This window comes from Oncorhynchus tshawytscha, linkage group LG23 (assembly GCF_018296145.1).
Source record: "Oncorhynchus tshawytscha isolate Ot180627B linkage group LG23, Otsh_v2.0, whole genome shotgun sequence".
Classification (NCBI taxonomy): domain Eukaryota; kingdom Metazoa; phylum Chordata; class Actinopteri; order Salmoniformes; family Salmonidae; genus Oncorhynchus; species Oncorhynchus tshawytscha.
Window position 1 is genome coordinate 1382278 of NC_056451.1, and position 72089 is coordinate 1454366.

At 42.2% G+C, this 72089-nt stretch overlaps 2 protein-coding genes and 2 long non-coding RNA genes across 8 annotated transcripts; 2 read left to right on the plus strand and 2 right to left on the minus strand.

The window, feature by feature from the left end:
- Positions 1-7860: 7860 nt before the first annotated feature.
- Positions 7861-11317, minus strand: LOC112223178. 4 transcript variants are annotated; one of them, XR_002949256.2, is made up of 4 exons: positions 11194-11317; positions 10032-10196; positions 9531-9796; positions 7861-7909 (listed from the first exon to the last, which is right to left on the minus strand). It is a non-coding gene; the product is annotated as an uncharacterized LOC112223178 (long non-coding RNA). The 4 variants fall into 4 exon arrangements; XR_002949257.2 differs by having other exon boundaries at positions 7871-7909; positions 9531-9573; XR_002949255.2 differs by lacking the exon at positions 7861-7909 and having other exon boundaries at positions 9369-9796; positions 10037-10196.
- A 361-nt stretch (positions 11318-11678) lies between these two features.
- On the plus strand, positions 11679-23790 carry LOC112223177 (RRP15-like protein). Of its 2 annotated transcripts, XM_024386206.2 has the most exons (6): positions 11679-11816; positions 12445-12800; positions 13067-13164; positions 16377-16566; positions 23243-23407; positions 23542-23790. In XM_024386206.2, exons 1-5 carry the CDS (start codon positions 11768-11770, stop codon positions 23387-23389), a joined length of 840 nt encoding a protein of 279 aa, XP_024241974.1. In that variant the 5' UTR covers positions 11679-11767; the 3' UTR covers positions 23390-23407; positions 23542-23790. The 2 variants fall into 2 exon arrangements, with proteins under 2 accessions (XP_024241974.1, XP_024241973.1); XM_024386205.2 differs by having other exon boundaries at positions 23243-23790.
- A 2597-nt stretch (positions 23791-26387) lies between these two features.
- Positions 26388-52548, plus strand: LOC112223175 (transforming growth factor beta-2 proprotein). The gene is made up of 7 exons (XM_024386204.2): positions 26388-27805; positions 45848-46011; positions 48455-48587; positions 48708-48818; positions 49530-49698; positions 50043-50196; positions 50446-52548. Exons 1-7 carry the CDS (start codon positions 27460-27462, stop codon positions 50602-50604), a joined length of 1236 nt encoding a protein of 411 aa, XP_024241972.1. The 5' UTR covers positions 26388-27459; the 3' UTR covers positions 50605-52548.
- An 8706-nt stretch (positions 52549-61254) lies between these two features.
- On the minus strand, positions 61255-70832 carry LOC121840571. Its single transcript, XR_006079695.1, has 3 exons — positions 70512-70832; positions 70148-70254; positions 61255-62763 (listed from the first exon to the last, which is right to left on the minus strand). It is a non-coding gene; the product is annotated as an uncharacterized LOC121840571 (long non-coding RNA).
- Between the last annotated feature and the right edge of the window lie 1257 nt (positions 70833-72089).

The window sequence follows — 72089 nt, forward strand, 5'->3', positions numbered from 1 at the left end:
CTACAACATTTTCCTTCAAGATAGAACTGCCAAAGGGGGAGGAGTTGCAATCTACTCCAGAGAGAGCCTGCAAAGTTCTGTCATACATTCCAGGTCTATGCCCAAACAGTTCGAGCTTCTAATTTTAAAAATGAATCTCTCCAGTTTCTCATTGTTGCCGTCAGTTACAGACCCCCCTCTGCTCCCAGCTGTGCCCTGGACACCATATGTGAATTAATTGCCCCCCATCTATCTTCAGAGTTCGTTCTGTTAGGTGACCTAAACTGGGATATGCTTAACACCCCGGCAGTCCTACAATCTAAGCTAGACTCCCTCAATCTCACACAAATTATCAAGGACCCCACCAGGTACAACCCTAAATCCGTAAACATGGGCACCCTCATAGATATTATCCTGACCAACTTGCCCTCCAAATACACCTCTGCTGTTTTCAATCAGGATCTCAGCAATTACTGCCTCATTGCCTGCATCCGCTATGGGTCCGTTTGATCACTGTCAAATGCGAGCAGGCCTTTCAAATCGACCTGGCCCCGGTATCCTGGAAGGATATTGACCTCATCCTGTCAGTCGAGGATGCCTGGTCGTTTTTTAAAAGTAATTTCCTCACCATCTTAAATAAGCATGCCCCTTTCAAAAATGAAGAACTAAGAACAGATATAGCCCCTGGTTCACTCCAGACCTGACTGCCCTCGAACAGCACAAAAACATCCTGTGGCGGACTGCTCTAGCAGTCCCCGCGATATGCAACTTTTCAGGGAAGCCAGGAACCAATACACGTAGTCAGTCAGGAAAGCAAAGACCAGCTTTTTCAAACAGAAATTTGCATCCTGTAGCTCTAACTCCAAAAGGTTTTGGGACACTTTAAAGTCCATGGAGAATAAGATCACCTCCTCCCAGCTGAGGCCAGGTAACACTGTCACCACCGATAAATCTACGATAATCTATAATTTCAATAAGCATTTCTCTATGGCTGGCCATGCTTCCACCTGGCTACCCCTACCCCGGACCAACATCTCAGCACCCCCTGCAGCAACTTGCCCAAACCCCCACCCCCACTTCTTCACACAAATCCAGACAGCTGATGTTCTGAAAGAACTGCGAAATCTGGATCCCTACAAATCAGCTGGGTTAGACAATCTGGAAAATCTCTTTCTAAAATTATCCGCCAAAATTGTTGCGACCCCTATCACTAGCCTATTCAACCCCTATCACTAGCATATTCAACCTATCTTTCGTATCGTCTGAGATCCCCAAAGATTGGAAAGCTACCGCGGTCATCCCCCTCTTCGAAGGGGGAGACACTCTAGACCCAAACTGTTATAGACCTATATCCATCCTGCAGTGCCTTTCCAAAATCTTTGAAAGCCAAATAAATGATCAGATCACCGAACATTTCGAAACCCACCCTACCTTCTCACTATGCAATCTGGTTTCCGAGCTGGTCATGGGTGCACCTCAGCAACGCTCAAAGTCCTAAATGGTATCATAACTGCCATCGATAAAAGACAGTACTGTGCAGCCGTTTTCATCAACCTTGCCAAGGCTTTCGACTCGGTCAATCACCGTATTCTTATCGGCAGACTCAATAGCCTTGGCTTCTCAAATGACTGGTTCACCAACTACTTCTCAGATAGATTTCAGTGTGTCAAATCGGAGGGCCTGTTGTCCGGACCTCTGGCAGTCTCTATGGGGGTGCCACAGGGTTCAATTCTCAGGCCCTTTTCTCTGTAAATATCAATGATGTCGCTCTTGCTGCAGGTGATTCTCTGATCCACCTCTACACAGACGACACCATTCTGTATACTTCTGGCCCTTCTTTGGACACTGTTATAACAAATCTCCAAACGAGCTTCAAAGCCATACAACACTCCTTCAGTGGCCTCCAACTGCTTTTAAATGCTAGTAAAACTAAGTGCATGCTCTTCAACCGATTGCTGCCCGCACCCTCCCGCCTGACTAGCATCACTTCTCTGGACGGTTCTGACCCAGAATATGTGGACAACTACAAATACCTAGGTGTCTGGTTAGACTGTAAACTATCCTTCTAAACTTCTAATCTCCAATCCAAAATTAAATCTAGAATTGGCTTCCTATTTCACAACAAAGCCTCATGCCGCCAAACATACCCTCATAAAACTAACTATCCTACCGATCCTTGACTTCGGCAATGTTATCTACAAAATAGCCCCCAACACTCTACTCAGCAAACTGGATGTTGTCTATCACAGTGCCATCCGTTTTATCACCAAAGCCCCATATAATACCCACCACTGCGACCTGTATGCTCTCGTTGGCTGGCCCTCGCTACATATCTGTTGCCAATCCCACTGGCTCCTGGTCATCTTTGATAGGTAAAGCCCCGCCTTATCTCAGCTCACTGGTCACCATAGCAACACCCACCCGTAACACGCGCTCCAGAAGGTATATTGCACTGGTCCTCCCCAAAGCCAACACTTCCTTTGGCCGCCTTTCCTTCCAGTTCTCTGCTGCCAATGACTGGAACAAATTGCAAAAATCTCTGAAGCTGGAGTCTTATATCTCCCTCTCTAACTTTAAACATCAGCTGTTTGAGCAGCTTACCAATCACTGTACCTGTACACAGCCAATCTGTAAATAGCCCACGCGACTACCTCATCCCCCATATTATTACTTACCCCCTTGCTCTTTTGCACCCCAGTAGCTCTACTTGCACATCATCATCTGCACATCTATCACTCCAGTATTAATGCTAAAGTGTAATTCATTTTGACCTCTAGGGCCCATTTGTTACCTACCTCCCTACTCTTCTACATTTGCACACACTGTACATAGATTTGTCTATTTTTCTTTTCTTTTGTGTTATTGGACTGTACTTTGTTTATGTGTAACTCTGTGTTGTTGTTTTTGTCGCACTGCTTTGCTTATCTTGGCCAGGTCGCAGCTGTAAATGAGAACTTGTTCTCAACTGGCCTACCTGGTTAATCTTGTAACTACCCATCCCGGATCCGGGAGCGTTGTCATCAACTGACACTAATTAGCATACGGACATAAATATTACTAGAACATTTTCATATTCATGAAATCACAAGTGAAATATATTGAAACACAGCTTAGCCTTTTGTTAATCACCCTGTCATCTCAGATTTTGAAAATATGCTTTACAGCCAAAGCAAGACAAGCATTTGTGTAAGTTTATCGATAGCCTAGCATAGCATTATGCCTAGCTAGCAGCAGGCAACCTGGTCACGAAAATCAGAAAAGCAATCAAATTAAATCGTTTACCTTTGATGAGCTTTGGATGTTTTCACTCACAAGACTCCCAGTTAGATAGCAAATGTTGCTTTTTTCCAAAAATATTGTTTTGTAGCCGAAATAACTCCGTTAGTTCTTCAAGTTTGGCTGAGAATTCGACTGGAAATTGCAGTCACGACAACACCGAAAAAATATTCCAAATTAGCTCCATAATATCGACAGAAACATGGCAAACGTTGTTTATAATCAATCCTCAAGGTATTTTTCAAATATCTATTCGATAATATATCAACCGGGACAGGTGGCTTCTTAGTAGGAAAGAGAGAAACAATGGCTGCATTTGTCCCTTACGCACAAAATACTCTGAGAGACTCCAGCTGACCACTGACGCAATGTTGACGTTCAGGCTAATTTTTCTAAATAAAAGCCTGAAACTATGTATTGTGACACTAGACACATTAGGGAAGCCATAGAAAAGGGAATCTGGTTGATATCAATTCAATTCAATTCAAGGGGCTTTATTGGCATGGGAAACATGTGTTAACATTGCCAAAGCAAGTGAGGTAGATAATATACAAGTACAGGGAAGGACATCTCATTCACTGCTCAATAGGGACGCATAGGAACGCAGAGCTTTCTAAATAAGAGTCCCTTCCTGATTAGATTTTTCTCAGGCTTTCTTCTGCAATATCAGTTCAATTTTTACAGTTTTGGAAACTTTAGAGTGTTTTCTATCATAAGCTGTCAATTATATGCATATTCTAGCATCTTGTCCTGACAAAATATTCAGTTTACTTTGGGGACGTTGTTTTTCCAAAAATGAAAATAGTGCCCCCTAGTTTCAATTATTAAATAAAGGTGAAATAAATCAAATTAAAATAAAAACCCTTCCCAGAAGAGTGGAGGCTGTCATAGCAGCAAAGGGGGAGACCAACTCCACATTAATGCCAATGATTTTGCAATGAGATGTTCGATGAGCAGGTGTCCACATACTTCATTGAAAAACAATGTGTTTTAGTCAGTTATTTGGAGACATGAATATAGTATAGTTTTATTTAAAAAATAATAGCAATGTTTTTATGTTTCACTATTTTTAGGATGGTCCTCCCTTCTCTGAGGAGCATCTGTTGTTGTACCATTGGGGTTGGTGTTACTAGTTAAAATCAGAAGCTAAGTTATTTTACTCTCACTGTAAACAACTTGATCATGCCTAAAAATATGAATCCCCCACCCCCCTCTTTCGCCCTCAGAACAGCCTCAATTTGTCCCTGCATGGACTCTACAAGGTGTCAAAAGCATTCTCATTGTCACGTTCTGACCTTAGTTCTTTTGTTATGTCTTTGTTTTAGTATGGTCAGGGCGTGAGTTGGGGTGGGTAGTCTATGTTCCTTTTTCTATGTTGTGGTTATGTGTTTGGCCTGGTATGGTTGTCAATCAGAGGCAGGTGTCGTTCGTTGTCTCTGATTGAGAATCATACTTAGGTAGCCTTTTCCCACCTGTGTTTTGTGGGTGATTATTTTTCCGTGTCAGTGTTTGTTCCACACGGGACTGTTTCGTTTATGCACGTTGTTATTTTGTATTTCAGTGTTCAGGCAAATAAACACCATGAACACGTGCTGCGCATTGGTCGATCGTTACACTCATGTTGACTCCAATGCTTGCCAAAGTTGTGTCAAATTGGCTGGATGTCCTTTGAGTGGTGGACCATTCTTGATACACATGGGAAGTTGTTGAGTGTGAAAAACCCAGAAGCATTGCAGATCGATTCTGTTAATTGTTTGCTTGTTATTTTTATTCGTGTCAGATATGTCCATTTTGGGATAGTTGTTCTGTTCACTGGAGTATGATTAAAACAGGTTAATATGCCCCACCAACATAAGACAACTGTACAGAAATAAGTAAATAAAATCAATGATTAGAGAATAGTCCGATTAATTGATACATGACACGGATATAGCAGGAAGACCATAGTACCGTGAATTGCTAGCACAAGTTGCTCACGCTGCTAGTGCCTACAAACGTTTTGCGTTCGGTGGAACGTTGGTGCGTTATCATGGGATGCTGTCTTCAAATCTTGTCCCAAATGGCAGTAACCTACTGGAAAGTGCATAAAATGTGGTGAGTAATTGACTCAAAGAGAGAGAAAGACAATAGTTGAACACTTTTGAACAAATTAATTTATTCCAAAATGAAGGAAAAGCAAAAGAGAAATATATGGATTTCGTCAGTGTTTTTCACTTTCAGTTTCACTTACATAGCTAGCAAACGGAGTTAGCTAGTTTAGCCTACTGAAACACCCTGATCCAACAGATGGATTCTATGTTAGCTAGCTGGCTATGGCTATCCAACACAACACTGAAACTCTTCCAAGTCAAGGTAAGGTTTTGGTTTTACTAATCGCTGTTCAACTGGGTGAATGGAATATGAATGACAGTCATTCAACATGCAGTAAAGAAATAAGGCCATGCTCATGAAAAAAAACAACCCATTTTAAACAGCACTGACCTCCACTGGTTAAAAGTATACTCAAGAAAATATTTTATTGATCATAGTGATGCAGGAGTATGATTAAAACAGGTTAATATGCCCCACCAACATAAGACTACTGTACAGAAATAAGTAAATAAAATCAATGATTAGAGAATAGTCAGATTAATTGATACATGACACAGATATAGCAGGAAGATGGCATAGCAGGAAGACCAAAGTACCGTGAATCAAGAGTTCAAATCCCAGATGAGGACAGATTGAATAGTAATTACTGTATAAATGAACATGCACAACGTAATCATGTATGTCGTAGTGTGTCAAATATACAGGTTGAAAACAATGTATATTAAAAGCACTGTGTGTGTGAGTATCCCTAACCTTACCAACACAATGTAAGAATGGTTCCAAAGTTGTAACTTGACATGTGAATACATTAAATACGATTTGCAAGCATGCAACTCAATTTGAGGATAAATGCAACACAATCACTAAACTTTGGACTGGTGAATCTTCTTCTGTGAATAAAAATTACATTTGCCCATGTCTAAGGGCTCCCGCGTGGCACAGTGGTCGAAGTCAATGCATTTTTAGCTGCAAGTTGTGTCAGTCCAGTCCCTGGTTAGAATCCTGGCTGTGATGGGAAGTTTCATAGTGCAGTGCACAATTGGCCCAGCGTCGTCCGGGTTTGGTCGGGCTATGCCATCATTGTAAATAAGAATTTATTCTTAACTGACTTGCCTAGTTAAATAAAGGTTACATTTGCACACTCTGCGTTTTGTAACATATAACATGTGCCAAAATGGTTTGTGGTTGTAAATTCGGGGTTGCACATACGGAGCTTCTTGCTGCGGTCCAAAGAACTGGGAACTCTGAAATCTCAGACTTCCAACTTCAGTGCCTTCAAAGACAAGTGGTAACTGAAAATAAAACTCAAACTGGGAAATATCTTTTGAAAGGTCATCCAACTCAGAATTCTATGTCGGAAACTCTGGCATCATTCTATAGCTCTGACTTTCCGACCTGAAGATCACTGTAATCATGATTTGAGCACGTTTTTTTTCCAGAGTTCCCAGTTGTCCTGAAAGCACCAATAATAATAACTAGAGACAGCCTCTCCAAGATGCCCGATTGTTGTTTAAAACGCAATCTACTCACGGTTGCATATACCAATTCGTGGCTGCCGCCATCTTGCTAGTTTCGATTTTACTGGGACTACTCTGCCTGTGCACTAATACGGGAATAGCATGAGCCCGAGCAGTAACTTCATCACAAGCATGAGTGCGGGAAGCTTTTGGGCATTCTGCCAGTGTTGCCAGGGACATGGATCTGCGTGGCTGAGACAAGTTGGAGGAAGGTAAATCTGTACCACAGTGACCACAACCACTTTAAAAATTAAAGGAGTTGTATGCAAGTAAATTAATGAGGACTAAATCAAATGTGCACAAGCTAGCTTGACATGTGCACCTCAGGAGACCTAGCAGTTGTATATTTTCTATTCAACACAATGCAATCACAACAATTCATAGGACTTGTTACAAAATTAATGATGAAAAAAGTTTCTGAAAAAGCTTTGCAGTTATGATTTGCCTGTTAATTATTCGAGCTGTGTCACAATTAATCAGTAAAGTTCCCTTGTATAACAAAATTTACACATTCAAAATGGTTGTGCATCCTGATGTAAAACTTCAGTGCCTTCAAAAAGCATTCATAACTCTCGACTTATTCCGCATTTTGTTATGTTACAACCTGAATTCAAAATGGATTAAATAAGTAAAAGTAAAACTAAATGCATGCTCTTCAACCGAATCGCCTTCTTCTTCACGATGCTGTCTGTGTAAGTGGACCAATTCAGTTTGTCTGTGATGTGTATCCCGAGGAACTTAAAACTTACTACCCTCTCCACTACTGTTCCATCGATGTGGATAGGGGGGTGTTCCCTCTGCTGTTTCCTGAAGTCCACAATCATCTCCTTAGTTTTGTTGACGTTGAGTGTGAGGTTATTTTCCTGACACCACACTCCGAGGGCCCTCACCTCCTCCCTGTAGGCCGTCTCGTCGTTGTTGGTAATCAAGCCTACCAATGTTTGTTTTACTCCATGTGTAACTCTGTCGTTGTATGTGTCGAACTGCTTTGCTTTATCTTGGCCAGGTTGCAATTGTAAATGAGAACTTGTTCTCAACTTGCCTACCTGGTTAAATAAAGGTGAAATAAAAATAAAAAATTGATTGTGTTTGTTAACCCATCTACACACAATACCCCATAATGACAAAGTGAAAATATACAGTGCCTTGCGAAAGTATTCGGCCCCCTTGAACTTTGCGACCTTTTGCCATATTTCAGGCTTCAAACATAAAGATATAAAACTGTATTTTTTTGTGAAGAATCAACAACAAGTGGGACACAATCATGAAGTGGAACGACATTTATTGGATATTTCAAACTTTTTTAACAAATCAAAAACTGAAAAATTGGGCGTGCAAAATTATTCAGCCCCTTTACTTTCAGTGCAGCAAACTCTCTCCAGAAGTTCAGTGAGGATCTCTGAATGATCCAATGTTGACCTAAATGACTAATGATGATAAATACAATCCACCTGTGTGTAATCAAGTCTCCGTATAAATGCACCTGCACTGTGATAGTCTCAGAGGTCCGTTAAAAGCACAGAGAGCATCATGAAGAACAAGGAACACACCAGGCAGGTCCGAGATACTGTTGTGAAGAAGTTATAAGCTGGATTTGGATACAAAAAGATTTCCCAAGCTTTAAACATCCCAAGGAGCATAAAAAGTGTTGTTTAAAGTTTGCCACAAGCCACCTGGGAGACACACCAAACATGTGGAAGAAGGTGCTCTGGTCAGATGAAACCAAAATTGAACTTTTTGGCAACAATGCAAAATGTTATGTTTGGCGTAAAAGCAACACAGCTCATCACCCTGACCACACCATCCCCACTGTCAAACATGGTGGTGGCAGCATCATGGTTTGGGCCTGCTTTTCTTCAGCAGGGACAGGGAAGATGGTTAAAATTGATGGGAAGATGGATGGAGCCAAATACAGGACCATTCTGGAAGAAAACCTGATGGCGTCTGCAAAAGACCTGAGACTGGGACGGAGATTTGTCTTCCAACAAGACAATGATCCAAAACATAAAGCAAAATCTACAATGGAATGGTTCAAAAATAAACATATCCAGGTGTTAGAATGGCCAAGTCAAAGTCCAGACCTGAATCCAATCGAGAATCTGTGGAAAGAACTGAAAACTGCTGTTCACAAATGCTCTCCATCCAACCTCACTGAGCTCGAGCTGTTTTGCAAGGAGGAATGGGAAAAAATGTCAGCCTCTCGATGTGCAAAACTGATAGAGACATACCCCAAGCGACTTACAGCTGTAATCGCAGCAAAAGGTGGCGCTACAAAGTATTAACTTAAGGGGGCTGAATAATTTTGCACGCCCAATTTTTCAGTTTTTGATTTGTTAAAGTTTGAAATATCCAATAAATGTCATTCCACTTCATGATTGTGTCCCACTTGTTGTTGATTCTTCACAAAAAAATACAGTTTTATATCTTTGTTTGAAGCCTGAAATGTGGCAAAAGGTCGCAAAGTTCAAGGGGGCCGAATACTTTCGCAAGGCACTGTATATTGGGATGAGGATTGTAGTGAGCAGACTATGTCATTGTAAATCAGACACTTAGTTGTGCAACTAGAAAGATACAGAATAAATACATCCACATCTACCATTATGAGCAAAAAAACATAGGAGAGCTCTCTTGCTTATGTTGAGTTGAGAATCATCAGAGAATACTGACCACTTCATTAGAACTTGATCAAGAAGGCCGCAATATCCACGTGCTGTAGAGGAGATACGAGGAGAGGAGGGGAGAAGTGACAGAGAAGAGGCCAGGAGAGGCAGAGGGAAGGAGCAAGAGATTTAACCTCATCATGACTTGCCCAAAGACTGATGACATCCAAGCTGTTCCATATCTAGGATTTTCACAAGGTCACTTTCAATCACAGTGTGGGTGTTTTGACAGAAACCAGTAGTCCAATTCAGAGTTACCAGTTGGATTATTTTCTGTAGGAAAGGGACCAACAACAGTTTTAAAATAACTTTCAGAAAAGAGTATGTTAGATTTATAGATAGCATTATCAATAGTTTCTGTGTTATACTTCTAAATCCATATGGTTATGCTTCTCATCAGAGCTCATAAAATGTTTAAGGTGCACACAAGCACCATTGTCAATCAAAATGTAGAGAGTAGAATATAACATTTCATCTTTGTATTTAACCAAAGTGCTGTACTACTTACTGTACCATTGGGGATCTGCTGCATGGTTTGTCGTATTGGATCCTCTGCTCAGATGTGGGAACATCGCCTGGTGACGTCATTGGCCTGCAACTCCACTGTAGTCAGCCAGGTATTTCTCTGGTTGAGAGGCAAGGAATCAGCAGCGGTGGCATCATTGCTTAGAGACTGAAACACACAGGAGGACCTCAGGTAAGTGGCATGTGAACACAAATGGTAAATGACACTCACGCCAATAAACAGCACACCAGTGGCACACAATATCAGTAACAATGGAGCAGTAATCATAGTTCAATGTCCATAGTTAAATTCACAGTCGATGTACAATAACTACTCACTCAGTAATGTTAAATAGTTAGGTTGCAGCTGTGACAGTGACGACAGTCGCACCTGGATCCAATTTACTGACTGTAAATTGCTCTCAATAAAAGCGTCTGCTAAATGACCACCATGTAAATACAAAAATGAACACTTGCAAAGCACTCTGGGTATTTTTTTAATGTGCTCCAGCCCTTAACAAGACCCAATTTTGTCAGGCAGGACCAAATCGGAACCAACCCTGGGCAAGTCTATGTTTGGGCCAAATCAGGGCCGGTCCAGACCGGACCAAATCTGAACCAAACAACGTCTGTGGTTATAGTTGTCTATACATTTTCTCACATATTCACAGTCCACCGGTTTAAGAAAGTACAAAACATAATATATGTTTGCGTTATTAACCTTACAGTGCCTATAGGTATTACCCCCTTGGGCTTTCACATTTCATTGTGTTACAAAGTGGATTCAAATTGATTTAATTTAGATTTTTTTCATGATCTACACAAAATATTCCAAGCAGAAACATTTTAAAATGAAAAATGATTCTTACATAGAAATTCATAAAAAGATAAAACAATAATACATATTGATTGGATAAATATGCACCCCGAGTCAAAACATGTTATAAACACCTTAATCAGTGATTAAAGCTGTAAGTCTTTTTGAGTAAATCCCAAAGAGCTGTGCACATCTGGATTGTGCAATATACTTGACAAAATTGTGTGTGTGTGTGTGTGTTTGGAACAGTAAAGGACCCTCAGGGTGGCATGCAGGCAGTTCTTTTTGTGTAGCTAAAAATATCACGGAGTCAGTCAAGTCAACCCATAATCATTTTCAGTCAAGTTACCCTAGAAGTCGGGAGATGGCGATATTGAAGTATGCTATACACTAATATCCCTTGTGGACTGGTTCGTACATAAAACATTCTCCATTCAGGCTGCATACTTTCTTTATGAAACACCATTTTCCACCACCATGCTAGAGTGGCTAATGCTACTTCCTGATGTTGCACCCCTCGTTCAGCCAGGGGTAAACAACAGACTGCTGCAACCTGAATGGCTGAACGTGATTCGCAACATCCGGATCTAGCATTCCTAGGCATTAGCCACAAGCAAGGTGGTGGAAATGGTGTTTCATAAAGAAAGTATGTATATTTTACCAGTTTTCACAGCTTTTTATCCATAAAATTTAGGTAAGGAGGAAAATCGACGCCTTTGTAGCCGGAATGGAGAATGTTTTATGTATGAACCGGTCCACTAAGGATACAAGTGTATAGCTGGCTGCATGTGTTCCCTTTGGATGGTAAGAGGAAACGGCTCAATATCGCCATCTGCCGGCCTTTGGACTAAGGTCAAGTCAAGTGGGAACTTTTTACACGGAACGGAACTTTATTCACGGAGTAGTTTCAGTGCTGCACAATAATGGCATCTGTGGAAAAGGCACATGTGGAGAACTCAGCAGGGATATTAGGTACACTAATTATTTTTCTTAGAATTGTTCAAAAGTAGTAGCCAGCTAGCGAGATGATTAAACCTTGTATCGTTTGTCTCTCCCAGGCCCAACAGACGGGACTCAAGCTGGTAGCTAGGCTAGCTATAGCATTGGCACTAGCATGATCAGATAATTTATGGCTGCACGTTAGGCATAGTTGGCTAGCGTTAGGTATCTAAAAAGTTACATTTACATTAAACCCTATGCAGTTAAGTAGGCAGATCAACTAACTAGCTAGCTACAGTACTTGATTTCATTCGTCTTCACTCTGCATTTGAAACGTCAAATGGCATTAACGTTAGCTAGACTATGCGATGTAACTTGACTAGCATATGGAGCTAACTTAGATAATTGGCTAGAAAGCTGTCTGTGTAAGCCACACATTTGATCGAATCAATAGTTAATGTAGTTAATAGTTAATGAATCAATAGATTGTAGCTAGTGTTTTACAGAGAATATTAATGATAATATTAGAGGGTGTTAAATGTCTATTAGGTTAAGCTAGATATGAAGTGGCAGAGCTAAATTGTTTTGAATTTGCAACGGATTAGGCCTAGCTATTATTTGTATAAGACAATATGATAAATGCCTTGTTTTCACACATCAGAAGAGCCCCAGGAGGACCACAGCGCTGAAAGTGATGATTCTGACAGAGGGAGCGATGGAGAGGGATCAGAGGATGGAGGAAACGACAGAGAGGGATCAGAGGTTGAAGGAAGTGAAGAGGAGGATGGAGAGAGTGAAGAGGAGGATGGAGAGAGTGAAGGGGAGAAAGAAGAGGGTGAAGGCAACAGGGAAGTAGATGATGTAGACACCAACCCCAATGCTGGATGGGCGGAGGCCATGGCCAAGATTCTGCAGAAGAAGACACCGGAGAGCAAACCCAGCATCCTGCTGAAGAACAAACAGCTGGACAAAATGAAGGAGAAGGAGAAGAAGGAGAATCTGGAGAGGAAGAAACAGGTACTGTGTGTTTTTTCATGTCTGTAAATGTTTGTGTCCATAGTCCTACTTGTTTGTTTTTGTATGTACCTACCTGTATGTCAATTTCTTGCATTAATGAAAACCGGTCTTAAACTGATGCTGGTTATTGAAATCAGATAGATGATTGCCTGATAACAGAAATGGCCTAAGATCAATTCAGCTGGAGTTGACTTGCACCCTAGACATTTATTCAGTACAGCTTGCCTGTATGTGCGTGCATAATTAACTTTTTTCCTGGCTGACAGACTGATAAAAAGCGAGCATGGGAGATGATGTGCCGAGAGAAACCAGACTTAGTAAAAGACCGAGAGAATGAGAGGAACCGGCAGAGAGTTGCTACCAGGTACATACACACTTGTGTGCCGCTTACAAACCTACAGTGCCTTCAGAAAGTATTCACATTCCTTTACTTTTTCCAAATTTAAAGCCTGAATTTCAAATGGATTACATTGAGATTTTTGGTCTCTACAAATTAATTTAAAAAATGAAATGCTGAAATGTCTTGAAACAATAAAGTACAGTGCATTCGGAAAGTATTCAGACACCTTTATTTTTTCCACATTTTGTTACGTTACAGCCGTATTCTAAAATGTATTAAATATAGCCCCCCCCATCAATCTACACACAATACCCCATAAGGACAATGCAAAAACAAGGTTTAGAATTTTTTGCAAATGTGTGTGTATGTATATATATATATATATATATATATATATATATATATAATATATACATATATATTTAAATGCAGAAATACCTTATTTAAATAAGTATTCAGACCCTTTACTCAGTACTTTGTTGAAGCATCTTTTGCAGCTATTACAGCCTTGAGTGTTTGGTAGAACGCTACAAGCTTGGCACACCTGTATTTGGGGAGTTTCTCGCATTCTTTACTGCAGATCCTCTCCAACTCTGTCAGGTTGGCTGGGTAGCGTCACTGCACAGCTATTTTGAAGTCTCTCCGGAGATGTTCGATCTGGTTCAAGTCGGGCTCTGGCTGGGCCACTCAAGGACATTCAGAGATTTGTCCCGAAGCCACTCCTGCGTTGTCTTGGCTGTGTGCTTAGGGTTGTTGTCTTGTTGGAAGATGAACCTTCGCCTCAGTCTGAGATCCTGAGTGCTCTGGAGCAGGTTTTCATCAAGGATCTCTGTACTTTGCTCCATTCATCTTTCCCTCAATCCTGACAAGTCTCCCAGTCCCTGCCGCTATTTAAACTTTATTTAACTAGGCAAGTCAGTTAAGAACAAATTCTTATTTACAATGACGGCCATGGAAAAGTGGGTTAACTCCCTTGTTCAGGGGCAGAACATTTCTTTTGTCAGCTCAAGGTTTCGATCTAGCAACCTTTCGGTTACTGGCTCAACACTAACCACTAGGCTAGCTGCCGCCCCATGCTTCACCGTAGGGATGGTGCGAGGTTTCCTTCAGACGTGATGCTTGGCATTCAGGCCAAATAGTTCAATCTTGGTTTCATCTGACCAAAGAATCTTGTTTCTCATACTTTAGGCGCCTGTTGGCAAACTCTAAGCGAGCTATTTGGCCGGGCGGCCAGCTCTAGGAAGAATCTTGGTGGTTCCAAACTTATTCCATTTGGATTGATGGAGGCCACTGTGTTCTTGGGGGGCCTTGAATGCTACAGAAATGTTTTGGTACCCTTCCCCAGATCTGTGCCTCAACATAATCTTGTCTCAGAGCTCTACAGACAATTCCTTCGACCTCATTGCTTGGTTTTTGCTCTGACATGCACCGTCAACTGTGGGACCTTATATAGACAGGTGTGTGCCTTTCCAAATCATGTCCAATCAATTGAATTTCCCACAGGCGGACTCCAATCAATTTGTAGAAACATCTCAATTTCGAGTCTCAGCAAAAGGTCTGAATACTTATCTAAATAAGGTTTCTGTTTTTGCTTTGTCGTTATGGGGTATTGTGTGTAGATTGAGGAATTTGTATTTATTGAATCTATTTTCAAATAAGGCTGTAACATAACGTTGAAAAAGTCTAGGGGTTTGAATACTTTCCGAATGCACTGTATTCAACCCCATTGTTATGGCAAGCCAAATAAGTTTAGGAGGGAAAATGTGCATAATGAGTCGCATGATAAGTTGCATGGACTCACTCTGTGCAATAATAGTGTTTAACATAATTTTTGAATGCCTACCTTATCTCTGTACCACACACATACAATTATCTATGACCTCCCTCAGTTGACCAGTGAATTTCAAACACAGATTCAACCTCTGAGACCAGGGAGGTTTTCCATTGCCACGCAAAGAAGGGCACCTGTTGGCAGAAGATGACTTTTTTTTTAAGCAGATGTTTAATATCCCTATTGGATGGTGTATCAATACACCAAGTCGCTACAAAGACACAGGTGTCCTTCCTAACACAGTTGCCAGAGAGGAAGGAAACCGCTCAGGGATTTCACCATGAGGCCAATGGTGACTTTAAAAAGAGTTTAATGGCTTTGATTGGAGAAAACTGAGGATGGATCAACAATGTTGTGGCTACCCCCACAATGCTAACCTAATTGACAGAGTGAAATGAAGGAAGCCTGTACAGAATACAAATATTCCTAAACATGCATGCTGTTTACAACAACACACTAAAGTAATACTGCAAAAAATGTGGCAAAGCAATTCACTTTTTGTCCTGAATACAAAGTGTTTGTTCTGGACGAATCCAATACAACACATTACTAAGTACCATGCGGCATATTTTCAAGCATAGTGGTGGCTGCATCATGTTATGGGTATGCTTGTAATCGTTAAGGACTGGGGAGTTTTTCAGTATTAAAAAATAAACAAGAATGGAGATGAGTACAGGCAAAATCCTTTCCACCAGACACTGGGAGACAAATTCACCTTTCAGCAGGACAATAACCTAAAACACAAGGCCAAATATACACTGAAGTTACTTACCAAGAAGACGGTGAATGGCAGAGTTAGTTTTGACTTAAATCTGCTTAAATCTATGGCAAGACCTGAAAATGGTTGTCTAGCAATGATCAACAACCACCTTGACAGAGCTTAAAGAATTTAGAAAAGTATAATGGGCAAATATTGTACAATTCATGTGTGCAAAGCTCTTAGACTTACACAGACAGGCTCACAGCTGTGATCAATGCCAATGGTGATAATAACATGTATTGATTTAGTGGTGTGAATACTTATGTAAATGAGTTATTTTTGTATTTCATTTGCAATTAAATGAGCGACTATTTCAACAACAAAAAATGAACTTTGTTATAATGGGGTTGTGTGTGTAGATGGGTGAGGGGGGCACTTTAAACCATCTTGAATTCAGGCTGTAACACAAAATGGAATTCAAGGGGTATGAATACTTTCTGAAGGCACTGCATATCTCTTAATGATGATCGTGCCTACCAGATGAAGATGGGGATAACAAAATTATTAGATCAGGTAAAAATCTCATGCATTATATGATTTATGCTAAATATAAGCATCACAAAATATTACAATTAATCTTAAAGTGAATTGGCTTGAAATTCTACCAGAAAAACAGTGTCTTGTGTGTACCTCTCCTCTCCACAGGGGAGTAGTACAGCTGTTCAACGCTGTGAGGAAGCACCAGAAAACAGTGGATGAGAAGGTGAAGGAGGCGGGCGGCTCGGAAAGGAAGAAGGCCAAGCTCCTCTCCTCTGTCTCCAAGAAAGACTTCATCAACGTGCTGCGGGGCACAGAGGGGGGCAGCGAGGTCGTCATCAAGACAGAGAGACAGACGGTGAGTTTCATCCCCCTCTCTCTCCCACTATTGATATGTTGTTTTCCCGAAGTTCGTCTTCGGGCAGGGGTTAAAGTCGTCATGTTTCGTCGTCGCCCCCCCTCCCCCCAAGAACTGTCCACATTTATTTTTTCTCAGCCAACAAGACAAGTAAAACCAACATTAAAATCACTAGCCTATGTCAATTTTCTATACCCTATAGTAATAAAGTTAACCTAATCTATTGGTTAGCTTGTCGTTCTGTGTGAGAAATAAACAATTGAAACAGACTCTGGGACGATAGATCCCAAATTCATACAACCACTACACAATTTTTATTTTTTTAAGCAACAGAAGATTTCGATAAACTATGATTTTTTACATTATAAGCAATGCGCACACGGCAGTAGGCTTCGTGCAAATGTTCCGAATGTTCCAACCCAAAAGTAAAGATGCCTTCATAAAAAATGACTTGAGTAAAAGTCTAAAAGTATTTTGTTTTAAATCTACTTCAGTATCAAAAGTAAATGTAATTGCTAAAATATACTTAAAAGTAAAACTATGAATGATTTAAAATTCCTTATTAAACAAACCAGATGGCAAGATTTTCTTGTTTATTTTTTTTTTTACTGATAGCCAGGGGCACATTCCAACCTACACATCAGTTACAAACTAAGCATTTGTGTTTAGTGAATCTGCCAGATCAGAGGCAGTAGGGATGACCAGGCAAGTTCTCTTGATAAATTTGTGAATTGGACCAGTAAAAAGTACATTATTTTCTTTAGGAATGTAGTGAAGTTAAAGTTGTCAAATATAAATTGTAAAGTACAGATACCCCCCACCACCACAAATAAAAACGATTTAAGTAGTCCTTTAAAGTATTTTTCCTTAAATACTTTGTACCACTACCAACATGCAATTAGCAGGAATACACAGTTCTCAATGAGAGCGGTTTCATGTGACGGAGATGAAAATATCCGTTACAAATGTAGAAAGCATGCAACAACTTGCATGGGTTGCTAATATGACTATGATTGTTCCTTTGGCTAATTAATAATGAAAGAAAGTTAATTTGAAAACCAATAGAGCATGAGAGAAATGCTGTTTTCAGTGGCATATGAAGAAGTGCGTCTGCTTTTGGTAAGGCTTCTTTGAAACAAGTTAAGACATGCCTCATAAAATTACATAAACCATCCGTTTTTTTTAAAAATTACGTTGATGGTTAAATAGTTTCAAAATGCCAATTGCTGAAACAGTCAATGCACAGCAATTATGGGATAAGCACGTTTGAAAGCCCAAATTATAATTTTTCATGTTAATTATTATTAATAATAACAATCAGGATGTGTCCAATGGGGTAAATGCAGAAAAACAAACCCCATGCTTCAGCCTATGTATTTATATCCACTATGTCTCATCAGTTGGGCTACAGGTGATAATGCTTATTGCTAGTAGCACATCTGATAATATAGACCTTTCATGCTCAACTTGGGACCTCGAAGCCAGTTCCACAGCTTTTTTTCATTGTTCCCCTCTAGTCAAGGACTGGTTTTAGATCTGGGACACTAGGTGTGTGCAATTAATTATCAGGTAGAATAGAAAAACAGCAGTCTGGACCTCATAGGGTAAGAGTTGAATACCCCTGATGTAGACAATGCATGGTCCAATATAAAAATATTTTTTACTAGTATTTTATTGAGGTGGAAATTATATTTTGGATGTGGTCAGCATCATTTTATTTTCATTCGTTTTGGGTAGAATGTCCTTTTAAAAAGTCACCAGAACTGAGCTTGTCAATTATCATGGGGAGGACACTGGACCCCCTAAACAAGGTGACTGGAATTGGTCAAACTCGCAGTTTAGTACATATACAAAATGATCTTCTTTCCCTAAAAGCATGATGGTCATGACTTGTTTTTACATGAAAGGGGAAATGAACTTGGCCCCGCAGACAATCGAGCTGAGATCGATTTATGTTTCAGTCATGGGATTATTTTTTGCTTTAAACACCTGTCTTCGGGTTTTTTTGTTGTTGCTCTTAATCATCTATTGGTCAGGGGTCCATACGAGATAAGCATTAAAGAGTCAATGTGTCCTTTCTGTTTCCATTAATTGTATTGCAACTAGGGCAGTCCCCGACTAAAATAAATCTTGGCCGACCAAGAGTCGTCTGTTCTTTCAGTCCAAATTTTCAAACTTGTATTTTTCCATACACAGTATAGTTTTAATCAAAACAATGATATGCACTGAGCTTGTCTGATGCTTTAAGCGAACATGTTTGATGAAATAATTAAGACACACAAATGATTAGAGGGAGTCCGCCGGCAATTGATTTGATTGCCGGGCCTGGCTCAGACTTGCTGGACTGTTATAATTTTTATTAAAGACTGTGACTGTGTGACAAGCACCCGTTGTCTCTCTCCTCCCTGCTGCAGTGAACACCACAGAACAGCAACAGTGTTTACTGCGCTGTCCGTGTTTCTGAAGCTGCAACATAATTACAGACATTTCTGACTGAAGTTATGTTACCGACATCCCTAATGTGTTAAGAAAAAAAATTCCCTCAAGCCCTTGCATTCTTTATGTGATACATGTTTGCATCGCATGCACATGACCAATAGGGCCTGACCTATAGCGTATCATAGTAACATCAATAAATTGCTTATAACAAGCTCTGAACACCGTAACACGTGACAGCAAAATGGATGCAAAGGATGTGACAAACTCGAAACGGGGGGAATGTTTACTGATTGCTCTGGAGGTAAAAGTCAAGTCAGATGTGCAAAATAAAACCAGTTGTGGAAAATACCAGAGATCAAGAAAAAGGTGAGGAGGAAGTGCTATGTGCATTTCACGTGTGCCAAACGGGTGCTGTTAGATTACAATATCATTTTCCTGACCATTTGGAACAATGTAAACAACACTAAATCAATTATAAGCGTACCAGAGTCTGTAAGGTTGTATTATTTTTTTAAACCCATTATTACAGCAAAGACTAAAGTCGTATTCATTTGTGAGTACAATTTCCGAAATGGAACGCTTTAGGCCTATTTCTTGTTTATGTTAATTATTCATGGGTCGCTTTATTATTTTATTTTAAAACTAAAAATGCTTGATTGCATTTCAAATCGTGAATGACTCGTATGCTGTGTGATGACATGAACGAACAGATGATTGATTGATACAGTAGCCTATATACAGTGCATTCGGAAATTATCCACACCCCTTTCCTATATTATGTTACTTTACAGCCTTATTCAAAAATTGATTGAATTAACTTTTTCCCTCATCAATCTACACACACTACCCCATAATGACAAGGCGAAAACATGTTTTTAGATTTTTTTTTGCAAGTTTCTATAAAATAAAAAAACAACCTTATTATAGTATTCAGACCTTTTGCTATGAGACTCGAAACTGAGCTCCGGTACATTCTGTTTCCGTTGATCATCCTTGAGATGTTTCTACGACTTGATTTGAGTCCACCTGTTTTAAATTCTATTGATCAGACATGATTTGGAAAGGCACACACCTGTCTATATAAGGTTGACAGTGCAAATCAGTGCAAAAACCAAGCAATGTGGTCAAAGGAATTATCCGTAGAGCTCCGAGACAAGATTGTGTCGAGGCATAGATCTGGGGAAGGGTACCAAAGAATGTCTGCAGCTTTGAAGGTCCTCAACAACACAGTGGCCTCCCATCATTCTTAATAGGAAGAAGTTTGGAACCACCAAGACTTCCTAGAGCTGGCCGCCCAGCCAAACTGAGTAATCGGGGGGATTGGTCAGGGAACCCGATGGTCACTGACAGAGCTCCAGAGTTCCTCTATAGAGATGGGAGAACCTTCCAAAAGGATGACTGTCGGACAACCATCGGGGGAACAGCACTCCACCAATCAGGCCTTTATGGTAGAGTGGCCAGGTGGAAGCCACTCCTCATCTCAGCCCTCCTCATCAGCCCGCTTGGAGTTTGTCAAAAGGCACCTCAGACCATGAGAAACAAGATTCTCTGGTCTGATGAAAACAAGATTGAACTATTTGGCCCTAATGCAGTACAGAGTGAGCCTTGATGAAAACCTGCTCCAGAGCGCTCAGGACCTCGGACTGGGGCGAAGGTTCATCTTCCAACAGGACAGCGACCCAAAGCACACAGCCAAGACAATGCAGGATTGGCTTCGGGACAAGTCTCTGAATGTCCTTGAGTGGCCCAGCCAGAGCCCGCCTTGAACCCGATGGAACATCTCCGGAAAGACCTGAAAATAGCTGTGTAGCTATGCTCCCCATCCAATCTGACAGAGCTTGAGAGGATCTGCAAAGAAGAATGGGAAAAACTCCCCAAATACAGGTGTGCCAAGCTTGTAGCATCATACCCAAGAGGACTTGAGGCTGCTTCAACAAAGGACTGAATAAAGAATCTGAATACTTTAAAAAAAAACTTAATATATTTTTTAACTAGCAAACATTTCTAAAAACCTGTTTACTTTGTCATTATGGGGTGAAAAAAACAATGATCCATTTTCGAATCAAGCTGTAACCTGGAAAATGAGTTCTGAATACTTGCCGAATGGCCTGTATTTATTGAAATATAGGCCTACAGTGCCTTCGGGAAGACCCCATGACTTTATCCTCATTTTGTTCGTTACAGCCTTATTCTAAAATTGATTAAATACAATGTTTTTTTTAGACATTTTCGCTAATTTATCTAAAAGAAAAAACCTTATTTACATACAGTCAAAAGTTTGGACACACCTTCTCTTTCAAGGGTTTTCCTTTATTTTGACTGTTCTACATTTTAGAATAATAGTGAAGACAAACTATGAAATAACAAATATGGAATCATTTAGTAACCAACAAATCAAAATATATTTTAGATTCTTCAAAGTAGACACCTTTTGCCTTGATGGCAGCTTTGCACACATTCTCTCAACCAGCGTCACCTGAAATGCTTTTCCCACATATGCTGAGCACTTGTTGGCTGCTTTTCCTTCACTCTGCGGTCCAACTCATCCCAAACCATTTCAATTGGGTCGGGTGATTGTGGAGGCCAGGTCATCTGATGCAGCACTCCATCACTCTCCTTCTTGGTCAAATAGCCTTTACACAGCCTGGAGGTGTGTTGGGTCAATGTCCTGTTAAAAAAGAAATTGTATTCCCACTAAGCGCAAACCAGTTGGGGCGGCGTATTGCTGCAGAATGCTGTTTTAGCCATGCTGGTTAAGTTTGCCTTGAATTCTAAATAAATCACTGACAGTGTCACCAGCAAAGCACCGTCACACCACCACCTCTATGCTTCATGGTGGGAACCACACATGCAGAGATCATCCGTTCACCTACTCTGCTTCTCACAAAGACACCGCCACTCGAACCAAACATCTCAGATTTGGACTCATCAGACCAACGGACAGATTTCCACCAGTCTAATGTCCATTGCTCGTGTTTCTTGGCCCAAGCAAGTCTCTTCTTATTGATTTCCTTTAGTCGTGGTTTCACTATCCAACGCTGGAGAAAGCGCATTTGTTATAAGATAATATAATTTTTTATTAATGTTGCAGCATGGACTGTGCCATCACCACAGCCTCCGCAATGGATCAGTCCACAGGTGTCTTGTACAACATGATTTTTTTGTTTTTTTGCTACTTCTCACCTGAAGAAATATCGGTCGACCAAACAATCAACCAGTTGACTAAATGGGGTCAGCCCTCTTTGCAACCCAATTCACCTGGTAAAATAAGGAATAAATTAAATGAAAAACTATTTTAGCCTGGATATAGCATGTGATAAGTATTTTTTTATTTTTAAATCTAATAGACTGATTCTCAAGCAAGAGGGTACTTGACTGAAGTAGTTTGATATGGTGGTAGTTATGGTGCAGAGATCCACTGTGTTGAATGGGAACATAGGCCAAATCCATCTCACAGCATCTGTATAAATATATAAACACAATTGCTGCTCTCATAATAACAGCAGCACCATAGGGACAGTCTGTTCATATACTAACAGGGTCTCTGAGCTTCAGGGTTAGAGGGTCAGTGAAATTGCTGGGCTGGCACTGGGGATGAAGGGCTTAGATTGATGTCAATCCCCAAACTACCATCTATTCTGTCTGGAGATTTTTTCTGTTGACAAACTTGGGATTTTAACAGTAATAAACTGCGTAATGTATAAGGCAGCTCTGTAATAATTGCCATCAAAACAGCTTATTTAATTGCATATAATTGAATAAATACTCTCTGGAGTGTCCTGTTGTCTTAAGTGTAGTTTCCCCCGATGTCCACTTGGTGGCACCGTTGACTTTGGGATGTTGTGAAACTTTCTAGGAGACTATTGTTATGATTTTGTATTTATTTTTATTTAACCTTCATTTAACTAGGCAAGTCAGTTAAGAACAAATTATTATTTACAATGAAGGCCTATACCAGCCAAACCTGGATTACCCTGGGCCAATTGTGTGCCACCACCCTATTGAATTCCCAATCACGGCCGTTTGTGATACAGCCTGGATTCAGGGTGTCCGTAGTGACGCCTCAAGCACTGAGATGCAGTGCCTTAGACCAGGGAGTTATAGTGGTGGTCTATTCCTGTGTTTGACCATACACACATGAAGCGGAAATATATTTGATATAAGAAACGGATCATTTATGGATAATAAGTACCATCTTTGTTTTTTTTTAAAGTGGATATATTTTGTTTGTGTATAGACTGGCAGGGAGGCAGAAGAGAAGCCAGCTTGGAGCGTGCTGAGAGATGACTTCATGATGGGAGCCTCCATGAAGGACTGGGACAAGGAGAGCGACGAGGAGGATGCACCTGGGGGTGCAGAGGACTACAACAGCGAGTCGGACTGAGCAGACCGGCCCATCTGTGTAAGTATGTGTATGACTGAGCACACCCAGGAGTACACAAGACCGTGCCTTTGAGTCCACTGTGAGGAATGGAGCTGAAGGGTCCTGCATCGCTAAGATCAGCTCAACCCAGCCTCCCTCTCCTCTTCCCACAGAGGCAGCCCTACCAGGCCCAAAGACTCCTCTTTTGAATTTTCTATATGGAACCAGGAGCTGAAGAAAGACTGGGGTCAAGATCCTGTTCTGGCGCACAATTATTTGCGGCAGGATCCCTATTTTGTTTAATGCTGGTGCTCTCTGGCTTGTAAATGTCCCACTGAACATTTTTCTGTCTGAACTCTGTATATAGACCTTTTTTTTCATAACAGTTGCATGTCCCTCAATAAAAAGCCAGTTGATAAACATTTCCTTTTTCAGTTTTGTGATTAGTTCTAATGTAGCCTTTCACTGAATACTAATTTAGTTATATTACTAGTTATAGCACTAGTTTATCTAAAGACTATCAATGTGTTTATATACTGTGTACAAAACATGCACACCTGCTATTTCCATGACAGACTGACCAGGTGAAAGCTATGATCCCTTATTGATGTCACTTGTTAATTCCACTTCAATCAGTGTAGATGAAGGGGAGGAGACAGGTTAAAGAAGGATTTTTACGTCTTGAGACAATTGAGACATGGACTGTGTGTGTGCCATTCAAGGGGTGAATGGGCAAGACACAAAAGATTGAAGAACTGAAACACTGCTGGAGTTTTTCCCGCTCAACAGTTTCCTGTGTGTATCAAGAATGGTCCACCACCCAAAGGACATCCAGCCAACTTGACACAACTGTGGGAAGCATTGGAGTCAACACGGGCCAGCATCCCTGTGGAACACTTTGGGCACCTTGTGGAGGCTTTTCTGAGGTCAAAAGGGGATTGGTGCAACTCAATGTTAGGAAGTTGTAGTTAGTGTTTTGTACAGTATCTAGTTTATTTCATCAATTATATATACTGTATATATACTGTATGTTCTGTGGTTGTAGTTATCATATGACAAACAAAATACATGGTAGACATGCTCCCTGTCTGTCAGAGAATGTGAGATGCGCTACTTATGACCCCTCAGAGAGGAAATGTGTGTGTGCCAGAGAGCACGGAACAGCTGCTGACATAAAGATGCTGTCCCACTACATAAACTTCTCGTTTTGTGATGCTCACCCCGTTTTACACACTGCTTGCCTGTGTGTGTCTACTGGACGGTTGCCAAGGTGACGGCCCTCGCCTCAAAGTGACCCTGAGTGCCAAGTTGATGTGGAGACTGCCCAGTGGCAGTTTTTCTGACTCTTTTCTCTTTCTCTCCATTTTTTCTTTTTTACTCCCTCTCTTCCGGTCTGACCCTTGCCACACACATACAAGTAGTGGAAATATTTGCAGAGTGCCCTTATCGCCGCAAGGAGAATGCCGCCACGACTCAGCCGACCTGTCTCCACTGCGTAGAACACTCATTTGTCATGGCAACACTGCGACCTGCCGCTATGGAATGCCAGGGCTCTCCTGGCTCTGTTGACACACTGCTAGAGAACCAGCCTGCTATGTCATCTCATCCTCTTCAGTCTATATGGTATTTCCCTCTGTCCCTCTTTATTAGGTCCAGCTGTCCCTTTGTTGCTCTAACCTGGGCCATGTTCATTAGGCACAGAATGGAAGAAGATGTAGGTAATCAGCAAGGCACTACCTGAATTTGCCCAATAAGACACTTGTTTTTGTTTTCCGTCCTTTTGTCGGTATGCCTAAATGAACACGACCCAAGGTTTTTCCTGGGCCGTTGTACAGGGATTGTAGAGAAGGAGTTAATAATACAGGTTCACTGTGTGTAAAGGAATGATATAGGGTTATCTGCAGGTGCAGAAGGGAATTAAACATGACAGGGTCACTCACTACACATGTTTAGAGGGCTTAAAGTAGTAATGGTGTTCTGTCTGTGTTACTGTACCGTATACACTGACTGAGGTCATGGTGTGTTCAACACAGTGAGCAGGTGTTGGAGAGGACATGCAGGAACTGCCCTGCCTGTGTGAGATATCTACCTCTACTTCCCGTGCACCTTACACACACACACTCACACCTCTTGTTGGCCTAAGATGTCTGTGTGGGTACTGATTTAGTGACATCTGGTTTACACCAGTAAGGCTGGGCTCTGAGAGAGTTTCTGAGAGCCTGTCACAGCTGATGAATTGCAGGCTTTGGTTTGGGTGGAGTGGTGTTGGAGGTGTGGGGGCAGGGTGAGAGAGGGAGGTTTGAGCAGAGACCGGGAAAAAGCCTTGGCAAAGGATGAAAACAGTGGGATTTTCTTGGGAGCGTAAATGTAAATCAACCTGGTGCATTATGACTGTGGGAGTGAGAATACAAGAACATAGATAAATCGAGTGGAGGCGGGAATGTCCATGGACTCATGGCTGACACGGTACAGTCCCCCTAAGACAGGTGCAGGGATGAAGAGAGAGCAGTAGTGTACCACTCCCTAACAAAGACCCAGGGGAGAACCATTCTAAACATCCCCAATTTAAGAAGGGTTTAAAAAAGAACACCTTCAGTAGTAATGCCGTTTTTATTTAAGTTATTTAAACCTATGTGAAGCAGTATTCTTGCCAACTTCTGTCGTGTTATTAAGGAGGATTGAGAAAGGAACAGGCTTACCCAGAGCCCACAAATCAAATCGGCCTATATCATTTATTTATCCAGTTCATATCATTTCTCAGAAAGCTAAATTGCATGTTCTTGTAATTTCGGAGTTTTCATCTGCAATGTGTTTCTTTAGAGCCATCCCAACTCGAATCTTAAATATTTCTGGTCTACTTTGTCCATTGCGTAATGCGGTAGCAAAATAAGTGTATGTTTTACACCGGACTTGTGGATATGGTTATTTAGCTAGTGGACACCAAATTAACCATCTGGCGTTAGGACCCCGTGGTTGCGCGCAGGGACATTACCCGCTGCACTGTCCGGATGGGCACACTAAACACTCGTTAACAATAAATCGTCTCGTAACCTGAAGTTGAAGGAGTCCCCTGGTCTGAAAGTGACGACCACAACATCAATTTGAAGAAGGGGGAGCACGTGGTTAAGTACGTCTTATAAATATCCCTCTACAACCGGCCGCATGCTGTTGTGCCACTGGCAACATCAGCTCTGTGGACCGATTTTCAGCAAGAAGGGATGGAGGAACGCGTCAACGGTTTACCATTGTATTAAAAGGAATTATCTTTATACTTCAACGTACTTGCCATACTTTTGATTTTAAAAATCCCGCACTTTCTCCATTTATATTGACCCAACACATGCGTTATAACAACTTTTAATAGGTTATATCTCCTCGAGACGACACCTTTGCGAGTACCAGGACGGGTTGATTTTTGCACTGTCGTATGTTATTCTGTCAAGAACCGCGATGCAACTGCTCAGCGAAGCCCATCTTGATCTTGAGATAGAGAAATCAAAGACGGACTTGTGCTGAGCGCGGTACTGGCCACAGTTGGAAAGCTCGCAGCGCTCTGATGCGGTGGAGGTGTGCGCTAACCCACAGGCTACACGTCTGTTCTGTACAACTGGAGATAGCGAGCTAGCTGGTTGTAGTTTGTTTTACTTCCAAGGTTTTTGTATTAAACTTTCATTGCCATTTGATGGCCACAATTCGGTCTTTTTGTTTGGACAATTGTAACTTTACGCGCGTTTAGTATGCGTTTATTGTGAAGTGATTGGTAATATACATAGCCTACTGCTGCTGTCTGCTCCCCGTATAACGGATTTTACAGATTATTTCCCTTCCATGGTTGTTAAATGGATTTCCAGGTACATTTTGAAATACTGTGCTGAAACTGGGATCACAAAACTACCACGTTTCCCAATATTTAGGCTACAAGTAGTTAAGTGTGTAGGCCTATATTTAGTGGTAAAAAAATTCAATATTTTGGCTGCTTTTCATCATTATATATTGCCTTTCTGTTATATCTAAATTCCCTTTCCAAGGCCGCTTTATCGTTTTTTGTCAAGATTTCAAGACGCTGCTGTAGTCTACTTTTAGAGTTCACAATGAACTACTGCGTTTTAAGTCTTCTCCTGACCTTGGATTTAGCCACTGTGGCCGTCAGTTTGTCTACATGCAGTACGCTGGACATGGATCAGTTTATGAAAAAGCGCATAGAAGCCATCCGGGGACAGATACTGAGCAAGCTGAAGCTCACGAGCCCCCCGGAGACATACCCCAAACCCGAGGAGGTGTCGCGGGATATCATCGCCATCTATAACAGCACGAGGGACCTGTTGCAGGAGAAAGCCAACGAACGGGCAGCAACGTGTGAGCGCCAACGAAGCGAGGAGGAGTACTATGCAAAAGAGGTTCACAAAATCGACATGCAACCCCCCTACCCCTCTGAGAGTAAGTGTGTGTGTTTGTGTGCGCGTCTGAATACGTGCCAGAGCGCCTGCGCACATGTGTAATGGTTATGGTTAAACGGCTAATTTAAAAGGTCCAATAATCGGTAATTACCCACTGGGCGCAGAAGTCAGTTCAATGTATAGTTTTGATCTACATTTGGTTGTTGTCAACTAAAGTGAAATCAACAAAACATGTCACCATGTCATTGGATTTAGGTTAAAAGTTGGATGACTGCAGTTTTCCACTGAGTTTTTGGGTTGAAATGACGTGGAGACGTTTTTGCCCAGTGGGTAGTATTATCTGCAAATTATTCAAAAATCGCCATTCCCTTTATGTATGTCATCATGTGTGTTTGTGGAAACGATATGAACTATTCCTGGCACTGATGCATCCAGACAGGTAAAACAACGATGATGCGGGCCTGTGCTGCTAGAGCGATCATCGAAAAAAGTTGCCTGACATGAACTTCTCGTGAGAGTAGGGGGATCGATTTCCTTCTAGGCTGACTCCCGGCACCGGCTTGACAATGTGTTATTGCATAGTTATGAGGTAGTAGAAGCAGACGACAATGAAACACTGATCTATGACTCCCCCCCCCCTAAAGAAGGAGTACCTTGTATTGCGTGAGTAAATGTTTAACTGAACACGAAAGTTTTCCCTAATTTTATGTTAATTCAGCTTGTCCTTGCCTGAGTCTCTCCAGCCTAGAGCTGCTGTGTAGATAGGGACAGGGTGAGCACAAATGACTCATTAACACATAGAGGCCTATGAGTATTTATATCACATTGAAAGAGTGGATGATATCAGTGATAACCTCTTATTCTCAGTGGACGCCTCTGAATTCCTGTTTTCTCTGACTGCTATATAGCACTAAGAGCAGGGCAATCTAATATATTGTCAGAACAGGTTTTAGATATCAAGTTTTATTCCTTTCATCTCCGGAGGCAGGGGGTGATATTGAGAAAATGGTGTGTGTGTTTTGTGTGACCTACACTCCCAAATTGGATTAATAGGGGTCTGGGACTGCTAACCCTGGGCTCCCAGAGTCACTGCAATTACCTACTTTAAAGTTGTTTTTACCCCCTCACTGCTTTCAAGTACTAAACCACTGTGTTAATAACTACATTTTTACATAGTCATTCATATTTTCAAAGTTATGGTTGTCTAAACACAATAATACTAGTAAACACTGCTATTGTGCCATTTATTCTGTAATATATTTTTCTCCTCCAGATCAAATGTGAGTACACGGCATGGAGGAAAAATTAATTAGGAGATATTTTATATGCCCCAAAGTATATTTTGCATTAAATATTATCCTTGGCCCTGCCTGTTGTATAAATACCCTAAATATGAATAGATCAGGCAATGTGCCAAGCGCAGTCAGGAAGGCATTTATAGGGTATAAATAATCCTGAGTCAACATCCAGAGAAAAAAAGACAGATTATTTATTTTATTTTTATCCTTTTTGCTTTTCACTTCTGACACTGCTCCACTAGCTCCTGGGAGGAAAGATGACAAAGAGAGAAACATGAGAGAGGGAGAGGGAGTCAAACCACCAGTTGTTAGTCCCATAGTGCACAGCCAAAGACGATACAGGTGGCTCTTTTTTTTAACAGTTGACTGTGTGTGTGTCATCCAGTGTCAAAGTGTGAATGTCTTTGCCAGCTAATAATGCACACAGACACACAAACACACAAGGGTGTCAACCTTATTTGGTAGGGTGCCAGGAAGTCCTCAGAGGCAGCACTGCGGGGCACCACGGCACTAACTCGAACTAAAGGGGGGTGGAGGAGTCGACCGGAGCTGGGGGGAGATGGGTGGGGTTTGGGGAGGGCGTAGTGGGGGCAGAAAGAGAAGCCTGACATGGCCCACAGTGCACTATTTAAACCAGCAAGCAGGCATTGTACATATAATACTGAATGCTACCCTGGACTCTGCTCTGCCACTTGCTCCATGGAAAATTCCAGCTGGAGACCCACTTGCTGGGCTGTGGAGTGGTTGGTAGTAAGAGAACCTATCCTTCCCTCATCCCAATCTCGTCCTCTCTCTTTCTCATCTCCCCACTAATTTTTGCCCCTCATTGATACTCGTTGGCCCCCAATTAAACTCTTCCCATGTTTGCCTTCTCTCACCCCCACTCCCCCCTTTCCCAATCTCGTATGTGTGTGTGCATTCTGCATGCATTGCCTGTGTGTGCTTGCTGCGTCTTTTTCAGTCTTGTAACCTAGGCTATGTCATGGGACAGTCTCTAATGATGCTGCATTAGTCTCGTTCATAGTGGACTGTACACGCTGATACAACATTGGCCTGTTAGCATGCCCTCATTGCCCTATACATAAATGCTTGTTTAGCATAGCCCTGCCTACTCTCTAAGTTATTGTATGTCTCCAGTGTGTTATAGCTCTCCTGTGGACTAGAGGCTTCCAGGAACACAGCGACCCTTGTGTGTGTGTGTCTGTCTGTCTGTTGGGGGATAGTTTTGCCATTCCCTTTACTGTGGCACATGGTTTGTGTATTACACTATGCTGTCTTTATGATTTGTGTATGTATGTTTAAACTATATGTGTTGCTTGCTTTTATAAAATGGGATTTAGATGATGTCATGTACACAGCATCGTTCAAAGGCAGGGGTTAAGCTAATAGCCTCGTAATTTAGCAGCACATTCATTCTGACTTGTCTTTCATGTGCAAACCTTTATCGACTATGATAATAGTTGGAGAGGAGAAAGCATTATAGCCTAGAGTTAGAAAGGTGGCATCGCGAGAGTAGCATCACCTATGCGGTCTTGTCCTTGTGATAAGACAGGAATGCTGGTTGGTTGATATTTAGCAGTGGAGGGCAAAGTGCAAATTGTCATACTTGAGTAAAAGTAAAGATACCTTAATAGAAAATAACTCAATTGAAAGTCACCCAGTAAAATACTACTTGAGTAAAAGGGATTAGGAGGATACATTTCAGTTGAATGCATTCAGTTGTACAACTAACTAGGTATCCCCTTTCCCTAAAAGTATTTGGTTTTAAGTATACTTAAGTATCAAAAGTAAATGTAATTGAAAAATATACCTAACTATCAAAATGAAAGTAAAACTATAAATAATTTAAAATCCCTTATTTTAAGCAAACCAGTCGGCACCATTTTCTTTCCTTTTTTTGTGTGGAATTTACGAATAGCCAGGGGCACACTCCAACACTCAGGCATAATATACAAACACAGCATTTGTTCTTAGTGAATCCGCCAGATCAGAGGCAGTAGGGAGGATAAATGCGTGCATTTGACCATTTTCCAGTCCTGATAAGCATTCAAAATGTAATGAGTACTTTTGGGTGACAGGGAAAATGTATGGAGTAAAAAATATATTATTTTCTTTAGGAATGTAGTGAAGTAAAAGTAGTCATATATACCCCCCAAAAAACTTTGAAGTATTTTTTACTTAAGTACTTTACACCACAGAAATAAGTAACAACTTTACAATGCAAACTGTTACAGCTATACTTGAATATAGAACATTCTGCTCATTATATACTGAACAATAATATAAACACAACATTCAACGATGTTACTGAATTACAGTAATATGAGTACATATGAGGAAATCAGTCAATTGAAATATATTCATTAGGTCCTAATCTATGGATTTCATATGACTTGGGCAAGGGCACAGCCACCCACTGGGGAGCCAGGCCCAGCCAATCAGAATTATTACAGAAAAAGGGCTTTATTACAGACATGAATACTCCTCAGCACCCCCTCAGTCGATCCCGCAGGTGAAGAAGCCGGGTGTAGCGGTTCTGGGCTGGCCTGGTTACACTTGGTCTGCGGTTGTGAGGCCGGTTGGACGTACTGCCAAATACTCTAAAATGACATTGGTTGTGGCTTATGGTAGAGAAATTAACATGACATTCTCTGGAAACAGCTTTGGTGGGCATTCCTGCAGTCAGGATGCCAATTGCACCCTCCCTCAAAACACGAGACATTTGTGTTATTGTGTTGTGTGACAAAAATGTACATTTTAGAGCGGCCTTTTATTGTCCCCAGCACAAGGTGCACCTGTGTAATGATTGTTTTATCAGCTTCTTGATATGCCACACCTGTCAGGTGGAGGGATTATTTTGGCAAAAGAGAAATGCTCACTAACAGGGATGTAAAGACATTTCTGCCAAAAATTTGAGAGAAATGCACTTTTTGTGCGTATGGAACATTTCTAGCATCTTTTATTTCAGCTCATGAAACATGGGACCAACACTTTACATGTTGTATTTATATTTTTGTTCAATATAGAAGTGTAATCCTTGTTCAGAGCAGCCTACTACTCCCATGATTTTAGTCATATCACTGGGAGTGTTTGTATAAAACTATGTATAGCATGTGTAAAGCATTTACATTCATGTTAACTTTGGAAATGTACATTGTAGAATAGAAGCGTACATTGTACATAGTGTAGTACAATTTACGACACTATCTAAACTACACTCAATGCATTAGACATTGATATATTTTACTTGCAGCAAATCACTTGACGTATTTCCAATTTATGAGACGTTGGGCAAACATTTCAGTGTTTTAACAGAAGTCAGCTGTTAAGGAGCTAACACAGTGAGTGGAAAGCATCTACCTGTTGTACCAATGTAAATAGAGACCGCATGTTGTTTCTGCCTTTATCTAGTAATGACAATTCAATGGAGCACTAATTACCTCGCATTTCGATAACACATTACACTTCGAACAGGTTCTGAACATGAAACTTTACATGGTTGAAATGAAAGGCATTATGGCAAGTTTGAATCACTTTAGATTTGGAGTGCTTCGGTGCTGTTTGCTCATAAAGCCTCCTTGTTATACACTGTAGTTTAGTATAGTTAAGTAACACTTTGTTTGTGCTGTAACAGCTCTACTAAGGTAAATTAATTCAACAAGAATGTGATAGAATAATGTCCATGTTGCTAATCTGTGACAAGCTATGATGCTGATTAATAAAACCAACAAAATAAAAACCAATCTAGAACCAACAGGACCCTGAACAGCTTCTACCCCCAAGCCATAAGACTGCTAAATAGTAAGTAAGTTAACCAATAGCTACCTGGACTATCTGCATCGACCCTTTTTGCAGCAACTATTTTGGCTTCTGCTACTGTTTTATTATCTATCCTGTTGTCTTTATCCCTACCTACTTTATATGTACAGTGCATTCGGAAAGTATTCAGACCCCCTTTTCCCACGTTTTATTAGGTTACAGCCTTATTCTAAAATGTATTGAATATTTTTTTCCCCCCTCATCAATCTACACAAAATACCCCATAATGACGAAGTGAAAACAGGTGCATTTTTTCTGTTGTTGCAAATGTATTAAAAATAAACAGAAATACCTTATTTACGTAAGTATTCAGACCCTTTGCTATGAGACTATTGAGCTCAGGTGCATCCTTGAGATGTTTCTACAACTTGATTGGAGTCCACCTGTGCTACATTCAATTGAATGGACATGACTTGGAAAGGCACACACCTGTCTATTTAAGGTCCCGTAGTTGAAAGTGCATGTCAGAGCAAAAACCAAGGCATGAGGCCGAAGGAATTGTCTGTAGAACTCCGAGACAGGGTTGTGTTGAGGCAACCAGACTCCCCTAGAGCTGTCCTCCCGGCCAAACTGAGCAATCGGGGGAGAAGGGCTTAGTCAGGTAGGTGACCAAGTACCCGATGGTCACTCTGACAGAGTTCCTCTGCTCTGTGGAGATGGGAGAACCTTCCAGAAGGACAGACATCTCTGCCGCGTTCCACCAATCAGGCCTTTATGGTAGAGTGGCCAGGCGTAAGCCACTCCTCAGTAAAAGGCACATGACAGCCTGACACATGACAGTTTTCCAAAAGCCACCTGAAGGACTCTCAGATCATGAGAAACAAGATTCTCTGGTCTGATGAAACCAAAATAGAACTCTTTGGCCTGAATGCCAAGCATCACATCTGGGGGAAACCTGGCACCATACCTACGGTGAAGCATGGTGGTGGCAGCACCCTGCTGTGGAGATGTTTTTTCAGCTAAAGGGACTGCTAGACTAGTCAGGATTGAGAGTAAGCTGAACGTAGCAAAATACAGAGAGATCCTTGATGAAATCCTGCTCCAGAGCACTCAGGACCTCAGACTGGGGCGAAGGTTCACCTTCCAACAGGACAACAACCCTAAGCACACAGCCAAGACAACACAGGAGTGGCTTGGGACAAGTGTCCTTGAGTGGCCCAGCCAGAACCCGATCGAACATCTCTGGAGAGATCTGAAAATAGCTGTGCAGCGATGCTCCCCATCCAACCTGACAGAGCTTGAGAGGATCTGCAGAGAAGAATGTGAGAAACTCCCCAAATGCAGGTGTGCCAAGTTTGTAGCATCATACCCAAGAAGACTGGAGGCAGTAATCTCTGCCAAAGGTGCTTCAACAAAGTATTGTTTTTACTGTTTTTGCTCTGTCATTATGAGATATTGTGTGTAGATTGATGAGTGGGGGAAAAAACTTAATTTAATCCATTTTCAAATAATTCTGTAACATAATAAAACGTTGGAATGGGCCGTAAGTAAGCATTTCACTTAGTCTACACCTGTTGTCTGCAAAGCATATGAGAAATACAATTGAATTACATTTTTATTTGTTACTTTGCTTTTGTGCAGTTTTTTTGTTCTTCATAATATAACTCTCCTAAGGTGAGCTAGCTAGCCTAGCACTTGTGCAGAGACATTCTTCTGGTGAGAGTTTGCGGAGGGTCACTATAAAAGAAAAGCTCAGTGTGTATGTGTCAAGTGTTTGAGTTACAGAATGACTTCTAATCAGCTTTTTAAACTGTCTGCAGGAAGGATGTGTCACGTGTATTATGGGACGCAGAGAGTGTCAGACTTACAGTGGACTTAAAGCAAGTGCACATTTATGAATAGCCCTGCTTGTATTAAGATTTAATGGTGTGTATTGTGTGCCTGCATGTGTGTGTGTCCGCCGTGTTAGTGTTACATGTGTGCTTGCGTGCATTCAAGCATGTACAATACCAGTCAAAAGTTTGGACACACCTACTCATTCAAAGGTTTTTCTTTATTTGTATCTTCTGTATACCCCCTCTACCTTGTCACAACACAACTGATTGGCTCAAACACATTAAGAAGGAAAGAAATTCCATAAATTAACTTTTAACAAGTCACACCTGTTAATTTAAATACATTCCAAGTGACTATCTCATGAATCTGGTTGAGAGAATGCCAAGAGTGTGTAAAGCTGTCATCAAGGCAAAGGGTGGCTGGTTTGAAGAGTCTAAAATATAAAATATATTTTGATTTGTTTAACACTTGTTTGGTTACTACATGATTCCATATGTGTTATTTCATAGTTTTGATGTCTTCTACTATTCTACAATGTAGAAAATTGTAAAAATAAAGAATGGGTAGGTGTGTCCAAACTTTTTACTGGTACTGTATGTGCTTGTGCTCTTGTCTGTGTGAGTGCAGTATGGATGTGTGCCTGTCTGGTATGCTAAAAGTCCAATGCAGTTGTTTTTTATCTCATTATCAAATCATGTTTGGGTAACAAGATTGGTTTAAATTAAAATGGTCCAAAAGAAACAAAAATAGCTTCTTACCAAAGAGCAATTTCTCAAGCAAGATTTTCTCTAGGACTGTCTGGGAGTGGTCTGAGTGGGGAGGGTGGAAAACAAGCTGTTATTGACAGAGAGGTTTGGAACTCTCTTTCTTATTGGTCTATTAACTAATTTAACGCCTGGTGATGTCACCAGGCAGGTCAAAACTCCATCCCACCAAAACAGGCTGACATTTCAGGCGGTCTTTTGAACAGCTCTTACACTAAAAGAGCGTTATCGTCATTTGCACTTTTTCACAGTATTATTCCCTCATAGTGCAGAAATACGAAGTACAGGCATATCTAGTTTTTGACTCCATTGGGCCTTTTCTATAATATCAGCATCTTTGTTAGTTTGTGTTTGACTGCTGGTGTTTGTGTGTTCGAATGTGTTAGCTCAGTGTGTTGAGCCTGGTGTGGCTCGACGTGTGTGATGGATTGTGTTTAGTTAGTTCAAGTGAACACTCTTGCATATCTCCCCTGAACTTCTGTAAATACCATTGGTCTTGTGTCCGTATGTGCGTTCGTGCGTGTGTTGCTGCTTCGTGAGGAGAGGGCTGTACAAACAGCCAAACAGGAAGACAAACACACTGTGGAGAGCGGGCCCGTTTGAACTATTTGTGGGCGAGACAAAGCCTCATGCTCACACTGTGTTTGCCACTATTAGCTGCATCTGACTTTCACCAAGCTGTTTCAAGGGAGAGTGATTTTCCTGCGTTTGGTGCCACTGTACCTCAAGCAATTGCACATCAGTCTTGAAGGGATATTGTCCGAAAGCAACTACTATAGTCGATGTGTTTCCCCTGTATCCCTGTTTCAGGTATATGGCTGTGATACGTAATCCTGTCTATGTTGTTTCTGTGTCATGGAGCTGAGTTCTATCATAATGAAACTGTGTTTGATATGTAATCATAATGCCATGTAGCTTTGGTGTTGTGTGGTTCTTTGACTGAGGTATCTGCAGTAGGTCTTTGTCAGTGTCAGTTTCTCTGCTGTTGTGCACCCTGTTTGTGTTCTTGGAGAGGGAGAAGGAGAGAGAGAGAGAGGGACAGAGAGCCAGGAGGTATCAGCATCGGCAGCGCTGTGGGATTGTTGTTGAGAATGGGGCTCGATCCTCCGCTAAACTTACGCAAGACCTGGACGCTGCTGCCATTTGAACTGGAGGACAACCGTGGCCAAGCAGCATTGCATAACCGAGAGAAAGATTTTAAAAAAGAAGAAAAAGAACCGGAGAAAGAGTAAGCAAAAGAATAACAACTGTTTCTCCGACTTTTGGTATTGTTTACAACCATGGGACAGGTTCCCGTGTAAGATGATACTCTAACATGAGAGTAATAGAAGGGAGTGAGAGCTAGTGCTGCTGTTAGTGGAGGGCAGTTTAGTGAATGTGTCCTGCGGAGAGGCACGTTTTATGGGACTGTTGAATGTGTGATTGCGGTTTGTAATGTTACGCAATCATCGAGCAGAGGATGGTGTATTGCAGTGTGTGTCATAGTGTTCCGAAGGTTTATGTATTCAGCAATTAATGAGGTGAGGTATTCTCCCACTGAGTTTGGAGCAGGCCACTGCTACCCAGCATGCATGCACACCCTCGCTCTCTTGCTCGCCCTCTCGCGCTCGCTCTCTCTCTCTCTCTCTCTCATACACACACACATTTAAACACAAACACACACACCGCCATGAGGTATCTCTCTCTCCTTCCCTCTTTCTCTATATATCTCTCTTACACTATCTCTCCTCATCTTTCGCCATCGCTGCTCTGTTATGCTGCTGCCTAGTTTGCTTGTTTTCTGGTTGCCATACAGCAACAGTGGAGAGGGACCATGTGTCTGACTGGTGGCTGAAGCCCAAAAGCCCCTCTCATCTGAGTCTCTCTCTCTCTCTCTCTCTCTTTCTCTGTGTGTTTCTGTGTATGTGTGTATATACATTTCTGTGTGTGTGTGTTGGTCTGTTGCTGGGAAAGAGGCCTTTGGAGACTGACAGGCCTTCGTGGAAGGGGCTTCAAAGCACCGGGTATTTTTAGTTCCCAGGGATTATGTGGAGAGTTGTTTTCAATTTGCTATTGGCAGGTGAGTGGCTGGGTGGAGGCGTCTGCAGGGAACGAGACAGGCGGGAGCTCTCTTCCGTCTCACATTCTCTCTCTCTCTCACTTTCTGTCATCTTTTTCCCCCTTTACTCTCCCCCCACTCTGTCCTCTGTGATCTCCTGTCTGTCTGTCCCTGTTTCCTTCTCGACTTCTCTCTTTATCGTTGTCTCGTTGTTCTCTTATTCCATCTGTCAAGTATGACTTTCTCAGCCAGTCGACTTTACCTCTCCTCTCACCTTTCCTCGACCTCTCCGTGACCTTTTCTTGACAAATATTTCTCTCCATTGTCATTGCTCATGCCTTTTCTTTTTTATCCTTAGATGGTCGTCTTGATTCCACACAGGATCTGTCTCTCCCTCTCTCTCCCGCTCACCTTTGCATTCCTCCCTTCTATCTTCGCTCTCTCCTCTCCACGTCTCCTCGTCTCAAATAACGTTTTATTTGTCACATGCTTGGTAAAGAGCAGGTGTAGACTAACAGTGAACTGGTTACTCACGGGCCCTCCCCAACGATGCAAAGCGAAAAATATAGAAGAAATAATAACACAAGGAATAAATACACAATGAGTAACATCAACTTGGCTATATACACGGGGCACCAGTACCGAAGGGGTACGAGGTAATTGCGGTAGATACAGTGCATTCGGAAAGTATTTAGACCACTTCCCTTTTTACACATTTTGTTACGTTACTGCCTCATTCTAAAATGGATTAAATCAAACATTTTCCTCATCAATCTATACACAATAGCCCATAATGACAAAGCAAAAAGCAGGTTTTTAGATAATGTTTTAACCAAGCCATGAGGAATTGTTCGTAGAGCTCCAAAACAGGATTGTGTCGACGCACAGATCTGGGAAAGGGTACCAAAAAATGTCTGCAGTATTGAAGGTCCCCAAGAACAAAGTAGCCTCCATCATTCTTAAATGGAAGAAGTTTGGAACCACCAGGACTCTTCCTAGAGCCACCCAGCCAAACTGAGCAATCGGGGGTGATGGGTCTTGGTCAGGGAGGTGACCAAGAACCCGATGGTCACTCTGACAGAGCTCCAGAGTTCCTCTGCGGAACCCACTCCTCAATAAAAGGTACATTACAGCCCGCTTGGAGTTCGCCAAAAGGCATCTAATGGAATCTCAGACCATGAGAAACAAGAATCTCTGGTCTGATGAAACCAAGATTGAACTCTTTGGCCTGAATGCCAAGCGTCATGTCTGGAGGAAATCTGGCCCCATTCCCAAGGTGAAGTATCGTTGTGGCAGTATCATGCTTTGGGGATGTATTTCAGTGGCAGGGACTGGGAGACTAGTCATGATCGAGGGAAAGATGGATGGAGCACAGAGAGATCTGTGATGAAAACCTGCTCCTGAGCGCTTAGGACCTCAGACTGGGGTGAAGGTTCACCTTCCAACTGGATAACGACAGGAGTGGCTTCGGGACAAGTCGCTGAATGTCCTTGAGTGGCCAAGCCAGAGCCCAGACTTGAACCTGATCGAACATCTCTGGGGAGACCTAAAAATAGCATTTCAGTGGCGCTCCCCATCCAACCTGACACAGCTTGAGAGGATCTGCAGAGAAGAATGGGAGAAACTCCACAAATACGGGTGTGCCAAGCTTGTAGCGTCATATCCAAGAAGACTCAAGGTTGTAATTGCTGTCAAAGGTGCTTCAACAAAGTACTGAGTAAAGGGTCTGAATACTTATGTACATGTGATATTTCAGTTTTTTCTTTGTAATACATTTTGGGTATTGTGTGTAGATTGATGAGGGGAAAAAACTATTTAATCCATTTTAGAATAATAACAGAACAACATTTTCAAAAAGTCAAGTGGTCTGAATACTTTCTGAATGAACTGTATGTACATATCGGTAGGGGTAAAATGACTAGGCAACAGGATAGATCATGAACAGTAACAGCAGCAGCGTATTTGATGAGTCAAAAGAGTTAGTGTAAAGAGGGTCAAATGCAGATAATGCAAATGCATATACTCTATGCTGACTTTCTTTTTTTTTTTTACAAGGAGCACGTGTGCGCCTAAATGGAAGAATGTAGGCGGACACAAAGAACTGTTGGAGCACAATGATAAATATTTAAGGCAAATAAATAAAAAATTATAGGTCACATATGTGAGTAAATGGTGGCACTGTAAAGTCCTGAGAGCTATTTGGTTAACTATTTAGTAGTCTTATGGCTACTCCTGGTAGAAGCTGTTCAGTGTCCTGTTGGTTCCCGACATGGTGCATCGGTACCACTTGCCGGTCCAGTGTGTGTGTGAGAGAGCAGGCTGTCTGTCCATAGAGTAAGCCTGGGGAATCTGAGAGCATGTCTTAAAGAAGTCAGAAATGCTCCAAAGTAGGTCAAATAATTTCCCCTTCGGTCTGTCCCGGTATCTCGGCCCTGCAAACCAATATTTGGTCTCAATTTCCATTTTCAAATGGTGAAAATGACTCTGAGGTAGCAAACAGTTGCATCCAGTAATTTTACAAAGTAATAAATCAGACTTTTGGGAAATTTGAATAAACATTTTGATATTTTCCTGGTAATTCTTGGCTTGTAGGACCATTCCAACAATAAAGAAAATGAATGTCTCCTCGTAAAATATATACCACTTAATGTCACATTTTATTAAAGCCACATGTTATGCCATAAAGGTCTCCAAGCAACTCAAATGTTTTAATATTACACAAAACACCCTATAATATCCCCATGTGTGACTGTGTGCGTGTGACTGTGTTTGCATGCACCATGCCAATTTATCTGCAAAAACACTTGCAGGTGTTGTTATGAAATCCTAATAGCCTGTGCTAGTATCACAGGTTTTTATTGAAACCACAGTTTTTAGCCTGGTCCCAGATCTGCTTGTGCTGTATAGCTAACTTCTGGTTGTTGTCATGCTAAATGTTTGGCATGACAAGGATCATTGGCAAGACAGCACACACAGATCTGGGACCAGGCAAGTTTTCTCCAGAGCAGACCCTTGTGAGTTAGGTATTTTTAACTTTTGTAGGCACTCTTCAGCTGTTTCTCAATGATTTGCACTGTTTATTATCAGGCAGTGGAAGGCAGGAAAAATCAAGTTGTCTTCAGTTAATTAAGGAGATCCTAAGTAAAAACTGTGCAGACATTTTTATTGGCTGAACATTAGCAAAAGGAGTCAAAGTCAAGTGCTGCCGGAGAAGTGGGCTCAGTCGAAACCAGCACAGACTAACTCCAAATGAAACAGTTCGGCCTTAAATAGTTTTTTCCTTTCTCGAAGGTCAAATGTTTGCCCACTTCAGGTGTTTCACTGACCTGTGCCAAGCACCATAAAGGCCCTTTCATGTAAAAAAAAATAATCAACCTCTCCTTAATGTCGCTCTGTAATGTAGTAGCCAGACACAGTTTGAAACATCACCATTTGACAAACAGTCTGCAATTAAGGGCAGTTTTAGTGTCATTACAGTATAAACTGAGAGAGTTTTGGCAACACACACACACACACACCACGGTGTACTGTATAAAACCTGCATGTCTGGAGTGCATTAAAAGATAAAGATGATGCTGGCTGCAGTTCTGGAACCGCTCTGGGGACAGGAAGCAAGGGGGTGGAGCCAGGGTGCAGGAAGTGTGTGTAGGGTCAGTGACAGTGTGAGGAGTGAAGGACCCTGGGAGGGGTTGCATTGGTTGGCACAGGTCCCTGTGACTCTGCTGTTTAGATAACTGCACAGCAGACATTGAGCAGTTCACAGTCGTCTCGGCTCTGGAGCCGTGGGAAAGATGCATATTTAATGTAATTCCCCCAAGTTAAACGCTAGTCAACATATTTTCTTTGCATTATTTGAGGTCTGACAACGCTGCATCTTTTTTTTGTTAATTTGACCAGTTGTCGTTTTCTGCAAGTAAATGATCTAAATGACAATATTTTGGGGGGGAATTTGGGAGAAATGTTGTCAGTAGTTTATAGAATAAAACAGAAATGTTCATTTTACCCAAATGCAAATAGTAAAACCAGAGAAACGGGTCATATTGCAGTGGTCTCTTCATTTTTTGCAGAGCTGTATATTGTGAGAGGGGGTGGACCCCCGCGACCCCTCTGCCGATGCCAGAGTTTAGGAACCACTTCTCTATAAGACTCTACTTGTGAGGAGAGCATATTAAAGCCCATGATTTTGGAATGAGATGTTCGGTGAGCAGGTATATACAGTGCCTTCGGAAAGTATTCAGACCCCTTGACTTTCTCCACATTTTATTAGTTTATAGCCTTATTCTAAAATGTATTGAATTGGGGTTTTTTCCCACTCCTCAATCTACATACAATACCTCATAATGACAAAGCAAAAACAGTTTTTTTAGAAGAAAATAAATTAAATAATAATATCACATTTACATAAGTATTCAGACCCTTTGCTCACTTGAATCACCTTTGGCAGCAAATACAGCCTCGAGTCTTCTTGGGTATGACGCTACAAGCTTGGCACACCTGTATTTGGGAGTTTTTCCCCATTCTTCGCTGCAGATATTCTCAAGCTTTGTCAGGTTGGATGGGGAGCGTTGCTGCACAGCTATTTTCAGGTCTCTCCAGAGATGTTCTATCTGGGTCAAGTCCGGGCTCTGTTTGGCCATTCAAGGACATTCAGAGACTTGTCCCGAAGCCACTCCTGCGTTGTCTTGTCTGTGTGCTTAGGGTCATTGTCCTGTTGGAAGGTGAATCTTCACCCCAGTCTGAAGTCCTGAGCACTCTGGAGAAGGTTTTCATCAAGGATCGCTCTGTACTTTGCGTCGGTATCTTTGCCTCAATCCGAACTAGTCTCCCAGTCGTTGACGCTGAAAAACACCCCCACAGCATGATGCCTCCACCATCATGCTTCACCGTAGGAAGGTTTCCTCCAGACGTGACGCTTGGAATTCAGGACCAAGAGTTGAATCTTGGTTTCATCAGACCATATAAACTTGATTCACATGGTTTGGGAGTCTATACGGTGCCTTTTGGCAAACTCCAAGTGGGCTGTCATGTGCCATTTACTGAGGAGTGGTTTCCGTCTGGCCACTCTACCATAAAGGCCTAATTGGTGGAGTGCTACAGAGATGGTTGTCCTTCTGGAAGGTTCTCCCATCTCCACAGAGGAACTCTAGAGCTCTGTCAGAATGGCCATCGGATTCTTTGTCACCTCCCTGACCAAGGTCCTTCTCCCCCGATTGCTCAGTTTGGCCAGTTGGCTCTAGGAAGGGTCTTGGTGGTTCCAAACTTCTTCCATTTAAGAATGATGTAGGCCACTGTGTTTTTGGGGACCTTCATTGCTGCAGACATTTTTTGGTACCCTTCCCCAGATCTGTGCCTCGACACAATCCTGTCTCGGAGCTCTACGGACAATTCCTTCTACAGACAAATCCTGTTTTCGCTTTGTCATTATGGGCTATTGTGTGTAGATTGCTGATGATTTGTTATTTATTTAATCCATTTTAGAATAATGCCAAACATAACAAAATGAGGGGGAAAGTCAAAGGGTCTGAATATTTTCCGGCACTGTATGTTTCCAAAGGTTGTTATGAATAAATGTTATAAGCTGATGTTTGAAGTATCCCAGGACAGGTTTCTTCTTTCCCGCTCAGGAAGAAAATCATGGTGTGTTATTATGAAACAGTGTGATCCCTGAAAGATAAGCCCAGTTTTTTTCCTCCCTCGGTTGCTTGAATGTGACTTGCCACATAACTGATTTGCCCGATTGAAAAATGTGATAAGAAATATAACTATGTACTTGTTGTTTATTTTTGAAAAGTCCATGACAATCATTGCTTGCCTTCTGAATATACATGGGGGCAGGATAGTATTTTTTTCTCCCAGCAGCACATGCCTGACTATTTTGTCATTGGCCTGTAATGTCATGGAAGTGATGAGTAATGAAGGGAATGATTAGAGGGATCAGGGGGGCTGTCTATTCGCAGTGTGCGACAGGACTCATGTGACATCAGGCTCCCCTCTGGGAGGAAAGGGGGAAGAAGGGAGGCCTTGGTCTGCTTAATGAAAGTATAGTGCAGCCCCTCTAACCAACCCCCTCACCCCCTCCCAATGAGCCTGCGCTTGGTGTGTTCCGTTCCGTGTGTGACATCACCACTGCCTCCTCGCATCTCAATTCCCTGAATGAGCCCGGGTGCAGTGCACACAGACAGACCACACCGGCGCCAGTTGTGGTGGATCATTTTGGTGTCATGTTCGTATAAATCAGTGTTACCGTGGTCTGACTCGGCTTGAGGGACGATGTATTACTGTATTGTGTGTGGCTGCTTGACTGTTTATGTTTTGTTTAATAAAATGACCTAGTGCTGTAGTTGTGTGTGAGAGAGCATTCCATGTGTATATAACGGATATACAGTAGCTTTGTGTGTGTGTGTGTGCTTGCGTGTGTTTGGTTTAGTTTATTACGATCCCCATTAGCTACTGTACATGCAGCAGCTACTATTCCTGGGGTCCACATAAAACGTACAAATACATAACGAAGTACAGAACAGTTATGGACAAGATGCATTAAATTATACCTTTTTTTATTAAATAAGAGCTATATAGGAAAGACAGGTGGAGACAAAAAAAAATACTATTTACACACAATTCATATATACATATTCATATTCTTATATACAGTACAGTTAAATGACATCTTTAGAAAGAGGAGTCGCTGTGGTGCACAGTGCATTTTTTTAAATCCGTTTTTTAAAGCTAAACTTGCGTTTTGCTTAAGTAACATCTGGTGGAAGAGCATTCCACGATGACATGGCTCTATACATAACTGAGCAATGCATTAAATCTGTTTTTGGTTTGGGTACCATGAAGAAACACGTTGTGGCGTGTCTGGTGGGGTATGTATGTCTGTTTGAAGTGTATGCAAATAGATTGTATGTGTGCGAATGGATATCCAGACCTGTGCATTAGGCGAGTGTGTGTTCATTGTGGTTAGTCCAGCTGCACTATTTCCTGTGCCCTCGGTCAATGCGGCCAGTGTTGTGTTAAGCACAGCGGCCTCATTCATGAGGCAGCGCTGCTGTGTAGAAGTTACACACGGCCTTATGCTGGCCCATTGGGACTTGGAAGTGTGACTTTCTCTGTTGACGGATGGGAAGGAAGCGAGCAAGAGCGCAGTTAGTCTTGGCTCATCTGACTCTCTGGTCACACAGAGAAGGGTTAGTGTTGGCGCTCCCAGACCATTGGTCACTGGCGCAACACACAAGAGCGAGAGAAAAAAGATTGATAGACTGATAAAAAAATAAAAAAGACAGGAACTGCTCTGAAACATGACGCTGGGACAGGTATTTGGTAGGTGCCTGTGAGAGACCTGTGTGGGTATCTCACTGAGAAGGTCAAAGGTCACATTAGAGACAGTCACCTCACCCATGCTCCCTCTGACACAAGAGCATTGTCACAGCTTTGTGTTTAACACGCATACAAACCGCACACACACGCAAGCTATTATAATTAAACTAATTTATCTCAGTGTTGAGTAAAATAAATGGTATTTTGTCTGTAGTTGTCCATTTAGGTCTGGCTCCAAGTACAACTAACTGCTTAGCAGTTTCTCTCCCCCTTCTCTCCCTCCTGTCTTGATGGTCGTTGCGGTTGTATACTCTCTTTAAACAATCCATGGTGGCTGGCTAATCCTGGGCTTCTGCCTAACGCTGCAGCCATCAATTTAAGGCTCCGGGCCTCCTAATACACCGTGGTGTAGGGAACTGTCAAACACACACCACCGCACACATGGTTCCCAGCATTACGTGTGTTGCGTTACTTTGTGCGCCCAAGCACGGCTGTCAGGCGCACCACTACACACAGGGTTGTCAATGTTAAGTGTGTCACCCGGTTCCACTGTGTAAGCTTCTGTCAAACACATGGTTTTGAGTTGTGTGTGAGTGTTACAGTACTACTGTGCAGATGCCGTATCAGATAGTTACACAGAGCTACACACATGTTTGGGAGTATTCATTGAGTGTTACCATAGTACTGGGTTCCTATAGGAACCATATGAACTGCAGCATTACCCCCAAGTGACCCTTTCGAGAGACAGGGAGATGTGTGTGCCGTAACATTGCAAGAGAGCTAATTCTAATCTGGCGTGTGAGCCATTTTGATAACTGCTGTGGTTTCTCATAGAGGAACTGTGATAATTTGACCGTTCTTTGAAGTAGCAAAGATTAGAGTGGATGTCATTTTGCCTTTTTATGACCTCTCAGCTGAACATAGTGAGTGAATAAACTGGGGAAGAGTAAAGGTGGGAGGAATTTCCACCCTGTCAGCCATTACATTTGGATTGGTCTTGTCTTTACACACACACACAAACACAATCGTCAGTCGTGTTGCTAAACTCCGTCCTCCTTCCTGTATTTCAGATGTCATCTCTCCCACGCACTACAACCCGTACTACAGACGGCTCACCTTCGACGTGACCTCCATGGAGAAGAATGCCTCTAACCTGGTCAAGGCTGAGCTACGCGTCTTCCGCCTCCAGAACACCAAGGCCCGCGTGTCTGAACAGAGGATTGAGCTGTACCAGGTAAACCTCCCTTCTGTCCTCATCTCTAACCAGGTTTCCATCCAACCTTTTTTTATTTTTTTATTATTATTTTTTTTTAAATGTTAACCCCCTTTTTTCTCTTCAATTTCGATCTTGTCTCATCGCTGCAACTCCCCAACGGGCTCGGGAGGCAAAGGTCCAGTCATGCGTCCTCCGAAACGTCACCCGCCAAACCACACTTCTTAACACCCGCCCTCTTAACCTGGAAACCATACGCACCAATGAGTCAGAGGAAACTCTGTTCAACTGACATCTGAAGTCAGCCTGCAGGCGCCCGGCCCGCCACAAGCAGTCGCTAGAGCGCAATGAGCCAAGTAAAGCATGCAGTTTATTAGGTTACAGATTAAATAAATGAAGATGACCTTCACAGGTTGGCGAAGGTGCAATGTGATGACCTTAATATGCTCCTTTCCAATAAATATCGAGGGTCTTATTTTGGTGACATGATCATCGATGCTTGTCGTTTGACAAATAAACATAATCTTGCTCTTTTGTCCATAATAATCTCATCGTGTAGGCTATATGCCTAACCGCAGTGTATCTGCGAGCTGTTGGCTAGAGTGCATGTGTCAATATCAGAGTGGGCACACTCGCTATGTAACGCAACATCTTTTGTGAGAAAACCATCAGTAGAGTTGAAAATGCATTTATTCGGTACTATGTGCACTATGTCATCACGCACAGCTTTTTATCCACAACAAGTCCATTCTATGGAAACATCTCTGGTGGGAAAATGTGCATGTTGTTTTCATGCAGATTTTAGAATATTTGCATGAAAATCTTTAGCCAATTGGATGAAAACCTAGTTGATGAACCACTCTGAGCTGCATCTAGTGTCATTTCCACTTAAGGACAAAACAGACCGTGCCAGAGAATGGTTAAAAGAAGTGAGTGGCCATCTTATCACCCCTGACCACAGAATAACAGCTGTCATTTTCTGTTAATTTCCCGATGATTCTACATGTTCAATCGCCACCGTTCATCGACACTCAGCAGATTTACTGTGCACAGCTGATGTACATTATGGTGTGTATTTTCCTTTATTCTTTACTCAACCACTCCATACTATATACATACAGTGTCTCGATTAGCACAGTTGACATAGCATGAATAACAATATGGTGGTATTCCACAAAGATACTATTCTTTGTTTCAATCCCCCAAGTTTTACCACTTCACACCAGTACATAATGCTTACCACTAAATTACTATATGCCGTACTTGAACGTACATGCCTGCACACACACACACACATTATGAAGCTCAGCGTGGGCCTGTTAGAAATGTGTGAGTCAGTAGTGTCGGGAGCCGGGCGGCTCTTGGATCAGTCCAGCGTTATTTGTGCGTCGACAGAGAGGAGTGTGGAATGCAGAGCGGTGATTTAGACCCCGGTGCGGAGTCTCCAAAGGGATGCTCTACCGGCCCAGCCAGCCCAGCCTCTCCTGCCTCCACACGGTGTAGGACCGTCGGCACCAGCCCATTCCCAGGCCGTGGTGGTGTTTATGTCCAGTCAGCGGAATGGCCTAAACACAGCTCAACATGAAGGATTTTCTCACGCGAACACAGGCGGTTGAAAGCGTGTTTGGGAGGACGGATGGAGCCCGTACAACCAGGGAGAGTTTCTCCAAGGAGATCAACTGACAACCTTCAGTAATACATTCAAGTCGTGCTGTACATGAAGTGGACACCCAAAACCTTACGCCAACGTGTGTAGTTCCACACACATTCAGATACTGAGTGAAATTGAGCCTATCATAATTATGTATTTTTCAGAGATACAGTGATACTATACATTAACTACTAGGAAGGTTCTCTCTTTGCCATGACTGTGGAGGAGTGATCGGGTCCTGAGATGGTTCACTCGCCAGGGCCTAGTGAAGACTAACCAGGGCCTAGAGGAAAGATAGCTAGGGCCTAGATATGTTGAAGTAAGTGACCATCCAGGTCGATGGGCCCCCCATGTCTGTCTCTCATCTCAAGGGTTTGTAAGCAATTGGCCACAGTCTCTGTAGGCTTACTTTTCAGAGATTTTGACTGGTCTCAACTTCATTTTTCTCTCGCTCTGCCTCTCTCTCTCTCTCCCTCCCTCTCTCGCTTCTCTCGTCAGGCTTCCCTGTAGCAGCAGTAGATCTCAGTGGTGTAGCAGACAGTGGTGGAGTAGAGGAGCAGTGTTTTTCACATTAAGAAGAGCATGGCCAACAAAAATACATGGTTATGAAGGACAGTAGAATAACAACGCTCTGTCCGGCATCTGTTTCCGGCCCAGCTCGGCTCCTCCTAGACCTGCTCAATCGATCAGGGAGAGAGCAGTCTGGGAGACAGGGGGGACCAACCAGGAGTGGCTTCTGGGACTTACAAGAATTTCCCTCCAGGTTGTTCTCATACATAGGACTTGTGTTGTGCGCTTGATGTGTTTCCACAGATTTTAAGTCACAAGGACCTGGCTTCCCCGACGCAGCGCTACATCGACAGCAAGGTGGTGCGCACGCGCATGGAGGGGGAGTGGCTGTCTTTTGATGTGACAGAGGCAGTCAGTGAATGGTTGCTTCACAGAGGTAGGACACAGAGGTTTTGACCTCCTATACTACAGCTGAATCATTGATCAGACAGTACATGGTGCTGAAATCTCATTGGCCTGTTGTATATGAACAATCCTGTCTATTTTTTCCCCCCAGACAGAAACAGTGGATTCAAGATCAGCTTGCACTGTCCGTGCTGCACGTTTGTTCCCTCAAACAACTACATCATCCCCAATAAGAGTGAGGAGCTGGAAACCCGCTTTGCAGGTATGTATTGGACAGTATATGTGTGTTACTCTACAGGTATACAGATGCCATCTTAATTTGACCAGTTTCTCACAGCAGGAAAATAATCCTGCAGCAACAGGAAATGTGAATTATTATGGACAGTTTTGAAGGGGTTGATACATTTTTCATTTGGGAAAATCAAGTCCGACATTTTTAAGTGGAAATTACAAACTTTAGAAGCCTTTTTTAACACTACAGTTTGCATTTCCTGCTGCACAGGAAAATTATCTGCGACAACAGAGTGATCAAATAAAGATATCTGTATATTGATAAATAAGTACATTGTATTTTACTTTTATTCATATGTAGATAACTGACATGAATAGTTATGCAACAATGTGTTTGGCAAGTGTAAATAAGAAGTGTAGTAAGTAGCAGATATGTAGTTTGTGTGATTCACTGGTACAGATCATTTTGTGTGCGTCCCAAGTGGCACACTAGTCACTATATAGTGCACTACTTTTGACCAGAGCCCTATGGGTCCTACACAGATGTTCTATCTTAATTTGATCACTCTGTTGTCACAGAGAATATTCCTGTACAGCAGGAAATGCAAATTGTAGTGTATTCAAGTTTTTTTTTTAAATGTGTCATTTCCACTTTAAAATGTCACACTTGATTTCCCCTAACTTGATTTGACATTGTATGAACATGATGAATATTGATGATATGTATGTGTGTGATTGACAGGTATAGATGACAGCTTCCACCACAGCGGAGACCTGAAGGTGTATAGGAAACGGCGCCACAGCGCCCAGGCTCCACACCTGCTCATGATGCTGCTGCCCTCCTACCGCCTGGAGTCCCAGCACAAGAGCCACCGCTCCAAACGAGCCCTGGACGCTGCCTTCTGCTCCAGGTACTGACCCATACTGATCCCCCACTGATCCTCACATGACCCCGACACCACTCTGCTGTCGGGAACTCAACACACACACAAGCATGTGCGCATACACACACACCTAATAGATACTTTACATACCTAGTAAATAGTTACCTTCTCTGTCAGCAGCTCACCCTCTCAGTGACACACACACACTTGGCAATTGCTCTTATCGCAGAACTCTCTCTGCTCACAGCTATGCATGTATTCACTCTCTTACACACACACCCACACACACATACAAACACACACACACTTGTGGCTCCCACAGAACCGTATCCATCCCTCACTCCTAACTCTCTCTGTCTTCCTACACACAGAAATGTCCAGGATAACTGCTGCTTGCGGTCGCTCTACATCGACTTCAAGAAGGATCTGGGCTGGCGGTGGATCCACGAGCCCAAGGGTTACAACGCTAACTTCTGCGCCGGGGCCTGTCCCTATCTATGGAGCGCTGACACCCAGCATTCCAAGGTGAGAAGTCAAGGGTCAAAAGTTAAATAATCCACAGTTTAGAGCCAGCAGAGGTCAGAGTGGTAGTGTAGAGCAGTGGTGAGAGTAGCAGTGTGGCGTAGCGATCATTGTGGCAGTGGAGTTATTCTGTAGATCGTCTCATTCCTCTTTTTTGTTTTTTCATAGTTTCAAGCAGCACTGGTCAAAGACCATTGCCTTTGTCAACATCAAGCCTCATACTTGACCTCTGTGTGTGATTCTTCGCTTCAGGTGCTAGGTCTGTACAACACCATCAACCCGGAGGCGTCAGCATCGCCCTGCTGTGTGTCTCAGGATCTGGAACCTCTCACCATCCTCTACTACATCGGCAAGACCCCCAAGATAGAGCAGCTCTCCAACATGATCGTCAAGTCCTGCAAGTGCAGCTAGGAACTGTTACAAGGCAACACACATGTGCATACACACACATTCAGTCACACACATTCATACACACGTGCATATTCAGTCACACACACACACACACACACACTTGGATAAACACACATTCAGTCACACTCACATGCGTACACGTGTATGCACCCACCCACCCACACCTACACACACATACATACATAAATACACATACTGTACATATACACACATTCATCCACAAACACATACTGTACACACAGTCAGTCACACGATCAGTCTACTGCACTATTGTAAAGACATATTTGATCTCCTATAAGCACAAATGGAAAAGGTGCTGAGCAGATCTAGGTACAGAAAACATGTCTCCCGAAACAACCATACACACACACACACGCACGCACGTGCGCACACACACAGCTGTGGCTTTTGTACAGGCGTGCCTGTGTTTTTGTGTTTAGAAAGGCCCTGTTAACATGCCTCACCTCACACACTTGTCGCACAAAGACGCAAGAGTACGGCAAACACTGGAAAAAAGTATACGTGTCTATATGTGAAATAATACGTCTGAGAAACAAAGACGACCGACCCCGGTTTCAACACTCAAAGCAAAAGCCATCTTCTTGATTTTGTTTGTCTCGTTTTGCATCCTTTTGAACCTATTGTCATTTTATATTTTGTTTTGATTTTTGATAATTGTGTTGCCTATTTAAAATCCAGTGTTTTATGGTTAGCACCCAAATTGTTTTCAAACTCTCTCTCGAGAAGTGGTGGATGAATCCACTCCCCATTGTCAGTTGACTAATATGTTATAACATAGTAATGTTATAATCTCGTCCCATATGCTGTTTTATATGTGCTGTAACAGCCATGTAAAGGCAGAAAGAGGCTAGGAACCTGTAAGAGGGAGACTGCAAGAGAGAGACAGAATGAAAGAAAATAAGCACACCTAGTATGCCTACCTTTTCAACAGAGACTCATCCTCACACAGGCATATTCATTTTCAAAAAGCACACACCCATCCCAAACCCTGTAGCAGGCAACATATTCAGACTGCTGGAATGAACAGTTCTGACATTTTGATAACAAAAAACAAAAAAAGTGTCCCAAAGTACTGTTGAGCTCTGTTTACCTTGTGCATTGAATCTTCAATGCTTTAGGGAGCCCAACAGTGATTCCATCAAGTACACAAGGTATGTCATCATAAACACACATTTAAGATTTCTGTGGATATGTTGGAGTGTTCTTATTGGAACAGGGTTGTCCTTGTCTATATGATGCAGTGGTATGGGAATGGGGAGGTATAGTAGTTAGGGAGGTATAGTAGTGTTGTAGTGATAATTAGAGAGAAGGGATACAATAGGTGAGAATGGACAGTAGATGTGACCTGGTTCAGAGATTCTCCATGAACCTTTGATACCATTCCATTAGGTCTGAGATTGCTTTAGGTCGGAGGTCAAAAGGTCATATTTCCAGGTGTGCAGTAGTTGTTATGGACACCAGCGTTGTATCTGCTCATTTGCATCTGAAATGCTTCGTCTCGCCCGCCTCCCTCAAAGTGTAAAGCCATTATTCAGTCATAGGTTTTTTGTCCTTTGTAGGAATAAAAATTGTTAGATACAAAGAATTGCACTGACGCTATTTTGATTCTGTTTTTTATTTTTTTATTAGTCGTTACTTCCCCCTTATTAAATGAGGAGTGTTGATGATGTGACTTAGAGCAGGAAGTGTAGGTGACACTACCCCGCCCCTAACTCCACCCACCTTTGGGCACCCGCGCCAGTGGACTTCCTGGAAAACCAGGAAGAGGAGCGAGGCACCAATATTGTCATGATAGAGCTATTATTTTTCGTTGTTGTTGTTTATGATAATTATGTTTTTGTTGTTGTTGACCCACTATGATGTATTGTAACACATTATTGTTGTTGTACTCTAGTGGTAAATAAATTATTTAAATTACAAGGGAATAACACAATTCGCCTTCTTTTTTCTGTTAATCTGTGTTAATCGAAGCGTGATATTACGTACATATTATCAAAGCTTGATAGAGATATTGAGAGAGAGAAGTTTCAAAAACAGATTTGTTTTGACACTCCCATTGAGCAAAACAATAACATTATGATTTTCTTATGTTGCATGAGTGTGCTGTCATTTTCATCTCCAACACCAGCACTGAATGCATCTCTCTAGTTCTTACTGTGAAAAGCTATGGAGGTAAGCTAGAATGGCACGTTGGTAGTACACCATGAATATATATTTACAGTATTTGCCAGAATTTAATAACTCTCCAGAAGAGTAACTGCCAGATATTGACGAAGGGAACGAAAGGGGGTCTGCAGATGAGGAGGGAAGAAGAGGGAGTGTGTAAAGAGAGATGGAAGAAGTATGAACAGTATTAAAAGTATGTGGGAGGTGTGAGTCAGTCTGTTCTGGTATGACCCTTCTCACCTTGAAAGTGAGAGGGAGACAGGCAGGCTGCCCAGGGGGAAATATGACATGGCAGATACCTACATAACCTCTGAGATAAATAAAGACAGTGTGGTCCCAGGCAGAGCTGGGCTTACTGTGTGGTAACTAAGGAAGACATGCACACACCCTCTAGGCCAACCTAGTGCGTGGCTCCACTCTAAAGACATCTGGCCCCTTATAAAACATGTCTCAACATCTCTGCTGGACCCAACTAGACTCTGGCAACATCTGAACCAATGGGGGGGTCAGTTCTATTCTCAAATGATCCCATTGGACACGACTGCAATGTTCAACACATCATTCTCAATGCATTTTATGCACACTTTGAAAACAACAATATCGAGCCGGGTGTGAGGGCCGTCACCGACCCAGAGGACTCTGTGAGCTTGCTCTGCAAGGACGACGTGAGAAAGGTCTTTAATCAGGTCAACACCCGCAAGGCCGCGTAGCCCAGCGGTATTCCAAGGCGCGTCCTCAGAGCAGGCGCAGAAAAGCAGGGAGGCATATAAACTCAGCAAAAAAAGAAACGTCCCTTTTACAGGACCCTGTCTTTCAAAGATAATTTGTAAAAATCCAAATAACTTCACAGATCTTCATTGTAAAGGGTTTAAACACGGTTTCCCATGCTTGATCAATGAACCATAAACAATTAATGAACATGCACCTGCGGAACGGTCATTAAGTCACTAACAGCTTACAGACGGTAGGCAAAGAAGGTCACAGTTATGAAAACTTAGGACACTAAAGAGGCCTTTCTACTGACTCTGGAAAAACACCAAAAGAAAGATGCCCAGGGTCCCTGCTCATCTGCGTGAACGTGCCTTAGGCATGCTGCAAGGAGGCATGAGGACTGTAGATGTGGCCAGGGCAATAAATTGCAATGTCCTTACTGTGAGACGCCTAAGACAGCACTACAGGGAGACAGGATGGACAGCTGATCGTCCTCGCGTAACAACACCTGCACAGGATCGGTACATCCGAACATCATACCTGCAGGACAGGTACAGGATGGCAACAACAACTGCCCGAGTTACACCAGGAATGCACAATCCCTCCACCAGTGCTCAGACTGCCTGCAATAGGCTGACAGAGACTGGACTGAGGGCTTGTAGGAATGTTGTAAGGCAGGTCCTCACCAGACATCACCGGCTACAACGTCGCCTATGGGCACAAATCCACCATCGCTGGACCAGACAGGACTGGCAAAAAGTGCTCTTCAATGACGAGTTGCGGTTTTGTCTCACCGGGGGTGGTGGTCGGATTCGCGTTTATCGTCGAAGGAATGAGCGTTACACCGAGGCCTGTACTCTGGAGCGGTATCCATTTGGAGGTGGAGGGTCCGTCATGTTCTGGGCCGGTGTGTCACAGCATCATTGGACTGAGCTTGTTGTCATTGCAGGCAATCTCAACACTGTGCGTTACAGGGAAGACATCCTCCTCGCTCATGTGGTACCCTTCCTGCAGGCTCATCCTGACATGACCCTCCAACATGACAATGCCACCAGCCATTCTGCTCGTTCTTCATGCAAGACAGGAATGTTAGTGTTCTGCCATGACCAGCGAAGAGCCCGTATCTCAATCCCATTGAGCACGTCTGGGACCTGTTGGATCGGCGGGTGAGGGCTAGGGCCATTCCCCCTAGAAATGTCCGGGAACTTGCACGTGCCTCTTTAAAGACAGGGTCCTGAAAAAGGGGCGTTTCTTTTTTTGCTGAGTTTATGTGATAGTCGAGTGGAGGCCTGAGGGCACACACTTAATATTTTGTGAAATCTGTTATGAATGTATTGTAATGTTTTTAAAATGTACAGATGCCTTAATTTTGCTGGACCCCAGGAAGAGTAGCTACTGGTCCTCTAGGACGTCTATATCAGGCGGTGTGAAAAGAAGGCCCGGAAAATCGTCAAAGACCCCTACCACAGCCATCGACTATTTTCTCTGCTGTCGCATGGCAGGAGGTACCGGTGCATCAAGTCTGCCAACAGGCTCTTGAACAGCTTCTATCACCGAGTTTACCTTGTATCATAATTGACCTTTTATTTCAATATCTCTAAGCACACTCACAGAGCCCTACACACTCACACACAAACACTCAATCCATCACTTGCTTGCTCACACATAATATGCACATACATTTGACTGTACACACACACACACACACACCTTACATGCAAGCTGCTTCTACTCTGTTTATCTAATATCCTGTAGTCTAGTGCCCTTACCCCTATACATATCTACCCCCATCACTCCAGTATCCCTGCACATGTAAATATGCTATTGGAACTGACTTCTTAAATATTTCCACGGGGGGACCTAGTGAATGACCTGTAGAGAGCTGGGACCAAAGTAACAAAGCCTACCATCAGTAACACACTACGCTGCCAGGGACTCAAATCCTGCAGTGCCAGACGTGTCCCCCTGCTTAAGCCAGTACATGTCCAGGCCCATCTGAAGTTTGCTAGAGAGCATTTGGATGATCCAGAAGAAGATTGGGAGAATGTCATATGGTCAGATGAAACCAAAATATAACTTTTTGGTAAAAACTCAACTTGTCGTGTTTGGAGGACAAAGAATGCTGAGTTGCATACCTACTGTGAAGCATGGGGGTGGAAACATCATGCTTTTGGGCTGTTTTTCTGCAAAGGGACCAGGACGACTGATCCGTGTAAAGGAAAGAATGAATGGGGCCATGTATCGTGAGATTTTGAGTGAAAACCTCCTTCCATCAGCAAGGGCATTGAAGATGAAATGTGGCTGGGTCTTTCAGCATGACAATGATCCCAAACACACCGCCCGGGCAATGAAGGAGTGGCTTCGTAAGAAGCATTTCAAGGTCCTGAAGTGGCCTAGCCAGTCTCCAGATCTCAACCCCAAAGAAAATCTTTGGAGGGAGTTGCCCAGCAACAGCCCCAAAACATCACTGCTCTAGAGAAGATCTGCATGGAGGAATGGGCCAAAATACCAGCAACAGTGTGTGAAAACCTTGTGAAGACGTACAGAAAACGTTTGAACTCTGTCATTGCCAACAAAGGGTATATAACAAAGTATTGAGATAAACTTTTGTTATTGACCAAATACATATTTTCCACCATAATTTGCAAATAAATTCATAAAAAATCCTACAATGTGATTTTCTGGATTTTTTTTCGTCATAGGCAGTCATAAACATTATAAACAACGGCACAAGAGTACCAATGGTTGATAGGATTACTTACTTTATTGTGTATTTCATTTTATTATTTCTCTTTTTTTTTTTTAGTAATACATTGTTATTGATTATTGCATTCTTGGATTTTTTTGTTTGCAAGAATGGCATTTCACTGCACTTGCCCATGTGACATTAAAACTTGAAACTAATAAGTTGCAATATGGGTTATGCAATGAACTATTTACATGGAACTATTTATATGCAACAATATATCACTAACTACAGTACGCAACGACCTTCTCACTTAAAGTCAGAGGTTTGCAAACCAATTCTTAGGCACGTCTATAGAATACCATCCATAGCAGCATTCTGGTCCTTTATGGAGAACACAGGCTGTTGATAATAGCAAGCACTTCCTGTGATTGAGACAGAGTTGTGGTTAGAGAGATAAATGCTCTACGAACTGATGATGTCACAGTTCACAGCAGTGCAAAAATCACTGAACAGCATCGAGTTTCTTCCAGCAGTCCCTCCCTGCCCACCCCAATCATTCCTAAGCATCAAGATGGCATCATAATTATCAAACAGAGGACAACAGAACTTCTAACCTGTTATGGTTGGGACACTTTAATGTAACTCCCCTTATGTATGCATTTATAAAGTCTTTATAACAACTACATAAGACATAACATCTGTCATAGGCAGTCATAAACATTATAAACAATGGCACAAGAGTGCCAATGGTTGATAGGTGCAGGGCTATGGGATTCAACTGAGAAACACTAACACACAGCTCAGGGAGTATTGTGCTGTTGGGCTTTAGACAAAGACCAGCTGTGGCAGCAGGATGAGCAGTGAACAGCAGAGTCTAATTGGGTTGTCGTTTCCTCTTTGTTGTGATTCTTACTGTGTCCAGGTGTGGCCTCTCTCTCTCAGGGTTTGTAGCCTAGGGGGAATGCTGGAGATTTCACATTCACCTCTGAGACACTGTTTTATCTGCTTCTCAGCTTCCTCCCCGCCTGGCACACACATACACAAACGTATATACACACATGCACACTTGTCTGCTCTAACACACGCATACTTATGCACATGCACGTAGACCTTCGATCTTTCTCACACATGCGTATGCACACATGCATTATTTTTTATCTCTTACACACATACACACCCATACTGCAAACACCCATACTGCCCACACCACACACTGTTGGATGTCCACAATACCTCAGAAGTGTTCTCCCTCCTTGGCCTTCATGCACAAACACACAGTGAAAGCCTGAGAGTATCCAGCAGATCAGAGCGAGGGGTTTGGGGTGAAAGGGCTCCTCGTCCCGAGGGAGTAAAGCAATTTGGTGATTCAGCCGCAGCTGGCGGCACACAATAATATGAAATCAGAGAGAGGCACTCTGAACGGTGACATCAGCATGGAGCAATGCACAGGCCCTGATTATCACAGAGAAAATCTCAGGCTACTTGTCAGAAAATGTATGTCTGATGACAGTTTGTTTGTGTGTGCGTGTGTGTGTGTGTGTGTGTGTGTGTGTGTGTGTGTGTGTGTGTGTGTGTGTGTGTGTGTGTGTGTGTGTGTGTGTGTGTGTGTGTGTGTGTGTGTGTGTGTGTGTGTGTGTGTGTGTGTCGTGTGTGTCTGTGTGTGTGTGTGTGTGTGTGTGTGTGTGTGTGTGTGTGTGTGTGTGTGTGTGTGCGCGCGCTTGTGTTGCTACCCTAATGGGTACTGGAAATCCCCGAACGTCCCCACAAGGATAGTAAAAACAGGAACATTCTCCCTTGTGGGTATCAAGGCACAAAGCGAGACCCAAATGCAGACACAGGAGGCAGATGGTTGGAGTCTTAAAATTTTTAATAATCCAAAGGGGTAGGCAAGAGAATGGTCGTGGACAGGCAAAAAGGTCAAAACCAGATCAGAGTCCAGGAGGTACAGAGTGGCAGGCAGGCAGAATGGTCAAGGCAGGCAGAATGGTCAGGCAGGCGGGTTCAAAGTCCAGAAAGAGGCAAGGATCAAAACCGGGAGGACTAGAAAAAGGAGAATAGCAAAAGCAGGAGAACGGGAAAACCGCTGGTTGACTTGGAAACATACAAGACGAACTGACACAGAGAGACAGGAAACACAGAGATAAATACACTGGGGGAAACAAGCGACACCTGGAGAGGGTGGAGACAATAACGAGGACAGGTGAAACTGATCAGGGTGTGAAAGTTGGTTAGGGGTTAAAGGGAAACTTCACCGCTAAACATTACTATTTGGAATGTTTTTTCAGTCTCCCTACATAATTATGAGTGATGAGAGGCATTTCAGACATAATTATGCACCATAGTAGTATTTTTGCGCTGGGAGAGTTCAGCCAATGACGTCATTGGATGTTTGAGCCTGCTGTCTGATCTAAAATTGAATGGAGTCATGTTTTGTAGCAATTATGCTGGCCTCTGTGTGTCGCCGATTGCACAATCACACTAACAGCGCATAAATATGGATGTCCTTGTTCAATAGAGCCACAACATGCGGACTGCAGCCTGACAGCTGTAAAAAGACAGGCTTTTCAAAACGGGGCGGACAGTTCTTACTGGAGAGGGTCACAGCAGACCCTATGGATCGTGTGTCTGTGACAGACCATCACAGTTTCGATGCATATATAGATAGAGGTGTGTTGGAGACATTCTTCAGAACCTCCATGATCAACTGGTGGCATTTTTGGATGGTGTATCAATATACCCAGTCACTACAAAGATACAGGCATGCTTCCTAACTCAGTTGTCAGAGAGGATAGAAACCACTCAGGGATTTCACCATAAGGACAATGCTGACTTAAACAGTTACAGAGCTTAATTGCTGTGATGGATGAAACCTGAGGATAGATTAACAACATTGCAGTTACTCAACAATATTAACCTAATTGACAGTGAAAAGAAGGAAGCATGCACAGATTAAAAATATTCCTAAACATGCATCCTGTTTGCAACAACAGACTAAAGTAATACTGCAAATAATGTGGCAAAGCAATTAACTTTTTATCCTGAATACAAAGTGTTTGTTTGGGGCAAATCCAATCCAACACATTACTGAGTACCACTCTCCATATTTTCAAGCATAGTGATGGCTGCATCATGTTATGGGTATTCTTGTAATCATTAAGGAATGGGGAGTTTTGGGGGGATAAAAAATAAACTAAATGGAGCTAAACACAGGCAAAATCCTAGAAAACCTGGTTCAGTCTGCTTTCCACCAGACACTTGGAGAAGGATTCACCTTTCAGCAGGAAAATAACATAAAACCCAAGGCTAAATATACACTGTAGTTGCTCACCAAGAAGACAGTGAAAGTTCCTGAGTGGCTAAATTACAGTATTGACTTTAATCTACTTTAAAATCTAAGGTAAGATCTGAGAATTGTTTTCTAGCAATGATCAACAATCAATTTGACAGAGCTTGAAGAATTTTGAAAAGAATAATGGGCAAATGTTGCATAGTCCAGTTGTGAAAAGCTCTTAGAAACTTACCCAGAAAGACTCACAGCTGTAATCGCTGCCAGAGGTGCTTCTACAAAGTATTGATTCAGGGTTCTGTAATTCATTTTCAATCAAGTGTTGTCAGAGGAAGGCCCAAAAAAATTGCCATAGACTGTTCACTCTGCTACCGTCCGGCAAACTGTACCGGAGCATCGGCTCTCGGACCAACAGCTCCGAGACAGCTTCTACCCCCAAGCCATAAGACTGCTAAATAGTCAATTAATGGTACCCAAATGATCTACAATGACTCTATCTTGCACTGACCCTACGCACACTCATTCGATTTTTATATACACACCATATACACACACACACACTGTCAGTCCTACACAAATCTCTCACACATTCAAACACTACATACGTATTCACTCTTAAAACACACACTCGCATACCGACACAACACAAACATACATACACTTTTACACTCATCATTTGCCGCTGCTACTCTCTTGTTTATTTTGCTCTTATTACTATCTATCCGGATGCGTAGTCACTTTACCCTGCCTTCGTGTACATATCTACCTCAACTCCTTGTATATAGCTCCATTCTTGTGTATTTTATTTTATTCCCCTTCTGTTAGTTACCATTAAATTTTGAATTATTATTCTTTAAACTCTGCATCGTTGGGAAAGTTTCGTAAGCAAGCACTTCACTGCAAAGTCTACACCAGTTGTATTTGTTGAATGTGTTAGCTGTTGATGTTACTCTTCAATAACACAGACCCCAAAGCAAACCAGGGGGAGGAAAATAGGTTTATTCAAAGAGAACAAATCATGCGGGGAGGTAGATGCTCATTCTCCCCGGTCCTCAGTGATTCTCTCCTCAATGATTCTCTCCACAGAACAAAGGGACAGGATGTAGTTTTATAACCCAACCCTAGCCTGTGGTTGACCAATTAGAATTCCTTGCAATTAGCTGGGACAATGGCCAAATAACAAGTATCATATTTCAGGCTCAATGTATAAACAATTTGGACCAATGAGAACTTACCATGTAGCTATGAGTCCCGGACTCCCATGTCTCTGACCCATTGATAATGGAATTTAAATGTTTAAATTAATGATTAGAATATTCCACCCTCAAACCATATAATTGTATAAAATTGATTAGAATCATGAAATTATTCTAATTGTCACGGTCGTCCTCCTCTTCATCTGATGAGGAGAGAAGGATCTGAGGACCAAAATGCGGCGTGGTATGTGTTCATCATGAATTTTAATAAAGAAAACACTGAACACTGAAACACTATACAAAAACAATAAACTAAATAACAACCGTGAAGCTAATGCGAACTGTGCTGAAACAAGCAATCAACATAGACAATCACCCACAAACAAACAGTGCAACCCAGGCTACCTAAGTATGATTCTCAATCAGAGACAACTAATGACACCTGCCTCTGATTGAGAACCATACTAGGCCGAAACATAGAAATCCCCAAATCATAGAAAATCAAACATAGACTGCCCACCCCAACTCACGCCCTGACCATACTAAATAATGAATACAAAACAAAGGAAATAAAGGTCAGAACGTGACACTAATTATGTGTGTAGTTTTAGTCAGTAAAATTATATATCTGTGAGTGTAGTTTTAGTCAGAATTAGGGTAAAACAATGTATATGTACAATATGTCTTTATCGTATCTTAAACACAGACTGTCTGAGCAAAATTCGGTACCGACCTGACTAGAGATTTGGGAGAGGACAGGGAGTACGTCTCAAGGTCTCCCTAATCTTTGTCGGCTGGGTAGTGATACAGTATGTGCGTAGGATACCTACTGTTTGTGTGTGGAAGTATGTGCGCAGCAATAAAATGGATGTTTTTCTATTATTTAGTTTAGAACGTTCTCGTGAATAAACTGTACTGACCTTTTGCATAAGCTGAGTCTTTGACTAATTATTATTAAACCCATGGTTTTATAAACCTCAGGGATTTTGTCAAAGCTATTGATTGATTGTTATTATCATTGGGATTGAAAATTCTCGTGACACCCATTGATCATTAATGCCCTACTACAGAAAAAAACACAATTTCCATTGATCGTTAGTACTCTATTGGCTTTTAGTCCTCTTGACCGTAAGTACTCTATTGGCTTTTAGTCCTCTTGACCGTTAGTACTCTATTGGCTTTTAGTCCTCTTGACCGTTAGTACTCGATTGGCTTTTAGTCCTCTTGACCGTTAGTACTCTTTTGGCTTTTAGTCCTCTTGACCGTAAGTACTCTATTGGCTTTTAGTCCTCTTGACCGTTAGTACTCTATTGGCTTTTAGTCCTCTTGACCGTTAGTACTCGATTGGCTTTTAGTCCTCTTGACCGTTAGTACTCTTTTGGCTTTTAGTCCTCTTGACCGTAAGTACTCTATTGGCTTTTAGTCCTCTTGACCGTTAGTACTCTATTGGCTTTTAGTCCTCTTGACCGTAAGTACTCTATTGGCTTTTAGTCCTCTTGACCGTTAGTACTCTATTGACCTCTCGTCCTCTGCATTGTGTATTTATCTTCTAAATATTCTTACACTCCCCCCTAGACCATTTTAAAAATAAATATACTTTAAATGTATTTTTAGAAAACAATAGAAAACATGAAAAAATAGAAAGTATAAAAAACATTAGCAGTAAGCATAAAATCATTCACATTAAACACCTTGCATTTCTATAAAACACAAAGGGCATATTCTACTTGCTTTACAATAAGAAATAGATTTCAAACAAAGTTATATAAAATAAGTATTGACATGTGTAATGATGATGTCGCTTACGATTCCTACCGCATCATGTATAAGCAGGAAGACAATAATATTAAATTGTCCAATTAGCAAGTATTTTAAAAGTGACCAGCTCTTCCACACTAGTATCAGTCCCACATAGATAACTATTAGAAATTATGTTTGGACAGTCTGCCGGTAGTGAGGAATTCTTCTTCTGTTCCACTGGTTGATAAGGACTTCACTAATGAACACTTCACCGTTGATCTTGTATCATGTCAAGTACAGTCCTTGGGTCAAGGAATATTGCTTCAGCTTCAGATGGTAATTCTCATAACCTGCAACAAAGGAAACAAAAGAGTGAAAGTGACATGTCCTTGTTTCAAGAGAAAATTATATTTCACATAGATTTCCCTAAGTAAGCATGTCCCAATGTTCAGGAAAAAGTTGGACATTTCACCTAGATATCCCTAATATGATGACTGCGATATACAACATAGAAGCTTATCAAGTTTTGATCATCTTACTATGCTTCTTCACCCGAGATTGGCCCCCGATTGCTAATCAATCAGTTCTTTATTCTCCAGGCTCCACTTTGTTATCAAAATGGACAACCTTGCAATGAGTGACATGTATTCATTGTGATTTTCCCTGGACTTTAACTCGTTATGAGCAAAACTTGATAAGGACCTTCTCATTTTGTCCCTAATGTGTCTGTTACATATTTTTTTTACCATCACCCACTGTCTTGGTATTACGTCATGTCCCCCCTCGGGAGTTATTCCCCACGACTCTTTTTCTGTCTACGATTTCTCAAATCAGAATTTTAGCTGTGTGCTGTGCAGTTCCATTCTTAGTAGGGTAGGCTTCAGTCCATCGTGAGAAACAATCAAGAACGACCAGCACATCTTCGTGTCCTTTACATTTGGGCAGCGTGAGGTAATCAAGCTGTAGATGTCTGAAGGTTCCTGGTGGGACAGGCGCTCGTCGTGTCTGTACTTTTACTCGGCCCTTGGTGTTGTTTTCCATACAAATGTTGCAATTCGCCACAACAGCCTCAGCCTCTTTCTGCACACCAGGATTCCACCATTTGCCCACAAAAACAATAAACAATATTGTCCACACCTATGTGTCCCAAAGAGTGGATCTGTGTCACCAGGTAGGGTAGGAGTGCATTTGGCGCTACACATCTCCGGTTGTATTTCCACACACCTTCTTGATTGAGTTTGCATCCTGCAGCCATCAATTCCCACACTTCATCTTTTGGTGCACTGCTTGGCATGTCTCTAATGTGTTGCAATGTATCCAAGATGTATGTCCTAATCAGTTTAGGTGACAGAGATGTTCTCTTGATATTTGCCTTGGCAGCTCTGTCAGCCAGATCATTACCTTTACTCTCGTCGGTAAAGAGTTTTCCATGTGCTTTCATTTCCAAAATTCAACTTGTCCAATAACTGGAGAGCATTCAGTAGAACCATCCCCTCTGGTCCATTCTTCACAGGAACTCCCATGAATCGTCTGTTTTTCCATATTTTCCCAAAATCATGGGTAACACCAAAAGCATACCTTGAATTTGTGTATTTATTAGCTGTTTTTCCTTCAGCTTGTTTGCATGCTTCTGTCAATGCCACCAATTCTGCCACCTGTGCTCATGTTCCTGCAGGTAACATGCCTGTCACTATCACATTGTCCATTGTAGTAACTGGCCAGCCTGCCATCCTCACACACTGCTCCACAATTCTTGATCCGTCTGTGTATAAGATAAACGCAGGGTTTTCCAACGGATGACTCTTAATAAACCCATCAGAGAGCTGATCCAAAACCAACTCACAACAGTCGTGTTCTAGTAATGTGGTTTCTGGAGGAAGCATCAGAGTAATTGGATTACATGGTGTAGTGAGATGATGATAGGAGCCTCCAACACAGTTGACCATTTGTTCCAACAATCAGTATGAACAACATGTCAGCAGAATGTGTCTTTTCAACTATACCCATGTCCCATATTTTAATACCCATGTCTCATGGATGTTTCAACAGTTTTGACAATTCATCCAACTGTTTTGGAGATGCTGATTTGTGTGTGATTACAGTCACCAGAGGTTTGTCTTTACTTCCTTTTACAGCCTGTGTTCTGGTTGGCCTAAGACATTGTTCGTCACCGCTGTCAGTATTTGTTGACTCAATGCCAGGCAATGCTGACCAGATGCTTGAAACCCGATCTGCAAGCGCAACTCAGTGTGAGGGTAGATTGAGGGAACAAAGGGTCCACATGTTGGAGCCAAGTCTGTTTTTACGACCCTTATTTGTTCACCAAGCGCTCTCAAACGATCTTTATCTCTCTGCAATGTCTTGTCATGATTCCCCGGGAAATAATTTCTCATCCCGTTTTCTTACTTCGGCTAAAGCAGTTAAAGACCAACGTGTCGTTGTCAAGGAGTTAGACATTCTCTGTAACGGCTGTCGTTGGTGGAAAAAGAGGAGGACCAATGCGCAGCGTGGTAAACAACTGAACACCGAACAAAACAACAACGTGAAAAAACGAAACAGTCCCGTAAGGTGATGAAGAAACACTAAACAGAAAATAATCACCCACAACTAAAATGGGGAATAGAGGCTAACTTAGTATGATTCTCAATCAGAGACAACGAACGACACCTGCCTCTGATTGAGAACCATTTTTATTTTATTTTTTTATTTTACCTTTATTTAACTAGGCAAGTCAGTTAAGAACAAATTCTTATTTTCAATGACGGCCTAGGAACAGTGGGTTAACTGCCTGTTCAGGGGCAGAACGACAGATTTGTACCTTGTCAGTTCGGGGGTTTGAACTTGCAACCTTCAGGTTACTAGTCCAACGCTCTAACCACTAGGCTACCCTGCCACCCCATACCAGGCCAAACACATAAACACAACATAGAAAAAAGAACATAGACTACCCACCCCAACTCACGCCCTGACCAAACTAACACAAAATACATAATAAAGGAACGAAGGTCAGAACGTGACATTTTCTGTATTTTTCCCCAAATCTCTTGCCTACACCTTTCTACTTTGAAATGGTTCTTCATATCACTAGACAATGAATTTAAAATCTGTTTCATGCTCACATCCATAGGAGCTGTTCCACCCTTCTCCAGAGTGATTCTCACTTAACAATGGCATTGCATTAACTTCAAAAGTTGTATAATATATATCTTTATGTTTTTATACAGTACACTACCGTTCAAAAGGTTGGGGTCACTTGGAAATGTCCTTGTTTTTTTTTAAAAAGCACATGTTTTGTCCATTAAAATAACATCAAATAGATCATAAACACAGTGTAGACATTGTTAATTTTGTAAATTACTATTGTAGCTGGAAACCGCAGATTCTTTATGGAATATCTACATAGGTGTACAGAGGCCCATTACCAGCAACCATCACTCCTGTGTTCCAATGGCACGTTGTGTTGGCCTGAGTATCGGGAGCATCAGCATTTGTGGGTTTGATTACAGGCTCAAAATGGCCAGAAACAAAGTACTTTCTTCTGAAACTCGTCAGCCTATTCTTGTTCTGAGAAATGAAGGCTAGTCCAAGCGAGAAATTGCCAAGAAACTGAAAATCTCGTACAACGCTGTGTACTACTCCCTTCACAAAACAGCTCAAACTGGCACTAACCAGAATAGAAAGAGAAGTGGGAGGCCCCGGTGCACAACTGACCAAGAGGACAAGTACATTAGAGTGTCTAGTTTGAGAAACAGATGCCTCACAAGTCCTCAACTGGCAGCTTCATTAAATAGTACCCGCAAAACACCAGTCTCAACATCAACAATGAAGAGGTGACTCCGGGATGCTGGCCTAGTATGCTCACAACAGCATTTCTGGCCAACTTCATCGGAGTCCACCTGTGGTAAATTGAAATGATTGGACATGATTTGGAAAGGCACACACATACGCACACACACACATAAGGTCCAACAGTTGTCAGAGCAAAAACCAAGAAGGAATTGTTCATAGGGCTACGAGACAGGCTGTCTGTTGAGGCACAGACTGGGGAAGGGCATCGAAACATTTCTGCAGTATTGAAGGTCCCCAAGAACATAGTGGCCTCCATCATTCTTAAATGGAAGAAGTTTGGAACCACCAGGACTCTTCCTAGAGCTGGCCGCACAGCTAAACTGAGCAATCGGGGGAGAAGGGCCTTAGTCGGGGAGGTGACCAAGAATACAATGGTCACTCTGACAGAGCTCAAGAGTTCCTCTGTGGAGATGGGAGAACCTTCCAGAAGGACAACTATCTCTGCAGCACTCCACCATCAGGCCTTCATGGTAGAGTGGCCAGACGGAAGCCACTCCTCAGTTAAAGGCACATTAGAGCATGCTTGGAGTTTGCCAAAAGGCACCTAAAGACTCTCAGACCATGAGAAAGAAGATTCTCTGGTCTGATGAAACCAAGATTGAACTCTTTGGCATGAATGCCAAGCGTCACGTCTGGAGGTGCCTGGCACCATCCCTACGGTGAAGCATGGTGGTGGCAGCATCATGCTATGGGGGTGTTTTTCAGTGGCAGGGCCTGGGAGACTAGTCAGGATCGGGAGAAAGATGAACGGAGCAAAGTACAGAGAGATCCTTGATGAAAACCTGCTCCACAGCGTTCAGGACCTCAGACTGGGGAGAAGGTTCATCTTCCAACAGGACAACGACCCTAAGCACACATCCGAGACAATGCAGGAGTGGCTTTGGGATAAGTCTCTGAATGTCCTTGAGTGGCCCAGCCAGAGCCTGGACTTGAACCCGATCGAACATCTCTGGAGAGACCTGAAAATATCTGTGTATCGACACTCCCCATTCATCCTGACTGAGATTGAGAGGATCTGCAGAGAAGAATGGGAGAAACTCCCCAAAAACAGGTGTGCCAGGCTTGTAGCGTCACACCCAGTTCGATGCCAAAGGCGCTTCAACAAAGTACTGAGTAAAGGGTCTGAATACTTATGTAAATGTTATATTTCTTATATTTATATATATATATATATATATATATATGGGGGGTGGGGAATAATTTAATCAATTTTAGAATAATGCTAACTTTAGACCGTCCCCTCGCCCTTATCCGGGCGCAAACCAGGGACCCTCTGCACACATCAACAACAGTCACCCACGAAGCATCGTTACCCATCGCTCCACAAAAGCCGCGGCCCTTTTCCGCAGAGCAAGGGGAACCACTACTTCAAGGTCTCAGAGCAGGTGACGTCACCGATTGAAACGCTATTTAGCGCGCACCACCACTAACTAGCTACAGTGCCTTGCGAAAGTATTCGGCCCCCTTGAACTTTGCGACCTTTTGCCACATTTCAGGCATCAAACATAAAGATATAAAACATTTTTTTTGTGAAGAATCAACAACAAGTGGGACACAATCATGAAGTGGAACGACATTTATTGGATATTTCAAATTTTTTTAACAAATCAAAACCTGAAAAATTGGGTGTGCAAAATTATTCAGCCCCTTTACTTTCAGTGCAGCAAACTCTCTCCAGAAGTTCAGTGAGGATCTCTGAATGATCCAATGTTGACCTAAATGACTAATGATGATAAATACAATCCACCTGTGTGTAATCAAGTCTCCGTATAAATGCACCTGCACTGTGATAGTCTCAGATGTCCGTTAAAAGCGAAGAGCATCATGAAGAACAAGGAACACACCAGGCAGGTCCGAGATACTGTTGTGAAGAAGTTATAAGCCGGATTTGGATACAAAAAGATTTCCCAAGCTTTAAACATCCCAAGGAGCACTGTGCAAGCGATAATATTGAAATGGAAGGAGTATCAGACCACTGCAAATCTACCAAGACCTGGCCGTCCCTCTAAACTTTCAGCTCATACAAGGAGAAGACTGATCAGAGATGCAGCCAAGAGGCCCATGATCACTCTGGATGAACTGCAGAGATCTACAGCTGAGGTGGGAGACTCTGTCCATAGGACAACAATCAGTCGTATATTGCACAAATCTGGCCTTTATGGAAGAGTGGCAAGAAGAAAGCCATTTCTTAAAGATATCCATAAAAAGTGTTGTTTAAAGTTTGCCACAAGCCACCTGGGAGACACACCAAACATGTGGAAGAAGGTGCTCTGGTCAGATGAAACCAAAATTGAACTTTTTGGCAACAATGCAAAACGTTATGTTTGGTGTAAAAGCAACACAGCTCAGCACCCTGAACACATCATCCCCACTGTCAAACATGGTGGTGGCAGCATCATGGTTTGGGCCTGCTTTTCTTCAGCAGGGACAGGGAAGATGTTTAAAATTGATGGGAAGATGGATGGAGCCAAATACAGGACCATTCTGGAAGAAAACCTGATGGAGTCTGCAAAAGACCTGAGACTGGGACGGAGATTTGTCTTCCAACAAGACAATGATCCAAAACATAAAGCAAAATCTACAATGGAATGGTTCAAAAATAAACATATCCAGGTGTTAGAATGGCCAAGTCAAAGTCCAGACCTGAATCCAATCGAGAATCTGTGGAAAGAACTGAAAACTGCTGTTCACAAATGCTCTCCATCCAACCTCACTGAGCTCGAGCAGTTTTGCAAGGAGGAATGGGAAAAAATGTCAGTCTCTCGATGTGCAAAACTGATAGACATACCCCAAGCGACTTACAGCTGTAATCGCAGCAAAAGGTGGCGCTACAAAGTATTAACTTAAGGGGGCTGAATCATTTTGCACGCCCAATTTTTCAGTTTTTGATTTGTTAAAAAAGTTAGAAATATCCAATAAATGTCGTTCCACTTCATGATTGTGTCCCACTTGTTGTTGATTCTTCACAAAAAAATACAGTTTTATATCTTTATGTTTGAAGCCTGAAATGTGGCAAAAGGTCGCAAAGTTCAAGGGGGCCGAATACTTTCGCAAGGCACTGTAGCTATTTCACATCCATTACAAACCAAATTTGGTAAAAGTCAAGGGGTCTGAATACTTTCCGAAGGCACAATAGATAGCAATATCTATACCACAACGCTGCTGTGAGCATACTAGGCATTCTATATTATACTACAACATCAGTCTAAATGAATATGGATGTTGTGTTGGCTGATTCTTCCAAGCAGCGTGAACCTCGTTTTGTGTTGGGCAATGGCAGCAGACCTTTAACTCATAGACTATACACTTTGGCTCTTGCCAGCCATGTGCAGTCTTTTTCTCATCTGAGTCAGATGATGTTGAGCTTGAACGTGTTCCTGGCTGAAAGCTTTCATCCAATGGGTCTACAGGCCTAACAAAATATATATATATATATATATATATTAAAACTGCAGTAAAAGTGCAGTAACTGCTGTCAACTGTGCTATTTTGGATGCAGTGATTGCAAAATAATTGCAGTTATACTGCACTCTGACTGCAATTTTTTTCCTAAGAGCAGCAGCATGATTCGTCTGTAGGACATACACTAGTCAGTCAGTGATTAGCCAACATTTTACTACTTTTAGTTCATCAGTACACACTCAAACACTGTACTATATTCACCCATCCTCCTCGTGTCAATAGATAATGCATACTAAACTTCACAAATTTAAACCACCACTCCCTCCTTACTAATAACTCAGATTTTCTTCAATTTAGACTTCAAGCTTTGCATAAACAATCAACTAAGCCTCCATAACACAGAAAAACTACTTTATAAGTTATAGTCTACTTATAAAACACACCAACTATGACCAGCGAGACACAGACCATGTTTATGCCTACCTCCAGTATATTTATTTGCTCATCATGGAGTCATGGAAAGATTTAGCAAAGGGTCCTGGTGCTTAGCTCGATGTTTATGCTGCTATAGATGTTGATGGAATTGGACTCTGAATAGAACACATAGGCCAGTCATGTTAGCCTCTGCGGTAGTTAGTTAGCTAGCTAACGGTTAGATATGGTCCGGTAGTCTGTAGCTAACGTAACCGAACATAGCTAATGTTAGCTTGCAAAGTTACAAATGACATCGCCCGATTAGCTGGCTAATTACAGTGATTTGCTTTGGAATGTCTAGCCAGAATGAAAGCAAACTAGATTTGGGTTTAGATAAACAAATATAGTTAGCTAGCTAAATTATCTACTTTACCTCTGCTTGACTTCTTAGTAAGGTAACCAATGAAATGTTACCCCAACAGCCTGTGGTTGCTTGTAGTTTGCACATCTAAGTACTGAGCACCACACCATGACAAAATGTTACAGTTGTTCTCTACACAAAAATACAAAATAAATAGTTATTTACAAGCTGACGTTCTATGGATGAATGGCTAATCCAGGGAGTATCATTAGCTAGCTACCTTTTGATACCCATTCTCAATTGGATCCACCTTGACAGGGGCGGTACTACATCGTGAAATCTCAATGAATTATGAATATTGTGGTTTGCTTACAGCCAGGAAATTTAGATGGCCCATTTCGACCAGTGAGATGCAGAAATGCTCGTATTTGCGTGTAGGGAGGAAATTCTCGATTTTTATGACACATATATGTTAATAGCATATTAATAGACATTTACAGGGAAAGAGCAGCGATGAAATTTCCCTTTAAAGTCAGGGTTATGGCTAAGGTTAGGGTTGGGGTTAGGATTAAGGTGAGGTTTAGGGTTAGAGGTTAGGGAAAATAGGATTTTGAATGGCAAACAATTTTAAGTCCCCACAAGGATAGTAAAACATATGTTGTGTGTGTGCGTGTGGGTTCATGTGTGTGTGTGTGTGGCAAAGACATGCCTTTGATAGCAATTTGACTGAACTCAATGTCATTCCGTTTTCACCTCTTTTCCCCCATTTCCCCTTACTTTCTCTCTATCCCTCCATCTCTCCCGTGTGGCAGCTGTAATTGCCTGGCAGACAGAGTGTTGCGTTGCGTCTGTAATTACACAGGAAAAGCCAGCTCTCCTTTGAGCTCCGGATTAGCAACTCTCTTTGTGAGAGGACAGAAAGAGGCACAAAAGGAGGCAGATTTAAGTATCACACAGAATCCAAGTTACGAAGTGTTTTTTTCCCCTTTCAGTCTCCCTTCTCCTTGAGTTTGACAAGCGTCTTGGAGATATCACGATAGAGGCAGGAAGGGAGCCCTGAAGCCCCAGACATTCAATCCCTTCAGCACCGGCCTGCACGCATGCACACACAAACACACACACACACACACTGCCTGCCTTTCTCTCGCCAGACAAAGCTCCAAACCAAGCTACTGAACCCCCCCACACACACACACACATTATACAGTATGTAAGAACACAGTCACACATTCAGTCAGTCAGTCATTCAGTCACTCAATCACTCACTGACTCACTCACTGACTCACTCACTCACTCACTCACCATCTTCATTCGTTTGTTGTAAATTTAAATTTATAACTGTATAAAATGGGCACACACACTTTTACATAACACCCACATCCAAATCCTCACAGAGTAGACCCTGTAGACGGTTGCATTCATTGTTGGAGTGATTTGCTGTTGTGGCTTCCAGCCTGTTGTTGAGTTGGGTTGAGTGTACTCTGGCCGGTAATACCTGGGTCTGCTGGAGAGTTTAGCTCCATGTTCTCTCCCAGGGTGAGTGTGTAAGGGAAACTCCTGGTGTGTGGCGTGGGTGGGCCACACAGAGAAGCTTTGCCCAGGGCTATGTGTGTGTGCATGCACATGCATGTTGTATGTGTGGGTGTGTGT

Coding starts and splice junctions, on each gene's coding strand:
- LOC112223177 (XM_024386205.2), top strand. CDS start 11,768: ATGGCATCTGTGGAAAAGGCACATGTGGAGAACTCAGCAGGGATATTA. Junction 13,165..16,376: donor CGGCAGAGAGTTGCTACCAG/GTACATACACAC, acceptor TCCTCTCCACAG/GGGAGTAGTACAGCTGTTCA. Junction 16,567..23,242: donor TCAAGACAGAGAGACAGACG/GTGAGTTTCATC, acceptor GTTTGTGTATAG/ACTGGCAGGGAGGCAGAAGA.
- LOC112223175 (XM_024386204.2), top strand. CDS start 27,460: ATGAACTACTGCGTTTTAAGTCTTCTCCTGACCTTGGATTTAGCCACT. Junction 48,588..48,707: donor TGAATGGTTGCTTCACAGAG/GTAGGACACAGA, acceptor TTTTCCCCCCAG/ACAGAAACAGTGGATTCAAG. Junction 50,197..50,445: donor CTGACACCCAGCATTCCAAG/GTGAGAAGTCAA, acceptor TCTTCGCTTCAG/GTGCTAGGTCTGTACAACAC.